Below are 72,089 nucleotides of genomic sequence, written 5' to 3' on the forward strand. Positions count from 1 at the left end.
TCTTGTTCTGTCTGAGTGTTCAAATAAAAATGTCACCGGAAGGTGGGATCAGAGTGGGACTGAACAGTGTCTCTGTCTGAGCCTGTGGGAGTGATGACCATCTGTGTCTCTCTATCTCTGTCAGTGATAATGTGAGTGTGTGTGAGAGGAAACTACCTGCATTGTTACTTGTGTCTCAGCTGGAAGGTGGGAAGAAGAGCAGAAGGGAAAGGCTGTGATGGGCTGGAGGGCAGGAGAGGCTGAAATGACAGAGTAACAATATTGACCAAAATGGTGCAAGGAACCATGGGTGGGGGTGAGGTGGGAGAATGGGAGAAGAGAAGAAACAAAAGATTGGGGTGGAAATGATCCTCACTGACTGTCATCTAAAAACAAACAAAACAAAAGAAAATGGTGACAGAGATAAGAAAGTGAGGTACTCTGTCATGTCCCCCTTCACTTTTTCCAGGATGCACATTTACTCTCCGATTCTGAATGAATCTGTTTTCTCATCATTAACTCTCACATTGCCAGTTACTCTCAGTTTTAAAGGATCCTGTTTCATCGAATGGACCTGGAGTCAAGTGACCAATTCATTGGATTTACAGGAATTCTGTTCCAGCCCAGTTTCAGTGGGAAGACACAGGGAAATGTCCTCTGGCTGTTGGTGTGATGGACCCTTCCTCTCAGATCCTGAGAACTTCGCATGAAACAAAGAGTCTGTCACTGACGAGCAATCTTTGTGCACGTGACGTGTCTCCTACATGTGCACTGGACATGACAGAGATAGTTTGTGGTGAAGGGGCTGGAGGATACAGACAGAGGGAGGGGTGGAGGTGGTGGAGTAGATTACAGAGATAGGGAAGGGGTTGTAGTGTCTGGAAGCGGCTACAATGATAGGGTGGTGTTTTGGGACAGAGTGATGTCACAGAAACCTAGAGAAGTGCAGGTCCTGGAGAAGGTTAGATAGATAGGGAAGCATGTTATTATTCCTGATCACACATCACTCCCTACACTTCCAAGCCTTGCCCTTCATCCAAACAGGAACATACTGTCACTGAAAACTCACTATCTCCATTTTCAAAGGCTTCCCATTTTCCAGCCCTCCTTTTGCCTCCAAACATCTGCCCCAATCAACTTTTGAAAAGTCTTGTCGAATACCATCAAAATTGCCTTACTCCAATTTAGAAAATTAACTTTTAGATCCAATCCATCCTCTCCCCTGGGTCAGTGACAGAGTCAGAGTTGGGTCAGTCTGCTCTCGCTTGGTTCAGTGACAGAGTCAGAGTTGGGTCAGTCTGCTCCCCCCTGGGTCAGTGACAGAGACACAGTAGGGTCAGTCTGCTCCCCCCTGGGTCAGTGACAGAGACACAGTGGTGTCAGTCTGCTCTCCATTGGGACAGTGACACAGACACAGTGGGGTCAGTCTGCTCTCCCCTGGGTCAGTGACAGAGACACAGTGGGGTCAGTCTGCTCCCCCCTGGGTCAGTGACACAGACACAGTGGGGTCAGTCTGCTCCCCCCTGGGTCAGTGACAGAGACACAGTGGGGTCAGTCTGCTCTCCCCTGGGTCAGTGACAGAGACACAGTGGGGTCAGTCTGCTCTCCCCTGGGTCAGTGACACAGACACAGTGGGGTCAGTCTGCTCTCCCCTGGGTCAGTGACAGAGACACAGTAGGGTCAGTCTGCTCCCCCCTGGGTCAGTGACACAGACACAGTGGGGTCAGTCTGCTCTCCCCTGGGTCAGTGACAGAGTCACAGTGGGGTCACTCTGCTCTCCCCTGGGTCAGTGACAGAGACACAGTGGGGTCAGTCTGCTCTCCCCTGGGTCAGTGACACAGACACAGTGGGGTAAGTCTGCTCCCCCCTGGGTCAGTGACAGAGACACAGTGGGGTCAGTCTGCTCCCCCCTGGGTCAGTGACAGAGACACAGTGGTGTCAGTCTGCTCTCCCTTGGGACAGTGACACAGACACAGTGGGGTCAGTCTGCTCTCCCATGGATCAGTGACACAGGTACAGTGGGGTCAGTCTGCTCTCCCCTGGGTCAGTGACAGAGACACAGTTGTGTCAGTCTGCTCTCCCCTGGGTCAGTGACACAGACACAGTGGGGTCAGTCTGCTCCCCTCTGGCTCAGTGACAGAGACACTCTGGGGTCAGTCTGCTCCCCCCTGGGTCAGTGACACAGGTACAGTGGGGTCAGTCTGCTCTCCCCTGGGTCAGTGACAGAGAGACAGTGCTCTCCTTCCCCCTTCCACTTGTCGATGCTGGTGCTGATGTGTACATTTGGACATGGTGCTGGGCAGAGTCATGCTCTTTGAGAAAGTGAGGATTGCAGATGCTGGAGATCAGAGTCGACAATTGTAGTGCTGGAAAAGCACAGCCAGGCAGGCAGCATCCGAGGAGCAGGAGAGTCGATGCTCCAATCACACGCTCTTCATCAGGAATGGAGGTGGGGGGGGGGCAAGGCAGGGGTGTGGGTGGGGGGAAGGTAGCTGGGAACGTAATAGGTAGATGGAGCTGGGGGTGATGATAACTGGTCGGAAAGGAGGGTGAACCAGACAGGTGGGAAGGAAGATGGAAAGGTCGGACAGTTCAAGGGGGCAGTGCTGAGTTGGATGGTTGGATCTGGGATAAGGTAGAGGAAGGTGAAATGAAGAAACTGGTGAAATCTACATTGATCCCGTGTGGTTGGAGAGTACCAAAGTGGAAGATGAGGCATTCTTCCTCCAGTAATCTGGTGGCTAGAGTTTGGCAGTGGAGGAGGACCAGGACTTGAATGTCCTTGGCAGAGTGGGAAAGGGAGTTAAGGTGTTCAGCCACAGAGTGGTGGGGCTGTTTAGTGTGTGCCTCCCAGAGATGTTCTCTGCAATATTCCGTAAGTGGGCGCCCTGTCTCAACAATATAGAGGAGACCACAACGAGAGCAATAGACACAGTGGGTGATGTGTGTGGAAGTACAGGTAAATTTCTGCTGGATTTGGAAGGATTCTTTGGTGCCGAGGATGGAGGTGAGGGGGGAGGTGTGGGCGCAGGTTTTGCACTTCTTGCAGTGGCCAGGGAAGGTGCCGGGAGGGGAGGGTGGGTTGGTGGGTGTGTGTGAACCTAACAAGGGGGTCGTGGAGGGAATGTCTCTGCGGAATGCAGAGAAGGGTGGGGAGGAAAATATATCCCTGATAGTGGGGTCTGTTTGTAGGTGGCAGAAATGGAAGAGAATGGTGCATTGTATCCGGAGATTAGTGGAGTAGAAGGTGAGGACCAGGGGCGTCCTATCTTTGTTGCGATTGGACAGGTGGGGTTCAAGGGCGGGGGTGCAGGAAGTAGATGAGATGCATTGGAGGGTATCATCGACCACCTGGGAGGGGAAAGTGCAATCCTTGAAGAAGGAGGGCATCTGGGATGTTCAATGGTGGAATTGGTCCTCCTGGGAGAGGTTGGGCGGGGCTTTCTAAACAACAATGAAAATAGAAAGAAAGGTGACATTGATTCTGAATCAGAAAACATTAAGTTATTGAGAAAAGACAGACAAGAACAAGTCAGAGAACAAAGGAACACTGAACACTTCAACTGCATTTATTTCAATGCAACAGTTCTCATGGATAAGGCTGATGAACTCAGGGCATGTAAGGGAACATGGGCCTGGGATGTCATCGGTATTACAGCAACTTGGCTGAGGTATGGAAAAGACTGGCAGCTCAGTGTTCTGGGTTTTAGATGGTACAGGAAGGATAGAAAAATGCAAGGTGGGAGAAGGACTGGCATTTTTGATTAAGGAAAATATTACTCCTGTAATTAGAGAAGGTATTTCTGAGGGATCATTTAGTGAAAATATATGAGTTGAAGTTAGTAATAAGAAAGGGATGATCACCTTGCTGGGATTGTACTATCGGCTCCCTAATAGTCAGAGGGCAATTGAGAAGGAAATATGTAGCGATATTAAATATATGTAAGAATAATAAGGTTGCAATAGGAGGGAATTTTAATTTTCCAAGCATTGACTCAGACTGCTGTGGTGTTAAAAGTTTTGATGGTGAAGAATTTGTTCAAATGCAAGAACATTTTCTTTATCAAGATATAAATTTTCCTGTGATAAACAGATCAAAACTTGAACTTCTCTTGAGAAATAAGGCAGGGCAAGTGACAAATGTGTTAGTCAGGGAACACTTTTGGACCAATGATCATAATCCTAGTAATATTGAAATAGTTATGTAAATTGATAGCAATTAAAGTTCTAAATTGGAGTAAGGCAAATGGGTATGAAAGGATATGAAACAAGATCTTTCAAAAGTTGATTGGAGCAAAATGATCACAGGTAAAAGGATGACTGACAAGTGGGAGGCCTTCCAATGTGTGAGAACAAGAGTTCAGAAATATTCTGTTCCTGTTAGAGTGAAAGGCAAGGCTGGTAAGATTAGGGAACAATGGATGAATAAAGATCTTGAAGTTCAAGTCAAGAATCAAAAGCTACTCATCTATTAGAGAGACAATTAGGATCAACTGAATGTCTTGAAGAGTATAAAGACTGTCGGGACATTTTCCAGAAGGAAATGAGGAAGGCAAAGAGAAGATAGGAAATTGCTTTGGCAGATGAGGTAAAGATAATCCAAAGAGATTCTATAAATACACTAAGAGAGAGGGAGCAACTGGAGAGGGAGTCGAACCCCTGAAAGACCAATGAGGTTGTCTTTGTGTCGTACCTCAAGAGATGGGAGAGATCTAAATGAATATTTCGCATCAGTTTTTACTGTTGGGAAAGAAATGGAGGTGAGAGAGATCAGAGAAATAAATATTGATGGTTTGGAAACAGTTCACAGGAATGGAAGAGGAAGTGCTCGAGAACCTAAAAAAACATAAAGATAGATAAGCCTCCAGGACCTGACCAAGTGTGTCCCAGGACGTTGTGGGAAGTAAGGGAAAAATTGCAGTGCCCCTAACAGAAATATTTGTATCATCCATAAACATGGTGAAAAACTGGAGGACTGGGGTGTGGCTAATGTGGTGCCATTGTTTAAGAAGGGATGTGAGGAGAAGCCTGGGAACGATCGACCTGTGAGTCTGACCTTGGTGGTGGGTACGTTTTTAGAGATAGGATTTACAGAAGTTGGAGAGGAAAGAATTGATTAGAGATGCTCAGTCTGGCTTTGTGCGAGGAAAATCATGTCTCACACTTGATTGGGTTTGTTTTTGGAAGTAACCAAAATGATTAATGAAGACAGAGTGTTGCATGTGGTCTGCTTGGCCTTTAGTAAAGTGAGATCAAATAGGATTCAGGGTGGGCTTGCCAATTGGACACAGAATTGGCTTTATGATAGAAGACATTGTTTTTCAGACTGGAGGCCTGTGACCAGCGGTGTTCTACAGGGATCGGTACTGGCTCCATTTCTGTTTGTCATTTTTACAAAGGATTTGGATGAGAATATAGGAGGCATGTTTAGTAAGTTTGTGGATGACACCAAAACGGTAAATTGAACAGTGAAGAATGTGACCCAAGATTACAAAGAGATCTTGATCAATTGGGTCAAAGGACTGAGGAGTGGCAGATGGAGTTTAATTTGGATAAACGTGAGGTATTGCATTGTGGTAATACAAACAAGGAGAAAGTGAGGACTGCAGATGCTGGAGATCAGAGCTGAAAATGTGTTGCTGGAAAAGCGCAGCAGGTCAGGCAGCATCCAAGGAGCAGGAGAATCGACGTTTCGGGCATGACCCTGAAGAAGAAGGGATCATGCCCTTCTTGAAGAAGGGCTCCTGAAGGAGGGCTCATGCCCGAAATGTCGATTCTCCTGCTCCTTGGATGCTGCCAGAACTGCTGCACTTTTTCCGGTAATACAAACAAGGTCAGGAGTTAACAGTAGGGCCCTGGGTAGTATTGTAGAGCAGAGAGACCTCAGGGTTCAGGGACATATTTCTTTGAAATTTGCATCCCAGTTAGACAGGGTAGTTAAGAATGGATTTTGCACACACACTTTCATTTCTCAGTCCTTTGAGTATCGGAGTTCTGACATCATATTGAACTTGTACAGGACAGTGATGAGGCCTCTTCTGGATTAATGTGTGCAATTCTCATCGCCCTGTTATAGGAAGGATATTATTAAACTGGAGAGGGTTCAGTAAGGGCTTACCAAGATGTTGTCAGGAATGGAGGGCTTGAGATATAGTAATGGGCTGCTGCATTGGAGGGTGAGGGGTGACCTTATTGATCTTTGAAAAACTATGAGGGGCATAAATAAGGTGAATGACAGGGGTATTTTCCCTAGGATAGGGGAGTTCAAACCTGCTGGGTATATTTTGAAGGTGAGAGGGCAAAGATTTCAAAAGGGCTTGAGGGGCAAAGTTTTTAGGTGTTTATGTGTGGAATGAACTACCATAGGAAGTGGTGGATACAGGTGCAGTTTCAATGTTGAAAATACCTTTGGATAAGTTCATGAATAGGAAAGGTTTAGAGGGATATGGGCCAAGTGCAGGCAGTTGGGAATAGTTTAGTTTTGGAACATGGTCAGTGTGGCCTGATTGGTCCGAAGGGTCTGTCTCCGTGCTGGATGACTCGATGACTCCATGACATTACGGTACACAGTCAAAAGACAAGATAGTCTCTGCACATGCTCACTTTGTCCTCCAGAGCAGAGGCTGGGACACTGCAAGGGGAAGGGTATTGTTGATGGATGGAGATACTGAGGGGCTTTTATATGCAGTGGGTGTGAAATAGAGAAACTACAGAGGGGCAATTCAGGGGAGATGAAGCAGCACAGGGAAGGGCAAATGGACCAGAGTCATGGAGGGGGACAGGGGCTAAATTTGCGATGGGTGGGAGGGTGTCCAATATTGAAGGGGGTGCAGTTTCAGGACTGAATAACAGAAATAGGGAAGGAAAGAAAGAGAAAGAAGATAGAGAAAATGAGAGAAGAAGAAAGAGCAAGAGAGTGAAAAAGATTATAGATAAAGGTGGGAAGAAGAGGCAGGGGAGAAAAAATACAAAAGAAGAGGCTGTCAGTAACAGAGACAGTGAGAGAGAGAGAGAGAGAGAGAGAGAGGCAGAAAGATAGTGTGATCGAGAAAAGTTGAGAGGAAGAGAGAGATGTAGAGTGTACAGACAGAGAACAAGAGACAGAGGCAAAGAGAGAGACCGAGAGAGAGAAAAGAGGAAAAATCAGACAGATGCAAACAGGTGATAAGGAACGCTATGGTGAGATTAAAGAGGTGATATTCCAAATTCTGATTGGTCTAAGCTCTCTCAATGGTCTCTCACACTCCGTCTTTCCCATTTAGGACAGACTCTGTTCCAGGGGCTTGCTTTTGAGATTCAAACATTCTGTGCACTTTCACACACAGAGACAGACAGAAACACACCGATACTCACCCCCTACTCAGTGCACACGGTGAACGGGAAAATGGCTGCCAGAACCTGTTTGAAATATCAACAAGTCTCTCATTCAAAGTCCCCTCTCTGCCAAAGTCCAGCTCATTCAGTCAGCTCCCAGCTCTCTCTACTCCAGGCATACCTCCCCCAGGGATGGAGCACAGCCAGAGTCATCTCAGTGGGATTACAGGGAGGAGGGAGGGAGGGAGGTGTGAGAAAAGGCAGCAGGGAAATAGTTTCATCCAGTCTGCCTTTGTCTGCTCCTGCTTTGCATCTTATTATCTTGGAATGAAAGCCAAATATATTTTCAAACTGATCAAATTCCTTTGTCTTTATGGTTTCCTATTGATCAATGTTAAAAATCTCAATTTGCGATTGCCAAGAATCTAACCCAGGTCACCTGCTTGGAAGACAGCCACACTAACCACGATAGGACCATCACCGTGCACTTTACCACAACACAGTCCCCAAACATAGTTAAAACGACCTTTATCATGACAAATTAAACAGAGGTAATGTTGATTCACTAAAGGGGATGTTAGGTCAGGTGACAATAACTAATATGAAAAGGTTGATTTGTCGGAGCATCTGAAATCGGGGAGGGAGCTGGCTCATTGGGCAGGTGCAGGGTGGGAGTTCCGAAATCCCTCTGGTTGGGTTTGGATTCCCCCGGCAATGCATCAGCTGGTTCGTAGAAAGGAACAAATAAAGAAACAGAATGATATCAGAGAAATAGTTTAGTCCAGCCTGCCTTTGTCTCCGCCTACTCTGCATTTTACTGTCTTGGAATGAAAGTCACATGTATTCACAAACTGATCAAATTCCTTTTCTCTTTGGGATTTCCTGTTGATCAATGTGAAAATGTCAACGTGTGATTGCCAGGAATCAAAGTGAGGAATTGAATGAAAACAAAGTAAATTACTGTTGAAAATAAATGTGCAATCAGAAGACAAGGAATCCTTACAGTATGTTCTTTCCTCTTTCTGACAGGAAACCCCTGGTGTGTTTTAATTTGTCCAGATGTGTGGCTCAGAGAATTCAGTGAGGAAGAGTGGACAGGAGCCTGTCGTTACATTTCCCTCTCTGGCCTGCAGTGAACGATTACACCTTCCTCCACATCATTTATTTTTCTAACCTCTTCACTCACTGAGAACGGATTATTTGGGATAAATGTAGCTTTTGTGTATATTTAGTTTTGCTTTTGTTGACCCACTTCCTACTAATTGTTGCTGATTACTAACAGCCCTTTACACTGGCTTTACCCCTCCAGTCTCTGTCATTTTGCCCCTCAGATGGAGTCAGTCCTTGCCCATGAGGAAAGGAGTGTTATCATGTTGCTGCTCCTCCTTCTCCTTTCGGTCCATTCCTCACGTGGACTCCTCGTTCCGTTATCTGCTGCACCTAATGTTGGCTCTCAGTTACTTGGATTTATTCACCAATTGAATTATTGTTCTAACTGGATATGTCATGGCATACTTTAACTGGTCTCTGAAATGTTTCTGTGTCACCACATAAATAAGGGCATTTGTGCAGCAATTTAAGTTCCTCAGCATATATCCAATCTGTACAAAGAGACCAAGAGAAGCAAAATCCAAGGAATAACCAGCCTTAAATAAATATAAAATATGCAACAACCAGAGAAGTATGAAGCTGGCAGACATGGCAAAGAGTAAAACCACAGAATTCTTCCTGCTCTCTACCTCTGGATCATTCTCTGTTTTTCTCTGACCTCTCAGTTCCTTCCGCACCTTAATGGCCTCGAAGATATGTCTGACAGTCAGAATGTTGATAAAGAGAATAAAAGTGAATGGGAACAGTGGTGTTAAAAAAGTCTCAAAATATTTAAAACTTGTCCACCGAGGGTCATATTCATAACTGTACGTGATATAACAGAGGAATGGTACATTGTTGATCATTTTTCCAGGTCTATACACAAAGACATTTGGAATGTTCTTTAAAAAAAAGAAGATGCAGATTGTTGCTAGAACCCTGATTGCAGTTTTCCCTGTGCAATACTTAGTTGTCATCTCATGTAAACAAATGGCAACAAATCGATCAAAGGAAAAAGCAATGGTGAACCACGCAGAACAATCAATGCTCCAGCGGCTGAGGGCATAGAGAACACCACAAACAGGAGTGATTTGAAGGAAACACAGTGGATAATAATAACGTCGAAATCGGTGAAGGATGATGTAAAAAACAATGAACAATAGATCTGACATTGTCATGGCCACCAGATAGAGAGTGCTGCACACAGAAAGACCACATTTGCCCCGAACTAAAATTACAATCACCACTAGACTAACTGTAAGAGAAAGGAAAAAAGGACATAAAGTTAATAATCACAGATTCTCTGTGCCTGAGCCCAGACTGTAGATAATGATACAAAGATAATTGTTGATCCATGTCATATGAACCACAGCAACAAACTCTCTCCAAATGAATCATTTTCATTTTTAAAGGACATAGGGAAGAACATGAGCAGCAGATTACTCACAGAAACACAGTCACATCCTCAAGGTGGTTTTGGGTCAGCAGCAGTCGATTTCACCTGCTTTCCAGGTTACTCTAACTGGCTGGCATTTCTCATAAGCCCATAGCATCCACACAAAGACACCTGGGATCAGCAAAACACAGAATAGCAGGCACCTAATGTGGGCATTGATCGCAAAATTACTGGATTGGGTTTTGGAGTCTCCACAGTTTAGTTTTCCTTCAGAATTCGATATCCCCACTGTATGAACTACAGGACAGGGTATTTAATCAGTCCACAGTATCCCAGAATGAATGGCCTCCACAATATGGATGAATAAATGATAGGGCATTGAATCCGTCCCTCGTGAACATCCTGACAATCTGAACCATGAAGATATTCAGTAGTAAATCCAATCACCATGTCCCAGGTTGGATACTCACCGCAATCAGAAAGCCTTCAACATTTGACCCGACCTCCCTCATCTGTACAGGATGGCACAGCACAGTCCTCAGCAAAAAAAATCTGAATCCCCACAACATTGGTCACGGTATCGCTCTGGTTTAGAAAGCAGACGCTTTATCTGGGATGAAGCCAAGCTTCCTGCCTGATGTCCAGGCTAATGCTCCCAAGCTCCTCTCCTCATCCCTCTCCTTGTGAATGGAGATTCCCCCTCCCAGATTGGGAGCACACACTGGGGTGAGAAAACCCCACAGGTTACCCAGCATTCTCCATGGAGATCACTCGAATTGTACCACAGCTTGGCACTGCAGCCTAATAAATATTGATTGAAATTGATAGCCAAAGACAAAATAACAATCCCAAATGAACGCACCTTCATACAGACCATTATTGATGTGGAACATCAAAGGATAACAGCAATGAAGGTCAACGTGGGAAACATCCTGTTGGATGAAGTTGTTTGATCTCTGTGGGAGTGCAGCTGCCTTAATACTCCAGACCTTAGTGTTTGTCCTATTAGACACTGTACCACGGCATTGTGCATCATTTTACAAATTACACACTCACACACCTTTTTGACAATTCAGTAACTCAACAATACACATCATAATTGAAACCCTGTTCTCAACACCCCTACCAGTGATCTGTCCTCATAAATATCACGCCTCCACACATCCACTGACTGATGAAAACACACAAGATGGACAAACTCATCCATGCTCACCATCAGTTATAACTCCGAATAACCTGAGTTAATAGAGTGTGGTGCTAGAAAAAGTACAGCAGGTCAGGCAGCATCCCAGGAGCAAGAGAGTCGATGTTTCGGGCACGACTCTCCCCACCTGCCCACGATGGTATGGCACTGCCCTCACACAAATAAAATCTGAATCTATGCAACATTGGTCATTGCAACTGCTCTGAAGAAGTGTCCTGCCTGAAACCTTGACCCTCTTGGTCCTTGGATGTTGCCTGACCTGCTGTGCCTTTTCCAGCACCACGCTGTATTAGCATGTCCCCATAATCTCCTCATTCCTAATGACCTGCTGGACCCACCCATTGTCCTGTTGTATCTGGGCTCCCATTTGGAGTGAGCTGCCTGAGCAAGATCCACCAACACAATCCCTTTCCATCAAGGAATGGGAAACACCAGGTGTCACTGCAAGGTGGGTTGTTACAAAACCATCTGACTGATAGCAGGCTGTGCACTACCACAGAGAGAGGGTGGTCTTCCGAAACCCTTTCTAGACCAGCCAGAGCTGGTGTTCAGCCAAACCCCATCAATGTGGCATCAGTGTAAACCCATTCTGCACAGTATAGGGAAACACACAATGCTGCACATTACTGAGGAGCCCCCGAACTGACAAACTATTCACTTTAAACTCAGTCAGTGAGGACACTATTGCCTGACAGTGGGATTTGCCTTGCTAAATGGAAATATAATAGTTATCAGTTGTCTATAGAAATGAGGATGATTCAATGCAGAGGTTTATCTAAGTTAAGTTGTTCCAAGACTTACCAGGAACACCAGTGACAGCGATGATGGTCTCGTACACTCTGTCGATCTTTTCCCTGAGAAGAAGCATTTGGTTGTTTGTGACACAACCTGCTGCTGGCTATGTGTCAGATTTGGAGAATTCTCTCGAAGTTGAAGCTGACACAGTTCCAGAGTCTTTATTTTATATTGTGTGGTATCTCCACTGGGAAACTGTGATTACATCTTCAACTGTTTTATTATCATTTTGAACAAACAAGTTACGACAACAGGTTTATTTTAATGATGTGATAGCATTGAGATTTATGTCTCTATTTGAATACCCCAAAGAATTCATTAATCTGATCCTATTAGATCTCAAACGTTAGTTCCAGTTTGTCTTCAAGTAACAATACTTGCAATATTTCACTCACTATCAATCCCATCAATATCTCAATATCTTTTGATATTCTTTTCAGTGATGACCTTCATTCTGCTGAGGTTATTCAGTCATTCAATACCTCATGTTGGAGAGCTCCTTGAGAGCTGTTCTACTGCACACTGTTAGCCCACTGCTTTCCTCGGTCATTCAGTTATGCGACTGAGTTGGGAAATTCTCTCTGTGAGTGAGCATTCTAATACTGAACCTGAAGCTGATACTGAACACACCTACAGCTGGAACTTCCACTAGGTCACATTTTCTCAAAACAAGCACAAAAATAATCAGAACTTTCAATTCAAAATCAGAGAATGATGGCATCATACAGGACAGAGATGGTTCTTCACTCAATCGAGTTGGTATCTCTAAAACCACACTCAAAGCTACACAGGGCTGGAAAATAGAAGCCTTCAACAATGAGATAACGAGAATCCAGAGACAGGATGTTCCTGTTAGGGTGAAAGGCAAGGCTGGGAGGTGTGGGCAAATGCTGGATGACTGTAGAAATTGAGATTTTGGTCAAGAAAAAGAAAGAGGTTGATGTCAGGTTTGGTCAGCAGAGATCAAGTGAATCGTGAGAAGGCATATACTTAAGGCATATACTTAAGAGGGAAATCAGGAGGGCCGAAAGGGGCCATGAGACAGCATTGGCAAATAAGGTTAAGGAGAATCCAAAGGGATTCTATAAATACATGAAGGACAACAGAGTAAATGGGGGAGAATAGGGCCCCTCAAAGATCAGTAAGGCAGCCTATGTGTGCCCACAGGAGATTGGGGAGATACTAAACAAATATTTTGCATCATTGTTTACTGTGGAGAAGGACATGGAAGATAGAGAATGTGGGGAAAGAGATGGTGACATCTTGAAAAATGTTCAGATTACAGAGGAGGAGGTGCTGCACATCTTAAGATGCATAGAGGTGGTTAAATCCCCAGGCTGTGATCAGGTGTCCCCGAGAACTCTGTGGGAAGCTAGTGAAGTGATTTCTGGGCTCCGTGCTGAGATATTTGTATCATCGATAGTCACAGGTGAGTTACCGGAAAACTGAGGCTTGGCTAATGTAGTGGCATTATTTAAGAAAGATGGGAAGGAAAAGCCAGGGAACTATAGACTGGTGAGCCCAATCAGTGGTGGGCAGGTTGTTGGAGGGAATCCTAAGGGACAGGATGTACATGTATTTGGAAAGAAAGGACTCTTTAGGGACAGTTAGCATGGCTTTATGCCTATGAAGAGGATTGATGAGGGCAGAGCAGTGGCTGTGATCTACATGGACTTCAGTAAGGCATTCGACAAGGTTCCTCACGGTGGGCTGGTTAGCAAGGTTAGATCTCATGGAATTCAGGGAACACCAGCCATTTGGATACAGTACTAGCTCAACGATAGAAGACAGAGGGTGGTGGTGGAGGGTTGTTTTTCTGACTGGAAGCTTGTGATCAGTGAAGTGCTGCTGGTGCTGTGTCCTTTGCTTTTCATCATTTATATAAATGATTTAGATGTGAACAAAGGACGTATAGTTTGCAAGTCTGCAGGTGACATCAAAATTGGAGGTTACTTCAGAATACACAGAATCTTGTTCAGACTGGTCAATGGGCCATGGAGTGACAGATGGAGTTTAATTTAGATAAATGTGAGGTGCTACATTTAGGAAAGACAAATCAGAGCATGACTTATGCACTCATGGTAAGGTCTTGGGGAGTATTGCTGAACAAAGAGACCTTAGAGTGCAGTTCCTTGAAAGTGGAGTCGCATGTAGATAGGATAGTGAAGAAGGTGTTTGGTATGCTTTCCTTTATTGGTCAGAGTATTGAGTATCATAGTTGGGAGGTCATGTTACGGCTGTACGTGACATTGGTTAGGCTACTTTTGGAATACTGTGTGCAAATCTGGTCTCCCTCCTATCGGAAGGATGTTGGGAAACTTGAAAGGATTCAGAAAAGATTTACAAGGATGTTGCCAGGGTTGGAGCACTTGAGCTACAGGGAGAGGCTGAATAGGCTGAGGTTGTTTTCCCTGGATCTTGGAGGTTGAGGGGTGACCTTATCGAGGTTTATAAAATTATGAGGGGCATGGATCGGATAAATAGACAAGGAATTCCTGAAGAAGGGCTTATGCCCGAAACGTCAATTCTCCTTCTCCTTTGATGCTGCCTGACCTGCTGCGCTTTTCCAGCAACACATTTTCAAGCTCTGATCCCCAGCATCAGCAGTCCTCACTTTCTCCAACATTTAAAAGGCATCTGGATGGCGATATGAACAGTAAGAGTTTGGAGGGATATGGGCCAAGTGCAGGCAAATGAGACGAGATTATTGAGGCTATCTGGATGAGATGGACCAAAGGGTCTCCTTCTGTGTTGGACATCTTTCTGATTCTCTCTCTCTCACGCGCACACACACACACACACACACACACACACACACACACACATACACACACACACACACACACACACACACAGACACACACACATACACACACACACATACACATACACACACACACACAATATACATGACACACATGTAAATAATGTTTCTGCCTTTCTATGTAATAACTTGCTTTCCATGGGAAAACAACTCACTCTGCTCATCAATAGGTCCTTCAAACTTGGGACTGAGCGAATTCACAAACCGATCTCAAATGGGGTGATGTCACAACAGTTCAGATAAGATTCAAGTTCATGGAGTTGACAGCCCTCACTCAGTCTGTGTGTGTTCCCATTTTCTTGAGACCAAATAGAGACAAAATAATATTACACTCCATGAGAAATAATAAAACTTAAACATTTATTTCATAATTGGGACAAAAATGTCAAGTTGGATTCTGAATCAGCCAGGAGGCCAGCCATTGAACTGGCTCATATTCAGATACTTTCCAACTCTTATTGTGGACCCAGGTCAAATCCTACCAATGACAGATATCAGAAATTCACTTTAATAATCATGTGGAATTACAACGCTAATGTTGAACACAAAACCCTTGTCAATTGTTGTTAACACCCATCTGGTTCGCTAATGCCCTTTAGGGATTAGGACTGTCCTTGTCTTGTTTGGGCTCCATGTGACTCCATACCCACAGCAATTGGTGTGGTGGGTGAAGGTCAGCCATCTAAGCTCCAGGCCCTCACAGCAGGAGGTCCTCAAGATTGTGTCCTAGCCCTAACTATCTTTAGTGACTGTGTAACTGACCTTCCCTCAGGCAGAATGTCATGAGTCCAAGGGTTCGCTAATACTCACACAATGTTCAGCAGCATTCTTCCCTCCTCAGATACTGAAGCACTCCATGTGGCTCTGCAGCAAGATCCTGGCAACTTCAGCTCCTCGGAAACGGTGTTAGGGAAGTGGAGCCAGAGGTGGATGAACTTCGGATCATTCGGGAGGCTGAGAGAGTAATTGAGAGGAGTTACAGGGAAGTAGTCACACCGCAATCAGGTACAGGGGAAAGGTAGATGGATAACAGTCAGGAGACAGAAAGGGAACCGGCAGATAGTGCAGGGACCCCCTGTGGCGTTCCCCTCAATAACAAATATACTGTTATGGATACTGTTGGGGGGGACGATTTACCAGGAGTAAGCCATGGGGTACAGATATCAGGCAGAGAATCTGTCCCTGTTGCTCAGAAGGGAAGGGGAAAGATGAGCAGAGCATGAGTCATTGGGGACTTCATAGTTAGGGGGACAGATAGACCGTTCTATGGGAACAAGAGAGACTCACGATTGATGTTTTGCCTCCCAGGTCCCAGTGTTCATGATATCTCTGATCGTGTTTTCGGGATCCTTAAGGGGGAGGGTGAGCAGCCCCAAGTTGTATTCCACATAGGCACCAACAACATAGGTAGGAAATGGGATGGGGATTTAAGGCAGAAATTCAGGGAGTTAGGGTGGAAGCTAAGTGCTCCAACAAACAGAGATGTTAGGTCAGGTTTGTTACCCATGTCACATGCTCACAAGGCGAGGAATAGGGAGACAGAGCAGTGGCTACAGGGATGTTACAGGACAGAGGTTTCAGATACCTGGATAATTGGGGTAGGTGGGACATCTACAAAACAGCATTGTCTACACCTGAACCAGAGGAGATCCAATATCCTTGGGGTGCAATTTGCTTTTGTGCTTCATGAATGTTTAAGCTAATTCAGCAAGGGATGAGAACCTGAATTGTAGCTCCAGTGTAAAGGAGGTGGAGAGTAGTGAGGTCAGAAATAAGGTTTCAAGGTTGTAGGAGTGTCTTGGCAGGAAGGAAGGTGGTGTGAAGTGTGTCTACTTCAACACCAGGAGCATCCAGAATAAGGTGGGTGAAGTTGCAGCATGGGTTGGTACCTGGGACTTCAATGTTGTGGCCATTTCAGAGACATGGATCGAGCAGGGACAGAAATGGTTGTTTCAGGTTCTGGGGTTTAGGTGTTTCAGTAGGAACAGAGAAGATGATAAAAGAGGGGGAAGTGGGACATTGTTAGACAAGGACAGTATTATGGTGACAGAAAGGACGTTTGATAAGGACTCGTCTACTGGAGGGAGAATGGGCTGAGGTTAGAAACAGGAAAGGAGAGATCATCCTGTCGGGGGTTTTGTATGGGCTTCCGAAAAGTTCCAGAGATGTCGAGGAAAGGATTGCAAAGATGATTCTGGATAGGAGAGAAAGTAACAGGGTAGTGGCGATGGGGGTTGAAAATGTGTTGCTGGAAAAGCACAGCAGGTCAGGCAGCATCCACGGAACAGGAGAATTGACGTTTCGGGCATAGGCCCTTCCTAAAGAATGGCTTATGCCCGAAACGTCGATTCTCCTGTTCCTTGGATGCTGCCTGACCTGTTGTGCTTTTCCAGCAACACATTTTCAGCTTTGATCTCCAGCATCTGCAGTCCACACTTTCTCCTCGTGGCTATGGGGGCCTTTAACTTTCCAAATATTGACTGGAAATGCATACTTTAGATTTGTCAGTTTTTGTCCAATGTGTACAGGAGCGTTTGCTGACACAGTATGCAGACAGGCTGACAAAGTGCAAGGCCACATTGGATTTGGTACTGGGTAATGAACCAGGCTTGATGTTAGATTTAGAGGTAGGTGAGCACTTTGGTGATAGTGACCACAATTCAGTTACATTCACTTCAGTGATGGAAATGGAAAAGTATATCCTGCCGGGCAAGAGATGTAGTTGGGGGAAAGGCAATTATGATGTGATTAGGCAAGAGTTAAGATGCATAGGATGACAATAGACAATAGATGCAGGAGTAGGCCATTCTGCCCTTCGAGCCTGCACCGCCATTCAATATGATCATGGCTGATCATTCCTAATCAGTATCCTGTTCCAGCCTTATCTCCATACCCCTTGACTCCACTATCTTTAAGAGCTCTATCCAATTCTTTCTTAAATGAATCCAGAGACTGGGCCTCCACTGCCCTCTGGGGCAGAGCATTCCACACAGCAACCACTCTCTGGGTGAAGTAGTTTCTCCTCATCTCTGTCCTAAATGGTCTACCCCGTATTTTTAAGTTGTGTCCTCTGGTTCGGCACTCCCCCATCAACGGAAATATGTTCCCTCCTGCCAGAGTGTCCAGTCCTTTCATAAGCCTATACGTTTCAATCAGATCCCCTCTCAGTCTTCTAAACTCAAGGGTATACAAGCCCAGTCGCTTCAGTCTTTCCGTGTAAGGCAATCCTGCCAATGGGAAGGATGGGAAGGAAACTGCAGGGAATGGGCACAATTGAAATGTGGAGCTTGTTCAAGGAACAGCAACTGTATGTCCTTGATCAGTATTGTACCTGTCAGGCTGGGAGGGAGTGGTTGAGCGAGGGAACCGTGGTTTACTAAAGAAGTTGAATCTCTTGTCAAAGGGAAGAGGAAGGCGAATGATGAGACGTGAAGGCTCAATTAGGGTCCTTGAGATTTACAAGTCAACCAGTAAGGAGCTAAAGACAGAGCTAAGAAGAGCCAGGAGGGAACATGAGAAGTCTTTGGCAGGTAGGATCAATGAAACCATAAAGCTTTTGAGAGTTATGTCAGGAATCAAAGAATGACTCGAGAAAGATTAGAACCAGTCAAGGACAGTAATGGGAATTTGTGCATGGAGTCCGAGGAGATAGGAGAGGTAAAAATGAATATTTTTCATCAGTATTCAGACAGGAAAAAGGCAATGTTGTTGAGGAGAATACTGAGATACAGACTATAAGACAAGACAGGATTGAAGATCATAAGGAGGAAGTGTTCCCAATTCTGGAAAGTGCAAAAATAGATACGTCCGCTGGGCCACATGGGATATATCCGAGGACTCTCTGGGAAACCAGGGATGAGATTGCAGTGCCTTTGGTTTTGACCTTTATGTCATCATTTTCTTCAGGAATAGTGCCAGAAGACTGGATGGGAGTAAATGTTGTCCCCTTGTTCAAGAAGGGGAGTAGAGACAACCCTGGTAATTATAGGCCAGTGAGACTGACTTCAATTGTGGGAAAAGTGTTGGCAAAGATTATAAGAGTTAGGATTTATAATCATCCAGAAAGGACAAAGTTGATGAGGGATAGACAACATGGTTTTGTGAAGGGTAGGTTGTGCCTCACTAACCTACTTGAGTTCTTTGAGAAGGTGACCAAACAGGTGGATGAGGGTAAGGTGGTCGATGCGGTATATATGGATTTCAGTCAGGCGTTTGATAAGGATCTTCATGGTAGGCTATTGCACTAAATACAGAGGCATGGGTTTGAGGGTGATTTAGCGGTTTGGATCAGAAATTCACTAGCTGTAAGAAGACAGAGGGTGGTGGTTGATGGGAAATATTTATCCTGGAGTTCAGTGACTAGTGGTGGACCGCAAGGATCTGTTTTGGGGCTACTGCTATTTGTCATTTAAATAAATGTCATGGATGAGTGTGTAGTATGATGGGTTCATTAAATTTGTGGATAACATTAAAGTTGATGGAGTTTTGGACAGTGTTGAAGGACGCTGCAGGTTACAAATGGACATAGATAAGCTGCAGAGCTGGGCGAAGTGGTGGCAAATGGAGTTTAATGCAGAAAAGTGTGAGGTGATTGACTTTGGAAGGTGCAACAGGAATAGAGAGTACTGGATTAATGGGAAGATTCATTGAACAGATTCTAGATGAGCAGAGAGATCACGGTGTCCATGTACATAGATCCCTGAAAGTTGCCACCCAGGCTGATGAGTTGTTAAGAAGATATACAGTGCATTAGCTTTTATTGGGAGAGGGATTGAGTTTTGGAGCCATGTTGCAGCTGTAGAAAACTCTGGTGCGGCCGCACTTGGAGTATTGCGTACAGTTCTGGTCACCGCATTGCAGGAAGGGTGTGGAAGCATTGGAAAGGATGCAGCGGAGATTTCCCAGGATGTTGCCTGGTATGGAGAGAAGGTCTTATGATGAAAGGCTGAGGGACTTGAGGCTGTTTTTGTTACAGAGAAGAAGGTTGAGAGATGACTTCATCGAGACATACAAGGTGATCAGTGGATTAGATAAAAGAAGTTACTGCAGATGCTGGAATCTGAAACCAAAAGAGAAAATGCTGGAAAATCTCAGCAGGTCTGGCAGCATCTGTAAGGAGAGAAAAGAGCTGACGTTTCGAGTCTATCTGAGTCAGGCCTGCTGAGTTTCTCCAACATTTTCTCTTTTATGATGAAGTAACCAGTTTGATTGGCACCACATCTACAAACATTCAGTCTATCCAACACGTCAACAGCACCTTCAACATCCATGACCATTACCTTCCTAAAGACAAAGGTAGGAGATGCATGAGAACACCATGACCTGCATGTTCCCTTCCAAGCCACTCACCATCCTGTCTTGGATCTATATTCCTTTAGTAAAGTCCCATCCGACCATAGGGCTGATCTCTCTGAGACATGACGGGTCGTGTGTTTAACCTGGATCACCATGCCTCAGGGAAGCGGGGGGTTGAGAAGTGGGACTTTTATTGTGATCCCAACCAGCATGGTTTGGAGGAGCTGGTATTGGTCTGGGGGGGGGGGGGGGGGGCAAGGTTAAAAATCACACAACACCAGGTTGTAGTCCAACAGGTTTATTTGGAAGCACTAGCTTTTGAAGCACTGATGAAGAAGCAGTACTTCAAAAGCTCGTGCTTCCAAATAAACTGTTGGACTATAACCTGGTGTTGTGTGATTTTTAACTTCAACCAGTGTGGGAATTGAACCTGTGCTATTAATGTAGAACATTGAACAGGAAAGCACAGGACAGGCCCTTCAGCCCTCAATGTTGTGCTGATCTTTTATGCTCCTCAAAGATCAAAGGAACCTCCATACCCGTCATTGTTCCACCTTCCAAGTGCTTATCCAATAGTCGTTTAAATGTCCCTCATGATTCTCACTTTACTCCCCCTGCTGGTAGTGCATTCCACACACCCACCACTCTCTGTGTGAAGAACCTACCTCTGACATCCCCCAAACCTTCCTCCAATCACCTTAAAACTTGTGTCCCCTTGTGATAGCCATTTCCAGCCTGGGAAAATGTCTCTGACTATTCACTCTATCTATGCCTCTGATCATCTTGGACACCTCTATCAAGTCACCTCACATCTGTCTTCACTCCAATGAGAAAAGTCTGAGTTTTCTCAAATTATCTTCATAAGACATGCCCTCCATTCCAGACAGCATCCTAGTAAATCTCCTCTGCACCCTCTCTAAAGCTTCCACATCCTTCCTATAATGAGGTGACCAGAACTGAATACAATATTCCAAGTGTTGTCGAACCAGGGCTCTATAGAGCTGCAGTATAACCTCACAGCTCTTAAACTCAATCCACCTGCTAATGAAAGCAAACACGCCATACACCTTCTGAACAACCAAATCAAATTTGGTGGCAACCTTGAGGGATCGATGGACATGGGCCCCAAATCCTTCTGTTCCTCCACACTGCCAAGAATCCTGCCTTTTATCCTGTATTAACCCAATTAAATGCAACCTTCCAAAATTAATCATTTCACACTTCTCCAGGTTGAACTCCATCTGACACCTCTGTATCCTGTCAATGTCCCGTTGTAACCAGTCCTCCACACAATTTACCACTCCACCAACTTTCATGTCATCGACAAACCTATTAACCCCTCCCTTCCACTTCCTCCTCCAGGTCAGTAATAAAAATCACAAAGAGCAGAGGTCCCAGATCCTTGCAGAACATCACTGGTCACCAAGCTCCAGGCTTTACTTCCAATATTTCCTGATGAAGGGATTTTGCCTGAAACGTCAATTTTCCTGCTTCTCAGATGATGCCTGACCTGCTGTGCTTTTCCAGCACAACTCTAATCTAGACTCAGATCTCCAGCATCGGCAGTTCTCACTTTCACCTCTCCAATACTTTCCATCTACCACCACACTCTGCCTTCTATGGGCCAGCCAATTTTGTATCCAGACAGCCAAGATTCCCTCTATCCCATGCCTCCTTAATTTCTGATTGAGCTTAGCACAGGGAACCTTCTCAAACACCTTGCTAAAATTCATGTACACAACACCCATTGCTCTGTCTTCATCAATGTATTTTGTCACATCCTCAAAGAATTCATAAGGTTTGTGAGGCATGACCTGCCCTTCACAAAGCCATGTGACTATCTCTAATCAAGCTATGGTTTTCCAAGCAATCAGAAATCCTGTCTCTCAGAATCCTCTCCAATAATTGCTGACCACAGACTGGTTTATAGTTCTCAGGGTTATCCCTATTGCCTTTCTTGAACAAGGGAATAACATTTGCCAACCTTCAATCATTTGGCACGACTCCAGTGGACAGTGAGGATGCAATTGTCATTGTCAAAGGCGCAGCAATCTCTTCCCTCACTTCCTGTAGTATCCCAGGCTATATCCCGTCTGGCACAGAGGACTTATGTATCCTTACATTTTTTCAAACTTTTCAGCACATCCTCCGAATAAACATTTCGAGCATAAACTGTTTGAGCAGACCAGCCTGTTTCACGCTGTCCTCACAAATGTCAAGGTCCCTCTCCATAGTGAATAATGAAGCAAAGTATTCATTATGGACCCCCCCTACCTCCTCCTCCAGCTCCAGGCACAAGTTCCCTCCACTGTCCCTGATCGGCCCTACCCTCACTCTGGCCATCCTGTTGTTCCTCACTTCAGTGTAGAATGCCTTCGGGTTTTCCCTAATCCCACCCACTAAAGCCTTTTTAAAGCCCCATCCTAGCTCTCCTAAGTCCATTCTTCAGTCCATCCTTGCCTCCTCAACCTTAAGTATGATTCCTTCTTCATCTTGACTAGATGTTCCACATCCCTTGTCACCCAAGGTTCTTTCACCCTCCCATCCTTTCCTTACCTCAGTGGGACAGACCTGTCCACCACTATCAGCAAGTGCTCCCGAAACAACCTCCACATTTCTGTTGTGCATTTCCCTGAGAACATCTGTTTCCAGTTTAGATGCTTCAAACAAGATTATGGCTGCTAGAAAATTCAGACAGGAAGAGGCATAACCATTAGAATTCAAATCAGAATCCCTACAGGGTGGAAACAGGCCCTTCATCCCTTCATCCCAAACAAGTCCCCATTGACCTTCCAAACAGGAACCCACCAAGACCCATTCCGCTACCCTATATTTACCCCTGACGAATGGACCTAACCGACATGTCCCTGAACACTCTGGGCAATTTAGCATGGCCAATTGACCTAACCTGCACATCTTTAGATTGTGGAAGGAAACACACACAGGCCCAGGGGGAGTGTGCAAACTCCACACAGGCAGGTGGCTGAGGCTGTGATCGAGCCCAGCTCTCTGGTGCTGTGAGGCAACTGTGCTACCCCATTGCTATAAGGGAACGCAGCAAATTGCCGAACGCTCAGTTCAATCACATTGTAACCATGATGACATATATTGAGCAGAGTGCAGTCAGGCTGAATTTATTTTGAAATGTTTCTGACCTGTGTAACATTTTCAGACAGCACTGTCAGGCAGTGGTTAGTCCTTGGGGCAGGTCATAAAATCTCTGCTGCTAAAAGCAGGAATAACTTCTTATAATCCAGAATAATTGTCTGATATTTGGTCTGTTCCTGTGTCTCAGATGTTCTTGTACCCCTCGTGATCCCAGGGTGGTCAGTGTTTGTGTTTGTGGAACAAAACATACTGCCCGTGCCAGCAGCGCAGCAAATCAGTGACTGTCATTGTAACGGGAGGGTGTTCTGTAACCAGGGCTCTATAGAGCTGCAGCATAACCTCACAGCTCTTAAACTCAGCTGGAATTGTATTTGAAGAGTATCTTTATCTCTGGTGTAATTGTGGGTTAACACATTTATCGGGACAGCACAGTAACATCTACAGTGAGCAGTTTCCCATTCAAACTGACAATGATTGATGCTTGTTAGTGTAAGGGTATAATTTCAAAAGAACTAATCTGAAGGAGATGGGGAACAAGACCTGGGTCAAGAGCAGGCTCAGGGTGATCTGTCTGAGAAGAGTTCCCATCACCTGTCCTGTGGGGATCGGATCACTGCCATCAATTCAACCCCTCACTTTCCAGGTTTAAACATTGTCTTAATGAATTATCTGATGTCATTACCCACCATTATTCTCAATCTGAATGTACACAATACAAATCATACCTGAGTATATTTGGTAAATAACTGTAAGTATTGTAACCAAATTGATTCCCTGGGGTTTGAGATTAGAATGAGAATTAGATTTTATTGTCACGTGTACAGGAATACATGAGGACAGTAAAAAGTGCACACAGACACCATTCTCCACCACCATCTGCAACAAGATAGATTCCCTTCCATTACCTTGGGCATACACCAGTCAGAATCTGTCAGCTCCTAAAGAAATCATCCACTCTGATGGAGAATGGGGAAACTGCTATCCAGCCAGTGAATGACCTTTACTGTCTGAATCCTGAACCTGTTGCTGTTCCTGGTGATTCATGGTTCAGCCCCAGTGTATTGGAAGGTAGCGGGTGGAAGCCCTACATTAAAAAAGGGAGACAGAAAGCAGGAAGCACAGGCTGGTTAGCTTAACATGTCACAGGGAAACTGCTGGAAGGTATTATTCAACCAGATACAGCAGGTCACATTGATCAGTTAAAGATAATCTGGCAGAGTCGACATTGTTGTGTGTGTCCATTGAGTTTCTTTGAGGATGTAACATGTGTCATTGAGAAAGGGGACTGCCCTGAGCTTAGCTTTTGTCCCATAAAATGACCCAGCAAATGTCATGGCAGGAGGTAAAGGCTCACAGTGTGTGTGTGGGGGGGAGGAGGGGAGGTGGGTGAGGGCCGGAATGATTACACGGGAGCATGGGAGCACTGTGGTTTATTGAAACGGAAAGCAATGGGGAGCAGCACTTACATATCCGATAGTGTTGGGGCTTGAAGCAGCACTTCCATATCCGATAGTGTTGGGGTTCGAAGCAGCACTTCCATATCCAATCGTGTTGGGGCTCGAAGCAGCACTTACATATCCGATAGTGCTGGGGCTTGAAGTGAGTTTGCCAATTGCTGGGTTTGTTTCCCTTTGGCCCGAGCTGCCTCCTGTTCACCATGGGGCGGGGAGGCGGGGCGCGGGGGTGCGGAAGAAGTGTATAATCCCTCTGTCCATCCATCTCCCATCAGGATGGCCTGAAGGTTCTCTGCTTCTGCCTCAGAAAGTGACCTGAACAGTCCCCATCCCCATCCACCAGACTCAGCTCATTTGGAACCGTTTCCCTTTCACTGACCTCACTTTCTCCAAATCAAAGGGCTGCTTCTGGCTCCCTGCACGGATCGCAGTATATCTGTGTCTTTGTGAGGAAGGTGGAATAGTTCTTGACGCAGTCCTATTTAGCTCTTTCTCCAACCTGTTGGTGATGCAATTAATGCTGTTGCTGCTCTCACCAGAATTAGAGGAAAATATATTAATTTGTTTCCAATTTCTGTCTTTCCCTCAATACCTGTTTGCTACCCTGTTATTGCAGCCTTTGGTGTTCCCGGTGAGGCAATGTTTTTTTCTTCATGGACAGTGAATACCATGGTATTCATGGAACAGATTTCAGGAATAGTCCTCATTGCAGAGTACCTTATCCACCCGAAGGAATTGGGGAATATGGACTCGGTGCTGCATATTTACTGAGCAGCACCCCCAGGATAGGGATCAGCAAAGAAAATCAAGTCTAAAGACTTTAATGTAATGTTTGTGATGAAACTGAACATTTTACTGGAATCAACACATATTCAGCAATTATTGAGAAGTTATATCTAATATATGGGAAGTAAAGTTTGTTAAAAGGACACAAAGATGTCGTCTTCAAAGATTTCTTTTCTTCAGACAAATTGTCAGGATCATTGATCTGTGGCATGGAAGCAAATCTGTGGCGAGCTCTGTGGAATATCACATCCCAATATAACCCAACCATTTGGTGTGATTTATTATATGAAGGTCCCCCTTGCTGTCTCTTCTCTCTCCCTCTTACAGCAAACCTACTGACCATCATCATTCTCTCCAATGGGAAGTGTGGACTTTCCAAATGTATCTCCGTGTACATGACCACCATGGCAACAGCAGATTTCCTGGTCCTGTTTTTTGGTGTTGTATCACGTTTTGAAATATCACATTCCAGATTCATTTCTGTCCTACGCTGCAGTTTGTAAAGTCATCCTGTGTTTTATTCCTGCCACATTGGATATGTCAGTCTTGTTGACTGTCTTCTTTACAATGGACTGTTTTGTAACTATCTGTTGTCAGATATTTAAAGCAGACTATTGCACAGTGCGAACTGCTGCTCTGATGATGACAGCGTTCCCTGCCCTGATTGCTTTACAGAACACATCCTGCTGGTTTCCATATGAATAATTACCAACGTTCCCTGGGGCTGTCACTCCAATGTGACCTTTTACACATCAACTGCAGGTGAGGCATCCTCCTGGGTGAAAAGGATTTCAGTTGCATGGCTGTCTTTTTGTTTGAGATTACTGTTTAACTCTTTAACAATCCGGTGTATTTTAGTGGACAGCAGAGTCTGCAGGGGATTGTGGGATCTCAGCAATGAGAACAGCACCAACACAGAGATGAAACTCAGAAGGAAATCCATAGTTTTCCTGTTCAGTCTATCAGGCAGTTTTGTGGCTTACAGCCATCATTAACTTTTTAACCAGTAAAAAGACAGCGCCAGTACATTACTGAGGTGTTTATACAGCTCCAACATACACCCCAGTTGATACTGGGGACATTCTAATGGATTTGAGTTTCTGCACAATCACGTGTAATTATGCAGCTACCCAAAACCAAATTCAGGGAAGAGATGAAGAAGGTGATGAATTCTCCCTTCGTTTTGATATTGACTTTGGTTAAAAAACATTAAACTGAAACTTTCTTCCCAGACTGAGTAAATGCCAATCTGTGGTCTCACTCAGAACGGAGTATTCTATTATGGCTAAGAAGGATTCCACTTGTGAAAATGAAACGTTCTTGGAATACATTTTTCAAACTGTCGACTGTGTTTGAGACCTGCTCATTTCTCAGGGGGTAACAGTCCTGATGGTGGTTACCCTCCATCCAATCAAATTGTTCTCACGGTTTTACCTGCCAGGGGCTAACATTACAACAGCCTCTTCTTGTTCACCAGCATCTCCACTTTAATCTTTGAGCAGTAGTCCAGCCTCACCTCCATTTCCCAGATGGATGGGAATGCCAACTTCTGATACCATTCTCACCGTGACCTTCTGAGAGTGTTTGTTGTGGTTCAGCAGGAACACAATAACTTCTGATCGTTTCGCTCAGAAAAAGGTGAACTGAAGTTACCCAGATACAGATCAAATGCTCAGTCTGTCTAGGAAGGACAAAGTTAAAAATCACACAATACCAAGTTGTAGTCCAACAGGTTTATTTGGAAACACGAGTTTTCGGAGCGCTGTTCCTTCATCAGGTGATTGTGGAGGAAAAGATCATGATCGCAGAATTTATAGCTGAAGGAGGCCAGTGTCATGGCGATGTGATACATTAAACAATTTTAGATTAAATCTTTCAGCTTTTCGAATGGGATTTGCTGGCTTCTGTTCTTTGATACGTAAACCCCAAAACTTCTTTTAAATTACATTCTCAAGATAGCTCACCTTTTCTAACAATAGGTGTGAAGTCTGTCTGTGTCCCAGTGCTATGTCAGACTGAGGAGCCATCCACACACACAGGATCTGCTCAGATGAGGAGGAATGTGACGGGCACTTGAAAGTGTTCAAGGATGTCGTCATGAGAACAGGGTACGATGCTCAACTCATCGACTGCCAGTTCTGACATGCCACAGCGAGTAACCCCAGTGACCTCCTCAAGAGACAGACATGATGCTATGACAATGAATGATTTACAGCACAGAACAATCACCAGACAGGGGTGTTCCCTCCCAGTCAGGGAACACTTCAGCAGGCAGGGACGTGTGGTCTCGGATCTTCAGATGACCATCCTCCAAGGCAGACTTCAGGACAAGCAACAACACAAAGTGGCCGAGCAGAGGCTGATTGCCAAGTTCGGTCCCCATGGGGTTGGCCTCAACTGGGACCTTAGGTTCATCTCTCACTACAGGAGACCCCACTGCACTACACAGACACACAGACACACACACAGACACACATACACTCACACAGACACAGATACACACACAGATACACACACACAGACACACACGCACAAACACACCCTCCCTCTCATCTCAAATGCACACGCAAAGCCCCCGCCCTCATACCCACATACACCATCTCACAGACGGATACTCCATCACACTCACACAGACACTTAACCAAGTCTACACGCACACTCTTCCACGTGCACTCACATCCACATGCACACACTCACATGCACACTCACTCTGTTGCTCCGACACGCACACACTTAGAAGTTTATGGGGTGAGTATGTTTTTGCAGAATTACATTGTATTTTGCTCAAAACCTGCATGAATCCATGTAAATCTATGCAGAGGGTTTGTCAGTCTAACATGGCACTGGGACACAGACAGACTTCACACCGATTGTTAGAAATGCTGAGCTATCCGGAGAATGTAATTTAAAAGATGTTCTGGGGTTTACTTATCAAAGAATCGGCAAATCCTGTTCTAAAAGTTGAAAGCTTTAATGTAAAATTGTTTCGTGTATCACATCTCCATGACACTGGACTCCTTTGGCTATAAATTCTGTGACCATGATCTTATTCTCCACAACCACCTGATGAAGGAGCAGCGCTCTGAAAACTAGTGCTTCCAAATAAACCTGTTGGACTCTAACCTGGTGTTGTGTGATTTTGAACTTTGTCCACCCCAGTCCAACACCGGTAACTCCAAGGCATGTCTCGAAAGGAGAAGAGCACACACCTGCTCAAAGGAACATGGAGACAAATTCCAACAGAGGAAGAAGTCAATCAGCTCAGTGTGTTTGTACTGATGCACGAAAGGTCTGCAGCTCCATTCACACTTTACACAGCTCCTCTATTCTATTCCATTTGTGTCTCATTCCCAACGAAAGCCAACACAGTTTCTCTGATCAGTAGAATAGGTCAGTCTCAGGTTCGGACAGTGGAGTTCTCTTTGTTGGGCAGAGCAGTGGCATGATCACCATCTGCTACATCGGACACTGTTACCTCTGTAAAGGTTTTCCAGATTGACTGGGACCATGTGACAGTCGAAGGGAGGGTCCGGACCAGTATAACTGGTGACATGGCAGCAGTTTGACCCCACAAAACATTGTGAGTCATCTTCATCCCACTTCATGTTCCCCACCTCTCTATTTCCCTCTCCCCGTATTGGTCGATAAATGGATGGTACAGTCTGTGGAGAGATCATCAGCTTTACTGGGATTCGGAATGTGAAGGCAATGGCCCTGAGAGATATTCCTGTCTATTCCAGAGGATCCTCAGGCTTCATTGTTCCCACCGAAATAAAGTTAATTTAAGTTACATTTTTCAGCACTCGACAATCCTCACTAATTCTTCTATTGCTGCTTCTGAAACCTCCCGGATTCACAAGGACATGCACATTTACAAAGTGGATCAATATCCAGAGTTTGATGTTGTCACTTACCTTGCGAAATACAAGAGATTGTTTGGACGTTTCAGGACTGGAGGGACATTGGTCAATTTTACTCCAAACAGACAATGGGTTTGAAGTTGAGCAGAGATTGATGGATGTGATTGAGAAGATGCTGAATGATCTATTACACTGACAGAGACGTTCTCTTTGATTTGAGTCTGCAGACTGTCCAGATTTTGATCAAAGATCTTGCTTGGGATTGATGGAGATGATTGGGAGATGGGTAGATTGGGACTGACTTCCAGAGTTGTCCTCCCCCTGGTCAGGACGGGCTCAGTCTAGCTGTTCCTCATGGGGACAGTCTCACTGGTCACTCTATGTGCAGTGTGACTGTCCCCTGCCCCTTCACCCAGCTCTGGGACCCTGTCTCTCTCGCACCCCTGTTGCTATTGTTAGAAACAAAATCAATAAAATTTAGACGAGACCACCAACACTGGAAACAAGACAATTTATTCTACAATCTTATAAGATAGGGCATCAATTGCAGAATCAAATGAGCAATGAACATTCAAACTAGTACACAGTTATACTTTTGAGCTGCGTGAGGTCACCTCTCCCGACTCTTACATTACCCAATCTTTCATTTTGTATTCTACCACTACCCAGCTGCGCTCTGCCCTTACCGCCCCCTTTTCTCCAAGTTGGCAACCTTTCCCTCTGTAAGTGCTGATATGAGGCTAAACTTGTATCTTGATGTTCTTTTACTTTGCTTGTATCATCTTCCATTGTTCATAGGTACATTCCATTCTTGAACATACGTTTTAACAATGTATCTTTTCATGCTTGGTTTATGTGTTTCAGCTGTCTCACCTATTTTGCTGAGACTCTTACTTAAAAAAATAATTTGCTTTAATATTTCTGCACTAGTATTTAATTATCCACAATTATTCATTAAAGATACATTTCCCTAATGCTTGCCTTTTCTATACCTGCAAAAACAACACACTTCCCCATTTCTTACACTATGGTGACCATCTCTTTAGCTGTCGCCTTGCTGCTCACGTTGAGGGACAGATTGTCGCTGGTAATGAGGCTGGATATCCCTCACTCCCCTCCCTGCGGTGGCTGTGGTTTCCTCAGTCCCAGGGGAGCCAGACTCTCTGCTCTCCAACCACAGTCTCCCCTCCCCCCATTGGCCACACCCTCTGATGGAGTGGTCAGGATAGGGACAGTCTCACCCTCGTCACACTCCCAGTCATAATGGTTACCATGGACACGCTTCACTGTCCGTGTTCCGGAACGTTTGATTGGTCAATTTGCACTAAGCCTCCTCACCCACCATTGGTGCCAGTTTACTACCCCATCTCCACGATGGGCACATCCTCACTGCCCCCAGTACACACTGACGTATCGGGCACATTGATGGTGGGTGTTGGGCCCAGTCTCACTGGCCCTGAATTCTCCAGTCTCACTGTTCACTGTCTCTGCTCTGACCCCGGGAACAGTGGGCAGTGCCTCACCAATGGGAATATGGCATTGCCCACAAAGGGCTCTCTCCCCCACTCTTGGTGACTGATGGAAGAAGCTGTTCCTGTGGATGGAGCTGAAGGTTCGGTGTGTGGGGGTGGGTCCATTGGGGCTGAGATGAGTCGTACTGGAGCAAGGGAAGGTAAGGGGTCTATTGGTGCAGAGGGAAAGGTCGGCTGGGGTACCCCCTGACTGAGCGTGGACATGGGAACTGCCTGCATATGTCAGTTCTGAACTGGGTGCTCCAGTGGCTGTGGGGAAGCTGCTGCTGGTCACATTCGCTGTAGACAGAGGGAACACTGATCAATTCAAGCGAAAGAAAATGAAGTTAAATCAAAGATTGCAGACAGTGAGAGCAGACAGCATCCCAATTCATGCCTGATCCCCAACAAAACTTATTAAAATAATCCCTTTCTCGGATTTAAACTGAACAACTGATCCAACACTCACTGTGGTTTGTGGAAGAGAATTCCAAACCTCTCCCACGCTTTGTGTGTCAAAGTGCTTCCTAACATCTCTCCTGAACGCTCTGACCCTAATTTTTAGACTCTGCTCCCTCGTTCTCAAACCCCCAACCAGTGGAAATAGCTTCTCTTCATCTGCTCTGATGAACATCCTGTTAATATCTCAAAGACTTTGATCAGGTGGGGACCCTTCCCTCTTCAGACAATCCCCTCATTCCAGGGATTAGTCCAGTAAAACTTCTCAGAACTGTTTCCATTACATTCACATCCCTCTGTCACGTAAAACTTCTGTAATTCCAGCGCTGGGATCTTGCTGTGCATTAAAACAGTCAGCCACAGGCCAGTCAGGCCACCCAGGCTCATTTACCTCTGTCCCAGGGAGGGGGGTTCAGCACAATATTGGGGGCAGCAAAACATTTGCAGGGGCTCATATGGTGTAAAGTGAATAATTGGGGTAGGACATACATTGGGAGGGGAATGAAAATGGGGGCAAAATGTTTCTGGGAAATGCAAAGTGGTTTGGACATTTTCAGGTCTGAAAGAGAGAAAAAGAGGGAGAAAGGGAGGGTGAGAGAAAAAGAGAGAGAGATAGAGAGAGTGGGGATGGGGTAAAAGGGACAGAGAGAGAGAGAAGGACAGAGAGACAGAGGGAGGACAAAGGCAGGACAGAGAGAAAGAGGGACAGAGAGAAAGACAGACAGAGAGACAGAAAACTTTCTCCTAATTACCACTTGCCTTCTTGCTCCCCCCTCTTGAATGGCATGATGTATCACTATGCCGTGGTCAGCTGGCTTATCCTCTCTGCAGCTCTGTTCCTCATCCACACAGGAAGCAAGTACCTTGTACCTGTTGGACAAGGACAAAAGCTGAGGCTCCTCTACCTGGATCCCTCTACCAGCCTCACTTTCAAACACACTATGCTGTCCCTGGTCTCTGACAGAATTTATACTCCTTAATCTACCAGGTGTGACTGCCTGGTGAAACACAGCATCCAGGGACTTCTTTTTTTTATTAAAAAATATACTTTATTCATGAAATTATTTGGATCTCTATACAATTGGTCATGCCATTCTTATGCACACATTACATTGCTTTACATACAGACATCGAAATTTATTTTTCAAAGATACAAGTCTGTACATTTACTATCCAGCTCTTCTGCTGAGGCGTCAGAGGAGCCCAAATGACTGGGTGGGCCCCCTGTTCTTTTAATAAGGCAGGCAGATGTTACACGGTGGTCTTTCCCCACCACGTCTTGGCGGGCAGCTGCCCCATGCTTCAGTGTGTCCGTCAACACGTGGTCCTGGACCTTGGAATGTGCCAGTCTGCAACACTGAGGGTCAACTCCTTCAGTTGGAAGATCAAGAGGTTTCAGACAGACCAAAGAGTTGATGATCCTCCAGGCACAGTTGATGTTCATCTTGGTGCATCCCAGGGAACAAACCGTAGAGCATCGAGTCCCACGTCACGGCACTGCTTGGGACGAACCTCGACAAACACCACTGCATTCCTCTCCAGACTTCTTCTGCATAGACACATTCCAGGAGGAGGTGTGTGACAGTCTTGTTCCCCCCCCTGCAGCCACTTCGAGGGCAGCGTGCGGTGCGGCTGAGAGTCTGGGCGTGCATAAAGGATCTCACAGGCAGAGCCCTTCTCACCACCAGCCAAGCCATGTCTTGGTGCTTGTTGGAAAGTTCTGGCAATGAGGCATTCTGCCAAATGACTTTGACAGTCTGCTCAGGGAACTGTTCAATAGGATCCTCCCTCTTCTTTTCCCAAAGTGTCTCAAGGAGACTACATGCTGACCACTTCCTGATGGACTTGTGGTCAAAGGTGTTTTTCTTCATAAACTTCACCAGGCCCATCCTTCACAAGACTGGAGACAAGTAGAACCTCAGTACATAGTGACACTTGGTGTTTGCATACCAGGGATCCACGTACAGCTTGATGCAGCCATGCACGAAGGTGGCCATCAGGGTGAGGGTGGCATTGGGTGTGTTTTTTCCCCCATGGCCCAGATCTTTATACATCGAGTCGCTTCGGACCCGGTCCATCTTTGATCTCCATATAAATTGGAAGATTGGGTGACTGCAGTGGCACAAGTTCTTGGAATAGACCAGACCTGTGCCACATATAACAGCAATGACAGTGCCTCACGCCTGATGACCAGGTTTCACTGACAGCCACAACACAGATGGATGCCAGGCCACGCTCCCCGGCCAGGGAATGGCATCGAGCCTGACGAACAGAATGTGCAGGGTGCGGGGAAGGCCAAGCACTCCGACGCCAGAGGGCTCATCCATGGACCTCTCCTCCCACTGGATAGGCCACAGTGTTTGAAGCTCAGATTCCAGCTCATCAACGGTGGCACAGTGGTTAGCACTGCTGCCTCACAGCGCCAGAGACCCGGGTTCAATTCCCGCCTCAGTCGACTAACTGTGTGGAGTTTGCACGTCCTCCCCGTGTCTGCATGGGTTTCCTCCAGGTGCTGCAGTTTCCTCCCACAGTCCAAAGATGTGCAGGTCAGGTGAATTGGCCATGCTAAAATGCCCGTAGTGTTTGGTTAGGGGTATGGGTGGGTTGTGCTTCGGCGGGGCGGTGTGGACCTGTTGGGCCGAAGGGCCTGTTTCCACACTGTAAGTAATCTAATCTAATCTAATCTAACTCTGAGCCGGAGTACTTCCAGCAAACAACACTTGCTGCAAATGTGGTGACTGCAGCTCGCATTGGGATCAGCCAGCTCCCGCAGCACACAGCTACAGTACATCACCTGCCCTGCCATCGCTACTGAGTTAATTAACTTATTAGTTAGTTTAACCCTGGTTAGTTAATCTAGTTCATTTTGGAGAGTCTTTTATTTCTTATTTCAGACGGATTTTCTATCAGCCAATCAGATCACAGTTATCCTGTGACGCTACCTTTTCAGTTTGCTTTCAGTTACTCGCTGTGATCCCCGCAGTTAGTTAGTTATTTACTTTTAGCTGGACGTTACCCTCCACCCCTGAAAACAAGACCGTGAATCCCCATGGTCAGTTAGTTATATAATTACAGCCCTGCTCCATCCTCTGACCCTGAAAACAAGGCCGTGAATCCCCACGGTCAGTTAGTTATATACTTACAGCTCTGCTCCACCCTCCACCCCTGAAAACAAGGCCGTGAATCCCCACTGTCAGTTAGTTATATACTTACAGCTCTGCTCCACCCTCCTTCCCTGAAAACAAGGCCGTGAATCCCCACGGTCAGTTAGTTATATACTTACAGCTCTGCTCCACCCTCTGACCCTGAAAACAAGGCCATGAATCCCCACGGTCAGTTAGTTATATACTTACAGCTCTGCTCCACCCTCCACCCCTGAAAACAAGGCTGTGAATCCCCACGGTCAGTTAGTTATATACTTACAGCTCTGCTCCACCCTCCACCCCTGAAAACAAGGCCGTGAATCCCCGCGGTCAGTTAGTTATATACTTACAGCTCTGCTCCACCCTCTGACCCTGAAAACAAGGCCGTGAATCCCCACGGTCAGTTAGTTATATACTTACAGCTCTGCTCCACCCTCCACCCCTGAAAACAAGGCCGTGAATCCCCACGGTCAGTTAGTTATATACTTACAGCTCTGCTTCACCTTCTGCTCCTGAAAACAAGGCCGTGAATCCCCACGGTCAGTTAGTTATATACTTACAGCTCTGCTCCACCCTCTGACCCTGAAAACAAGGCCGTGAATCCCCGCGGTCAGTTAGTTATATACTTACAGCTCTGCTCCACCCTCTGACCCTGAAAACAAGGCCGTGAATCCCCACGGTCAGTTAGTTATATACTTACAGCTCTGCTCCACCCTCTGACCCTGAAAACAAGGCCGTGAATCCCCGCGGTCAGTTAGTTATATACTTACAGCTCTGCTCCACCCTCTGCCCCTGCAAACAAGGCCATGAATCCCCACGGTCAGTTAGTTATATACTTACAGCTCTGCTCCACCCTCTGACACTGAAAACAAGGCCGTGAATCCCCGCAGTCAGTTCGTTATATACTTACAGCTCTGCTCCACCCTCCTTCCCTGAAAACAAGGCCATGAATCCCCACGGTCAGTTAGTTATATATTTACAGCTCTGCACCACCTACTGCCCCTGAAAACAAGGCCGTGAATCCCCACGGTCAGTTACTTATATACTTACAACTCTGCTCCACCCTTTGACCCTGAAAACAAGGCCGTGAATCCCCGCGGTCAGTTACTTATATACTTACAGCTCTGCTCCACCATCCACCCCTGAAAACAAGTAATAATAACACACTTCCCAATCCATATCATCTTCACCGGGACCTGTGCACTTGCATGTATCTGTATAACCCCAAAACACCACCTTATCAATGCAACCATTCCAGATCACTCGTTTCTTTTATTGTTTCTTTTTCAATCGTCTCTCTGGGAATTCAGAATAGTGAGAATGGAGGTTCAGGCAGTTGAATGTACCTCCTGCAGAATGTGGGAGGTAAGTGTCACCACGAGTGTCCCTGCTGACTACATCTGCGGGAAGTGCACCCAACTCCAGCATCTCGGAAACCACGTCAGGGAACTGAGGCTGGAACTAGATGAATTTCGGATCATTCAGGAGGCAGTGGGACTTATTGAGAGGAGTTACAGGGAGGTAGCTGCACCTCAGGTACAAGAAGGAAGCAGATGGATTACTCTCAGGGGATGAAAAGGGACCAGGCAGACAGTGCAGGGAACTCCTGTGGCCATTCCCCTCAATAACAAGGATAAAACTTTGGATACTGTTGGGGGGGGGGGGAACGACTTACCAAGGGTAAGCCATGGGGTACTGATCCCTGGCACAGAGTCTGTTCCTGTTGCTCACAAGGGAAGCGGGGAGATGAGCAGAGCATTAGTCACTGGGGACTCCATAGCTAGGAGGACAGATTGGAGGTTCCAATGGAGAGACACTCACAGTTGGTGTGATGCCTAGCAGGTGCCAAGGTTTGGGATGTCTCGGATCATGTTTTTGGGATCCTTGAGGGGGAGGGGTAGCAGCCCCCAAGGTGGTCCACATAAGCACTAACAACATCATTTGGAGAAAACAGGATGGTCTCCACCTGAACCAGAGGGGTACCAATATCCTGGGCGGGGGAGGAGGGCGGTGTGTGGAAATTTGCTAATGCTCGTGGGGAGGGTTTAAACTAATTCAGCAGGGGGATGGGAACCTGAACTGTAGTTCCACTGTCCAAGAGGTTGAGAGTGGAGAGGTCAGAAATATGGTTTTAAGGTTGCAAGATTGCATCGGAATGCAAGAAGTGGTTTGAAGTGTGTCTACTTCAGTGCCAGGAGCATCCTGAATAAGGTGGGTGAACGTGCAGCATGGGTTGGTACCTGGGACTTCAATGTTATGACCATTTCGGAGACATGGATAGAGCAGGGACAGGAATGGTTTGTGCATGTTCCGGGATTTAGATGGTTCAGTAAGAACAAAGAAGATGGGAAAAGAGTGGGAGATGTGGCATTGTTAGTCAAGGACAGTACTACAGTGGCAGAAGGTACATTTGAGGACTCGTCTACTAAGGTAGTATGGGCTGAGGTTAGAAACAGGAAAGGAGATGTCACCTTTTTGGGACTTTTCTACTGGCCTCCAAATAGTTCCAGAGATATAGAGGAAAGAACACCAGATTCTGGATAGGAGAGAGAGTAACAGGGTAGTTGTTATGGGAGCTTTAACTTTCCAAATATTGACTGGAAATACTATAGTTTGAGTACCTTAGATGGGTCAGTTTTTGTCCAATATGTGCAGAAGGTTTTCTTGACACAGTATGTAGACAGGCCAACAAGGGACTAGACCATATTGGATTTGGTACTGGGTAAGCAACCTAGGCATGTATTAGATTCAGAGGTTAGTGAGCATTTGGTGATAGTGCCCACATTTGGTTGTGTTTACTTTAGCAATGGAAAGGGTTAGGTATATACCATGGGGCAAGAGTTATAGCAGTGGTATAACTGTTGCAATTAGGAAAGATTTAGGATGCATAGGATGGGAAAGGAAACTTAGGGGATAGGGCACAATTGAAATGTGGAACAGCTACTGCGTGGTCCTTGATAAGTATAGACCTGTCAGGCAGGGAGGAAGTGGTTGAGTAAGGGAGTCGCGGTCTACAAAAGAAGTTGTATCTCTTGTCAAGAGGAAGAAGAAGGTTCATGTTAGGATGAGATGTGAAGGCTCAGTTAGGGTGTTTGAGAGTTATAGGTTAGCCAGGAAAGACCTAAAGAAAGAGCTAAGAAGATCCAGGAGGGGATGTGAAAAGTCATTGGCAGGTAGGATCAAGGAAAAACCTAAAGGTTTCTACAGGTATATCAAGAATAAAAGAATGACTAGAGTGAGTGTGGGGCCAAACAAGGACAGTAGTGGGAGGTTGTGCGTGGAGTCCGAGGAGATAGGAGAAGTGCTAACTGAATTCTTTTCAATGTACTCGCATAGGAAAATGACTACGTTGTCTTGGAGAATACTGAGATGCAGGTGACTAGACTAGACAGGATTGAGGTTCACAAGGAGGTGTTGTTAGCAATTCTGGAAAGTGGGAAAATAAATAAGTCCCTTAGGGCAGATGGTATTTATCCTCGGGTTCTCTGGGAAGCCAGGGAGGAGATTGCAGAGCCATTGGTTTTGAACTTTATGTCGTCATTGTCGATAGGGATAGCGCCAGAAAACTGGAGGATAGCAAGTATTGTCCCCTTGTACAAGAAGGGGAGTAGAGACAACCCTGATAATTATCTCCCAGTGAGCCTTACTTCGGTTGTGGGTAAAGTGCTGGAAACGATTAGAAGAGATAGGATTTATAATTATCTCGAAAGGGATAGGTTGATTACGGATAGTCAACATGGTTTTGTGAAGGGTACGTCATGCCACACAAACCTTATAGAGTTCTTTGAGAAAGTGACCAAACAGCTGGATGAGGGTAAAGTGGTTGATCTGGTGCATATGGATTTCAGTTCGATAAGGTTCCCCACGTTAGGCTATTGCATAAAATACGGAGGTGTGGGATTGTCAGTGATTTAGCAGTTTGGATCAGACATTGGCCAGCTGAAAGAAGACAGAGGGTGGTGGTTGATGGGAAATGTTCACCCTAGAGTTCAGTTACTAGTGGGGTACTGCAAGGCCTGTTTTGGGGCCATTTCTGTTTGTCTTTTCTATAAATGAACTGGATGAGGGCATAGAAGGATGGGTTAGTAAATTTGCGGATGACACAAAGGTAGGTGGAGTTGTTGTGGTTCTGTTCATTGAGCTGGGAATATCTGGTGCAGACGTTTTGTCCCCTGTCTCGGTGACATCCTCAGTGCTTGGGAGCCTCCTGTGAAGCTCTTCTGTGATCTTTCCTCCGGCATTTGTCGTTGTTTGAATCTGCCTCTTCCGGTTTTCAGTTCCAGCTGTCCGCTGCAGTGGTCGGTATATAGTGTCCAGGTCAATGTGCTTATTGATTGAATCTGTGGATGAGTGCCAAGCCTCTAGGAATTCCCTGGCTGTTCTCTGTTTGGCTTGTCCTATAATAGTAGTGTTGTTCCAGTTGAATTCATGTTGCTTGTCCTCTGCTTGTGTGGATACTAAGGATAGCTGGTCGTGTCGTTTCGTAGCTAGTGGTGTTTATGGATGCGGATCGTTAGCTGTCTTCCTGTTTGTCCTATGTAGTGTTTTGTGCAGTCCTTGCATGGGATTTTATACACTACATTGGTTTTTCTCATGCTGGGTATCAGGTCCTTTGTCCTGGTGAGTTGTTGTCTGAGTGTGGCTGTTGATTTGTGTGCTGTTATGAGTCCTAGTGGTCGCAGTCATCTGGCTGTCAGTTCAGAAATGCTCTTGATGTATGGTAGTGTGGCTAGTCCTTTGGGTTGTGGCATGTCCTCTTTCCATTGTCTTTCCCTTAGGCATCTGTTGATGAAATTGCGGGGGAATCGGTTTTTGGTGAATACACTGTATTGGTGTTCTTCTTCCTCTTTTTGCAGTTCTGATGTACTGCAGTGTGTTGTGGCCCTTTTGGACAGTGTCTTGATGCAACTTCTTTTGTATGTGTTGGGGTGGTTGCTTTCGTAGTTCAGGAGTTAGTCTGTGTGTGTGTCTTTCCTGTATACCTTTGTGGTGAATTCTCCGTTAGGTGTTCTCTGTACCATCACGTCTAGGAATGGGAGTTGGTTGTCCTTTTCTTCCTCTCTAGTGAATCGGATTCCTGTGAGTGTGGCGTTGATGATCCGGTGTGTGTTCTCTATTTCTGTGTTTTTAATGATTACAAAGGTGTCATCCACATATCTGACCCAGAGTTTGGGTTGAATTTGCGGTACGACTGTTTGTTCTAACCCTTGCATTACCACTTCTGCTTTGAGTCCAGAGATGGGTGAGCCCATGGGTGTGCCGTTGATTTGTTCATATATTTGGTTGTTGAATGTGAAGTTTGTTGTGAGGCACAGATCCAGTAGTTTGTTGGTAGGTTCAACGTCCTGTTGTCTGTTCTGTGTGTCCAGCAGGTTGGCTATTGTTTCTCTGGCTCGGGTTTTGTCGATAGAGGTGAACAGTGCCATTACATCGAATGAGACCATGGTTTCTTTCTTGTTTATGTGTATATGTGTATATTTCTGGGACAACTGGGACAACACTACTATTTTAGGACAAGCCAAACAGAGAACAGCCAAGGAATTCCGAGAGGAATGGCACTCATCCGCAGATTCAATCAATCAGCACATCGACCTGGACCCAGTATACTGACCACTGCAATGGACAGCTGGAACTGACAACCAGAAGCGGCAGATTCAAACCACTACAAATGCCGGAGGAAAGATCACAGAAGCGCTTCACAGGAGGCTCCCAAGCACTGAGGATGTCACCTAGACAGGGGACGAAACGTCTGCAACACAAATTCCCACTTCGGCGAACAGAACCACAACAACGAGCACCCGAGCTATAAATCTTCTCACAAACTTTGAGATGTGTAAGATAATCAGAGGGTTAGATACAGTGGGCATTATTTTTTCCTTGAATGGTGATGGTTAACATAAGGGGACATAGCTTTAAATTGAGGGATGATAGATATAGGACAGATGTTAGGGGTAGTTTATTTACTCAGAATGTAGGGGGCATGGAACACACTGCCTGCAACAGTAGTAGACTTGCCAACTTTAAGGGCATTTAAATGTTCATTGGATAAACATGGATGAAAATGGAATTGTGAAGGTGAGATGAGTTTCAGATTGATTTTACACTTCGGCACATCAAGGGCCAAAGGGCCTGTACTGCGCTGTAACATTCCATGTTCTATGTTCTATCCTATCCCCATTCCCTATCCCTGTATCCTCCTCCAGCCCCTTCACTGCAAACTGTGTCTGTAATATTCAGTTCACAAATAGGAGACTCATCACATGCACAAAGTTTGCTCATCAACAGACACAGTGTGCCTTTGTTTAATGCAGATGTCCCACGATAGTCCACTCCGCCATTCAATCATAACTGATGGGCATTTCTACTCCACTTACCCGCATTCTCCCCGTAGCCCTTAATTCCTTTGTGACATCAAGAATTTATCAATCTCTGCCTTGAAGACATTTAGCGTCCCGGCCCCCACTGCACTCTGGCAATGAATTCCACAGGCCCACCACTCTCTGGCTGAAGAAATGTCTCCGCATTTGTGTTCTGAATTTACCCCCCTCTAATTCTAAGGCTGTGTCCATGGGTCCTAGTTTCCTCACCTAACGAAAACAATTTTCTAGCGTGCACCCTCTCCAAGCCATGTGTTATCTTGTAAGTTTCTATTAGATCTCCCCTTAATCGTCTAAACTCCAATGAATACAATCCTAGGATCCTCAGCCGTTCCTCGTATGTTAGACCTACCATTCCAGGAATCATCCGTGTGAATCTCCGCTGGACACACTCCAGTGCCAGTATGTCCTTCCTGAGGTGTGGGGACCAAAACTGGACACAGTACTCCAAATGGGGCCGAACCAGAGCTTTATAAAGTCTCAGTAGTACAATGGTGCTTTTATATTCCAAACCTCTTGAGATAAATGACAACATTGCATTCGCTTTCTTAATCACGGACTCAACCTGCATGTTTACCTTTAGAGAATCCTCGACCAGCACTCCCAGATCCCTTTGTACTTTGGCTTTACGAATTTTCTCATCGTTTAGAAAGTAGTCCATGCTTGTATTCTTTTTTCCAAAGTGCAAGACCTCGCATTTGCCCACATTGAATTCCATCAGCCATTTCCTGGACCACTCTCCCAAACTGTCTAGATCCTTCTGCAGCCTCCCCACTTCCTCAGTACTACCTGCCTGTCCACCTAACTTTGTATCATCGGCAAACTTCGCTAGAATGCCCCCAGTCCCTTCATCCAGATCATTAATATATAACGTGAACAGCTGCGGCCCCAACACTGAACCCTGCGGGACACCGCTCGTCACCGGCTGCCATTCCGAAAAAGAACGTTTTATCCCAACTCCCTGCCTTCTGTCAGACAGTCAATCCTCAATCCATCCCAGTAGCTCACCTCAAGCACCATGGGCCCTCAACTTGCTCAGCAGCCTCCCGTGTGGCACCATATCAAAGGCCTTTTGGAAGTCTAGATAGACCACATCCACTGGGTTTCCCTGGTCCAACCTACTTGTCACCTTTTCAAATAATTCCAACAGGTTTGTCAGGCACGACCTCCCCTTACTAAATCCATGTTGACTTGTTCTAATCCGACTCTGCTCATCGAAGAATTTAGAAACATCATCCTTAATCCTTAATGATGGATTCGAGAGAAACCTCATCCTTAATGATGGATTTTTCAACAGAGAGAGGACATTTCCCTGTGTCTTCCCACTGAAGCTGGGCTGGAATGGAATTTCTATCCAACAATGAATTGGCTGCTTGACTCCAGCTCCCTTTGCTGAAACAAGATACTTTAATATTGACAGTAACTGGCCATACACGAGTTGGTGATGAGAAACCAGGCAGACGTCATTCAGAATCTGACGGTAACTGTGTACCCTGTAAACTATAACAAAGTCATGACAGAGTATCTCAAATTGTTATTTCTGTCACCATTTTCTTTCATTTTGATTGCTTTTGGACAACAGCTTTTGAAGATCCTGTCATTTACACCCTCAGCTTTTGTTTCTTCATTTATTGATTTCCCCTGCCCACCCTAGTCCTTTTACCGTGTTGATCATTCCGTCATTGAAGTCTCTCCTGCCCTCCACCCATCACCGACATTCCCTTCTGCTTTCCATCCCACCTTTCTCCTGAGATCCAAGGAATAATGCAGGTGGTTCCTTCTCTCCCACAGTCAGTACATTATCACTCACAGGGATACACAGAGATCATCAAACCACAGGCTCAAATAGAGACTGTGTCCAGTCCCACTCCGATCTCACAGTCCAGTGACATATTTATATTCTAACATTCAAACAGATCAACAGAGAAATAAGTCATTTCCAATTCCCTGCACGCCAGTCTGTAGACAAATCCTAGGAGAAAGTGAGGACTGCAGATGCTGGAGATCAGAGCTTAAAAATGTGTTGCTAGAAAAGCGCAGCAGATCAGGCAGCATCAAAGTAGCAGGAGAATCAACTTTTCGGGCATAAGCCCTTCTTCAGGAAACATTCCTGAAGAAGGGCTTATGCCCGAAACATCGATTCTCCTGCTCCTTTGATGCTGCCTGACCTGCTGCGCTTTTCCAGCAACATATTTTTAAGCTCTAGACAAATCCTAGCCTCCAAATCACAGCGACTATAAGATCAAAAAGGACTGCTTTAATCTCTCAATAGTTACCCACATCAACCAACTGAATAGTATTTTGTGAAGGTTTATAATTGGAAAAGCTGTATTGTCCAGATGCTGTGAACATTAAATAAAAACAGAGACTGCTAGAAATACTCAGTCATTTTCTCTGATGAAAGGTCATTGACCAGAAACATTCATTGTGTTTCTCTCTCCACAGATGCTGTTTGATCTGCTGAGTATTTGCAGCACTTTCTGTTTTACATCATGTAGGTTCGCTCCATGTTCAGAATGCACACAAGTTATTTAATTAAAACAGATATTCCCATAGAGTTCAGGTTATTTATGATTGATATACGACAGAAATCTATTTGTACTTTACAATATTAAAGATACAATTACAAACACAAATGTGGAGATAAACATTAAATATATGAACAGAATCCATCAGACATACAAAGAATAACAGAGATCTGAGTGCTGAGTGGTCTCACTTCATGTACAATATCAAAGACTGGGAAACCAACTCGACACATCACATTTACAGGCTGGAATGTCCAGAGATTGAATTATTCCCACTGTCAATTCGAAAATCTCTAACTTTTGGATCAGGCTTATCCTTTTCCATAGCTATTTTAAAACTGATAGAATTGTGGTAAGTGTTTCCCCACTAATATCTCAGTGAATTGCCCTGCCTTATTCCCCAAGAGGACATTAAATTTTGCCCCTTCTCTCAGAGGGCCATCTACATATCGATTGAGAAGGTTTTCTTGAATAAATTTAACAGTCCTCCCATCCATTACCAGTCTATGTTTGGAAAGTTAAGATCTCTTTCTCTTATAACTTTATTATTCTTACAGCTATCAGCGACCTCCCTGCATATTTAGAACATAGACACGTGGTGGGTGGCACGGTATCTCAGTGTTTAGCACTGCTCCCTCACAGCGCCAGAGACTCGGGTTCAATTCCCGCCTCAGGCGACTGTCTCTGTGGAGTTTGCACATTCTTCCCATGTCTGTGTGTGTTTTCTCCGGGAGCTCCAGTTTCCTCCCACAGTCCAAAAATGTGCAGGGTAGGTGAATTGTCCATGCTAAATTGCCAGTAGTGTTAGGTGAAGGGGTAAAGGTAGGGGAATGGGTCTGAGTAGGTTGTGCTCATGCCGGTCGGTGTGGACTTGTTGGGCTGAAGGGCCTGTTTCCACGCTGTAAGTAATCTCACCTCATCTAAAAAAAAGTGCATCACAGAACAGGCCTTTAGACCACGATGTTGTGCCCAGATTTAATCCTAGTGTAAAATATAGTAACTTAACCTACGCACCCCTCAACCCACTGCTATCCATGAGCAAGTCCAGCAGTCATTTAAATGTCCCCAATGCCTTCACCTCCACCACCTCAAATGGCAATGCATTCCATGCATTCACAACTCTCTGCGTAAAGAACCAACCTCTGATGTCTCCTTTATACTTTCCTCCTAATATCTTCAAACTATGACTTCCCGTACCAGTCAATCATCAATTTGCTCCTCAATTTCCTGTTGACTACTGGGGAATCTATGTTACGATCCCATCAAAGTGATCAAACCTTTCTTTTTTCTCAGATCCACACACGTTGCTTCATTGGGCGATCCTTCAGGAACATCCTCTCCAAGTCCTGTCATGATGTTTTCCCTAATCAAAATAGCCACTCCCCCTCTTCTCTTGCCTCCCCTTCCATCTTTCTAATGAATACATCATTGAACTCGATTTTGGAGTATCTGATCTTACTACTTCTGATGAAGAGTCACTGGACTTGAAATATTCACTCTGTTTTCTCTCCATAGATGTTGCCAGACCTGCTAAGTTTCTCTCGCAATTGTGCCTGCGGTTTACCCAGCTTCAGCAGCAAGTCATAGAACATAGAACATTGCAGGGCAGTACAGGCCCTTCGGCCCTTGATGTTGCGCCGACCTGTGAAACTAATCTGAAGCCTATTTATCCTATGCTATTCCATTTTCATCCATATGTTTATCCAATGACCATATAAATGCCCTTAAAGTTGGCGAGTCTACTACTGTTGCAGGCAGTGCATTCCAGGTCCCTCCTATTCTCTGAGTAAAGGAACTATCTCTGACATCTGTCCTATATATATATATATATATATATATATATATATATATAATATATATATATATATATATATATATATATATATATATATATCACCCCTCAGTTTAAAGCTATGTCCCCTCATGCTGGCCATCACCATCCAAGTAAAAAAAATCTTTCGCTGTCCACCCTATCTAATCCTCCGATTATGTTATATAGCTCAATTAAGTCACCTCTCAACCTTCTCTCTAATGAAAACAGCCTCTCCTCATAAGACCTTCCCTCCATACCAGCCAACATCCTAGTAAATCTGCTGAACCCTTTCCAAAGCTTCCACATCCTGCTTGTAATACGGTAACCAGAACTGTATGCAATACCCCAATGCAGCCGCACCAGAGTTTTGTACAGCTGCAGCATTACCTCATGGCTCCGAAACTCAATCCCTCTACCAATAAAAGCTCACACACCATATGCCTTCATAACAACCCCATCAACCTGGGTGGCAACTTTCAGGGATTATATTCCAAGTTAGATCTTCATGCTCTTTCTTCTACTATGACTGTCATGTTAGGAAATTCCTAGTATGAGCCTTTTTTTGGTTTTAATGACATCACTGTCCTGTTTGACGCCATCCCCAGATGCTATCTCCCTCGTCCTCTCTTCCAGGTTGTGATTGAAGAAATATTTGCAGCTGTCTGGGCTGTTATTTCCAAATGCCTTATCTTAATGGTGATAGTAACAATGGGACACAGTTCTCCAACACAGTGTTTAAGTTCTGATCTATCTTCTCTCAATGCAGTTCTTTGATCTAAGGAAAATTTGTACTTCAATACCACGGAGGGTGGTGTGTGTATGGAATGAGCTGCCAAAGGAAGTGGTGGAGGCTGGTACAATTACAGCATTTAAAAGGTATCTGGATGATGCCTGAGACAAATCTTTCACATTGGTCTTCACCACATCAGATTTATATTCATGAGTATGGAATAAATCACAAACACAGTGACATGATTCACTGTGATTAAAGTAATAATACAAGAAGCAATACATTGGATTATCATGGTTTGTGTATGTGTATTGGTGTGCGAATGTGCATAGGCAACATTAATCATCTTGCACTTCTTTGACACCCCTATCATTTTCATAGTTATCTTTTTGGTCTTAATCAACTGATAAACCATTTCTTTTCCTGTCGATTTTACCCATGAACAATTTCCCTGTGCTTCCTTGGCCTTTCTAAGTTTTTTTTAGTTTTCAGTTCACCCATTTAGGTTCTAGGCTGAGCTTCCACTGTTTTTTAATTGTTTTGTCAGGATCAGTATCTTTCTTTTACTGTTTCATGTCACCCTGTATGCTTGGGGACACCTATGGAGCACGAGATGTGGAAATATAATGATATCTGTTGTTGGATCATGTTTACTTTGTTTCTTTAGAATCTCACTTTTGAGATCCTCCCACTGATTTGTCATTATTTTATCTTCAAATACCTGCATCCAGTCCAACTTCGTCAGATTATCTCTCAGATTAAGAACATTGAACATAGAAACGTACAGCACAGAACAGGCCCTTTGGCCCAAGATGTTGTACAGAGGATTAATCCTAATTTCAAATAAAAAAACTAATCTACACACCCCTCAATTCACTGTTGTCCATGTACAAGTCCAGCAGTCACTTCAATGTCCGTAATGAATCTGCTTCCACTACCACCGCTGGCAATGCATTCCATGTGCTCACAACTCTCTGCGTAAAGAACCTAATTCTGATATCTCCTCTATACCTTCCTCCTAACACCTTAAAACTATGACCCCTCGTGGCAGACTCATGAGATTTGTTCCCCCTGACGTCATCGTTTTAATCTTGTTGTCTTTGTCTTGTTCCATATTTATGATCAATGTAAATGTATTAATGTCAGCAGCTCAAAAATAGTCCCTCTCTCTTAGTTTATCCAGAAGACCAGCTTCATTTCAGAATTGCTTTTCCTCTCACTGAGCTCTTATGTGCTAAAGGGGTCAGTTAAATATGATACAATAATCTTTTTTGCTCTCAGTGTCTTTCACACTGTTCATATTGAGAGATATTTGAGAGATGAAATCCCCAAATACTCTAACACTTCAAAATATTCAAAAATGTCTGACATACTACTCTTCTGTTTTCCTCAGAGGATTTGGTCATCACCTGTAAATTATTAGCAGTGTGGCTTCCACCTTTTTAAAACGATCTCAGCTGAATCCTTATCGTGTCTTTTGTAAATTCATTGAGTATATCAATGAAGGCCCTGTTAACCAGAGTGGAGGAGGAGAGTTGAGGATAAAGGGATGTATATTTATAGAGATGTCCAGTATGGAAACAGACCCTTAATTCCAATTGTCCATGTTGACCAGATATCCTGAAGACATCTAGTCCCATTTGCTAGCATTTGTCTCATATCCCTCTAAACTCTTCCTGTTCATGGACCCATCCAGATACCTTTCACGTGTATTTACACGAGCACCGCTCCACCCCCCACCCGACTTTCTCTGGCAACTCATTCCATACACGCAACAACCTGTGCAAAAAAGTTGCTCTTTAAGTCCCTTTTAAAACTTTTCCCTCTCGACTATGCCTTCCAGTTTTCGTTTCCCCTACCCTGGGGAAAGGATTTTGGCTATTCACCATATCCACACCTCTCATGATTTTATAAACCTCGATAAGGTCACCGCCCCCCCCCCCCCCCCCCACCCCAGTCTCCAAGCTCCAGGCCAAATAGCCCTATTTGCAAGGAACTATGAATCATTCTTTTGCTAATTATCTTAGCTGTGTTCTCTATTAATGATCTCCCTGTCAGTCTAAAGAGAGACAGTAATTGCTTCCAGCACGAGGGAGGGAGAAGCTCATATTAGATACACGCTGGTGGAAGGTGACATTGAGTCAGAGGGTGGTACAACATGGTACAACTTGTCCATGCTGACCAGATGTCATAAATTAATCTAGTCCTTTTGCCAGCATTAGCACCAAATCCCTCTCAACCCTTCCTAATCATATACACATTCAGATGGCATTTAAATGTCGTAATTGTACCAGCCTCCACCACCTCCTCTGGCAGCTCATTCCATACACACATCAACCTCTGCATGAAAATGTTGCCCCTTAGATCCCTTTTAAATATTTCCCCTCAAACCATAAATCTATACACTCCAGTTCTGGACTCCCCCACTCCAGGGGAAATACCTTGTCTATTTACCTTATCCATGCCCCTCAGGATTTTATAAACCTCGATAAGGTCACTCCTCAGCGTCTGATGGTCCTTCTAAATCTTTTCTGAACCCTTTCAAGTTTCACAACATTCTTCCTATAGCAGAGAGACCAGAATTGAATGTGGTATCCAAAAATGGTCTAACCAATGTCCTGTACAGCCACACCATGACCTCCCAACTCCGACTCATTGCACTGACCAATAAAGGAAAACATACCAAATGTTTTCTTTACTATCCTGTCAACCTGCAACTCCACTTTCAAGGAACTATGAACCTGCACTCCAAGGTCTATTTGTTCAGGGACACACTCCAGCACTTTACCATTAAGTGTATAATTCCTGCTCTGATTTGCCTTTCCAAAACGCAGCACCTCACATTTATCTCAACTCCATCTGCCACCCCTCAGCCTATTGGCCCATCTGATCAATGTCCCACTTTACTCTGAGGTGACCTTGTTCACTATCCACTGCACCTACAAATTTGTTGTTCTTGTAAACTGTCTAATCACACCTCCTATATTCACATCCAAATCATTTATATAAATGACAAAAGGTAGTGGACCCAACACCAATCCCTGAGGCACACTGCTCATCACAGGCCTCCAGTCTGAAAAACAACCCTCCACCACTACCTCTGTCTTCCACCTTCAAGACAGTTCTGTATCCAAATGGCTTCTTCCTGTATTCCATGTGAACTAACTGTGCTAACCAGGCTACTATGAGGAACCTTGTCAAACACCTTACTGAAGTTCACATAGAACATGTCCACTGCTCTGTACTGATCAATCCTCTTCATTACTTCTTAAATAACTCAATCAAGTAGATGAGACATGATTTTCCACACACAAAGCCATATTGACTATCCCTAATCAGTCCTTGCCTTTCCAAACACATGTAAATCCTGTCCTTCAGGATTCTCTCCAGCAACTCGCTCACCTCCAACGTCAGGCTTATTGGTCTATAGTTTCCCAGCTTTTCCTGACCACCTTTCTGAAATACTGACACCACATTAGTCAGTCTCCCAGCACCTCACCTGTAGCTATTGATGATACATTTATCTCAGCAAGGGGCCCAGCAATCACTTTGCTAGATTCTCACAGACGTCTAGGGTACACTTGACCAGGTCTTGGAGAGTTGTCCACTTTCAGGATTTTAAGCCATTCAGCACCTCCTCCTCGATAATATGGACATGTTTCAAGATATCACTAGTTATTTTCCCATGTTCTATATCTTCCATGTTCCTTTCCACAGTAAACACTGATGCTAAACACTAATTTATTATCTCCCCCATTCTCTTGTGTTTCCACACATTGGCTGTCTTGTTGATCTTTGAGGAGCCCTATTGTCTCCCTGGTTACCCTCTTGTCCTTAATGTATTTGTAAAGCCCCTTTGAATTTTCCTTAATCCTATTTGCCAAAGCTATCTCATGTTCCCTTTTTGTCCTCCTGATTTTCCTCTTAAATATAATTCTATAGCCTTTATGCTCTTCGAAGGACTCACCCAATTTCTGCTGTCTATGTCTGACATCTGCTTCCTTCTTTTTCCTGACTAAATAAAACCTCCATTTCTCGAGTCATCCAGCATTTCCTTCACCTACCACCTTGCCCTACACCCTCACAGGAACATACCTTCGCTGGAGTTCCATTATTTCATTTTTGAAGGGATCCTATTTTCCAGCCATCCCTTTACCTGCAAACATCTGCCCGACCCCAAACAACTTTTGAAAGTTCTTGCCTAATACCATCAATATTGGCCTTCCTCCAATTTAGAACTTTAATCTTTAAATTTCGGTCAGTGCTTTTCCACGACTGTTTTAAAACTAATACAATTATGCTCATTTGCCCCAAAGTGCTCCCCCACTGACACCACAGTCATCGCAGACTGCCTTATTTCCCAAAAAGACATCAGGTTTTACACCTTCTCTAGTCGGTATATCCACACACTGAATCAGAAGATTTTCTTGTACACACTTAAGAACTTCCTTTCCATCCAAGCCCATACTGTTCAATTTATCAAATGTATATTATTCTAAGACATTAGTTTTCACATTCAACACCCAGCTGCAATTTTCCACTTATGAAAGAACCCATTTGATTTGAATTCCATTGAATTCAGAGAACACGTAGACATCTACTCTTCCATATAGACAATGAAACTTGTTCTGATCCCCAACTGATGGTAATACTGGACCAGAATCAAACCTGGTTTGATGGATCATAGGTTTAATTTTCTGTTGCTAAGTTAGTTAACGTGGTGGTTAGTCACTGAGGCAGATTTGGTCCAACTGGGAAGGACATGCTATATGGTCACTGTTAGTGTCAGGGTCAATATTGTAGATGAATTGGAACAGCTTCACTTCAATACCTTAGGGCAGACTTGATAACGTATGAAGATTATGCCGTGATCTTGAGAACTGCTAACATTTTTAGAGGTGCAAGTGTCTTAAGTGAAATTTAATGGTAGTGAAGATTGTATAGATGGTTATAATCCTGTGATCAAACAGTTTTGATCAGGTGTGAGTTGGTGACAGCCTGTTTGAGTGTTCATACTGTCCCTTGGTTGGTTGTTGGTTCAGAGTCATCATCAGCTGATGATCACGAGGTGATAGTTAGAACACCCATGTGCAGCCCAATGCACCGAATGGCCTCCTGCTGCATTATGCCAATTCTGTGATTCTGTTTTCCTCATTGTTTGGATGTGAACATTGATCACGTGTTTCAACACAATAACAAAACTGAGATTGGGAATTTAGTAACAATCAATCACAATATCTGAACATGTTCCATTGTTTTAACTCACTGTGTTCTGTTGTACCGTGTAGTTTCTCCCCTATACCCTCTCCAGCTCACTTTACTCTCATTCACAAGACCCATCCTGGCTATTTAACTTGAAAAAGAATGATTTGCATTGATAGAATGATAGGTGTCACAATGATAGGTCGTTTCAAACTGCTTTACGGTCAATGAATCCTCCAAAGTATAGTTTCAGTAGGAAATGTGACATTGAGTGTTCACAAACACAATGTGGTAATGACCAAATCACTGGTTTCTGCATTAATACCTGGGTGTAAATATTGAACAGAACTCTGGGCATAACATCCCCACTCTTCATCCCAGGCTGCAAAAGGATCAGGATGTGAACATAGGAGATGGCTCATTGTGAATTTCCAGTCTTTACTTGATTCAGGGAGGATGCTACAGAATCAGACATTTCCAATCCTTGCTCAAAAAGATGTGAGCTCAGTCCTAGTAATGGTAGGCCAGTCAGTTTAATTTCAGTGATGAGGCAGGTTTTATAAGTAATAATCTGGGCAAAAATTGATAAACACTGGGATATTTCTAGTTAATCACAGAGCCAAGACACATTGTAAAAGGTGGATTTTGCTTCACTAATTTAATGGAATTTCTTGATGAAGTAACAGTGAAGGTTGATGAAGGGAATATGTTGGATGCTGTTTTGGAAAACATTTGACAAAAATGCCACATAAAAGGCTCCTGACAATGTTGAAGTTCACAAAGTAGGACAGTCGGTATTAGTTTGGATGAAATCATTGGCTACAGGACTGAACAGCAATATTACATCTTTCCTGTTGTACATTGACCATAACTATGTTCTGTACTCCAGCTGTAGCCTAACCTATCAATAAAACCTCCAATGCTTCAGCTAATAAGAAAATGTATGATTTTGTGACCACTGTATAATCCTCCCACTCACCTTCAAGGACTTGTGGACATTCACTCCAAGGTCTTGTCTCTCATTATGTCACTCTCTGTTCCCAGTTCAGTGTATTGTCACACGCTCTGTCTCCCTGTGTTCACCGGTCAGTGTGTTATCTCTCCACCTTTCTTTCTTCCCAATTGTGTGTTCTCCGCTTGTCTCTCACTTTTTCCAGTTGTGTGGTCTCTGTTTTTCTCTCTCTCTGTTCCCAATTCAGTGCGTTGTCTCTCTGTCTTTCTCTATTGCCAGTTCAGTGTATTATCACATTTTTGTCCTCTCTATTCTCAGTTCAGTGTTTTATCTTTCTGTTTCTCTCTATTTTTAGCTGTATACTCTCTGTTTCTCTCTTTCTCCATTTCCAGTTCAGTGTTTTGTCAGTTTATCTTACTCTATTCTCAGTTCAATGTGTTGTCTCTTTGTCTCTCTCCATTTCCAGTTCACTGTGGGTGTCTCTCAATCTCTATTCCCAGTTCAGGGTGTTCTCTATCTCTCTCTATTGCCAGTTCTGTCACTCTCTGTTCCAGTTCAGTGTGTTGTCTCCCTCGATTCCAAGTTGTGTGTTCTCAGTTTGTCTCTCACCTCTCCCAGTTCAATGCATTCTCTGTTTCTCTCTCTCCGTTCCCAGTTCATTGTGATGTTAGTTTATCTCCTTCTATTCCCAGTTCAGTGTGTTATCATCTTTTGTCTATGTTGTCTGTCTATCTCTCACTATTCCCACTTCAGTGTCTTGTACCCTGTTTCCCTCTTTTCCCAGTTCAGAGTGTTGTATCTCTGTTGCTATTGCCAGTTCTGTGTTGTCACTCCATCTCTCTCTGCATTCCCAATTCAGTGAGTTGTCTCTCTGTCTCTCATTTTCAAGTTCATTGTGTTGCCACTCTGTCTCTCTCGAATCCCAAATCACTGTCTCTCATTACCTGGTGGTCTAGTGCTTTGGATTCGGTGCTTTCACCATCTTGGCCTAGGTTCGATTCCCAGCCAGGGAATGGGTGCGTTTAATTTTTTTTTTTGGGTGGCACGGTAGCTCAGTGCTTAGCACTGCTGCCTCATAGTGCCAAAGATCCGGGTTCAATTCCCGCCTCAGGCAACTGTCCCCGTGTCTACGTGGGTTTCCTCTGGGTGCTCCGGTTTCCTCCTACAATAGGTGAACTGGCCATGCTAAATTGCCCGTAGTGTTAGGTGAAAGGGTAAATGTAGGGGAATCCGTTTGGGTGGATTGTTCTTCAGAGGGTCGGTGTGGATTTGTTATACGGAAGGGCCTGTTTTCACACTATTAGTACTGTAATCTAATCATTAAGTCTCTATATTACCAATTCAGTGTGATGTCTCTCTCTGTCTCTAATCCAAGTTCATTGCCTTGTCACTGTCTCTTCCCATTCCCGGGGCAATCTCTTGTCACTGTCTCTCCCCATTCCCAGGTCAATGTCTTGTCACTGTCTCTCTCCATTCCCAGGTCAATGTCTTGTCACTGTCTCTCTCCATTCCCAGGTCAATGTCTTGTCACTGTCTCTCTCCATTCCCAGTTTAGTATGCTCCCTAACGATCTATCTCTATTGCCAGATCATTCTGATGTCCATCATTGTCCATCCTTAATTGTGCAGAGGGCAGTTAAGAGTCAATTTGCTGATGACATAAAGGTGGGTAGGAAAATGAGTTGTAAAGACAAACCATCTGGCAAATGGAGTACAATGTGGCAAAGTGTGAAATGGTGCATTTTGGCAGAAAGAATAATAAGGCAACATATTACTGCAATACTATGGCTGAAGAGCTCAGGGATGGAGAGGAATCTGGGTGTCTTCGTACACAAATCACAGAAAGGTAATCTATAGGTATAGCAAGTAATCAGGAAGGCTAATCGTGTCACATTTTATTGTGAGAGGAATTGAAAGCAAGAGTGTGAAGGCTTTGCTTCACTTACCCAGGATGTGGGTCAGGCCTCATGTGGAATGCTGTGTACAGTACCAGTCACCGTACTTACGTTAATGTGTTGGAAGAAGAACAGGTTTACTAGGCTAATACTCGGAAGGAGCGGATTGTTCCTTATATTTTTCTCGGGATTTACTCAATCCCTGCTGTTAATACCTGACATCTGCTTCCTTCTTTTTCTTGACCAGAAACACAATTACTCTAGTTATCAGCATTCCCTACCCCTACCAGCCTTGCCCTTCAACCGAGTAGGAACATACAGTATATTAGACCCCATTATCTCATTTTGAAAGTTTGACATTGCCCAGCCGTGCCTTTACCTGTGAGTATCCACCCACAATCAACTTTCAAAAGTTCTTGACTAATACCATCAAAATATGCTTTCCTTCAATTTTGAATGTTAACTTTTAGATCTGGTCTATCCTTTTACATCAGTATTTTACAACTAACAGAATGATGTTCGCTCCCCCATTGATACCGAATTCACTTGCCCTGCCTTATCCCGAAAAGATCAAGTTTTGCACCTTCTCTAGTCGGTATATCTATATACTGAATCAGAAACATTTCTTGCACACACTTAACAAATTCCTCTCCATCCAAGCCCTTAGCAGTATGGTAGTCCCAGTCAATGCTTGGAAAGTTAAAATCCCCTCCCATAACCACCCTATTATTCTTACAGATAACAGATATCTCCTTACAAATTTGTTTCTCAATTTCCTGCTGACTATTGGGGTTTAAGGTCTCTATTGTACATTTCCCAATAAGGTGATCATCCTTTTCTTATTTCTCAGTTCTGCCTAAATAACTTTCCTGTGTGCATTCCTAGGAATATCCTCCTGAAGTACAGCAGTACTGTTATTCCTAATCAAAAACGCCACTCCCCCACTTCTCTTGCCCCTTTCTATCCTTCCTATAGTATCTATAAACTGGAATATGAAGCTGCCAGTCGTGTCCATCCCTGAGCCCCATCTCTGTAATTGCTGTGATATCCCAATCCCTTTTTCCTCACCATACCGAGTTCATCCGCCTTCCCTGTTACGCCTCTTGCATTGAAACAAATGCAGCTTAATTTATCAGTCCTACCTCATTCTCTGCTTTGTTCCTGCCTACCCTATTTGACTTGCTCCTTTCCCCAACTGTACTAGTCTCAGACTGATCTCTTTTCTCACTATCTCCCAAGGTCTTCCCCCTACACCCCCCTCACACCCCACCTCTGCACCCTTTCCCACCCTGCACTAGTTTAACTCCTCCTGAGCAGCTCGAAGAAATCTTCCTGCCAGTATATTAGGAGAGGTTGGAAATCTTACAACCTTTAAAAATATTTGAATGAGCACATGAAATAACATAACATTCAAGACTATGTGACGAGTACAGGGATTTGGGATGACCATGCCTTTGGTGATAGTTAATGTCAGTGAGGACTCAATAGGACAAAGGGCCTTTTCTGAACTGTCTAACTATGACTTTATGAAAGGGCCTACATAACATTTAAAGCAAAGCATTCCAAATTTGCCAGAACATTTTTGATTTCAATAATGTATTGGTGGTAGAAACTTCAAATCTTTAAAGAATCTTTCGAAAATCAAATCTATAAAGCCCCACAAAACATGTCATTTATCTAAAATATGCCATTTATTTTAGAAATCTGATGGAGTACTTGGGTCATTTGGGCTCAGCGCTAACCTGGAGCATAACAGCCTTTACAAAAGAACACACAAACTTTGATCTGAGGAGTAAAAGTAAATCGGAACACAAAAGGATATGATGTCATTTCATGTGGCACCATCCCATTACTTCAGGTTATCCCCAAGAGGCTTCACCATGAACTCATTCCTTTTGAACTGCAGTCATTACTATTATCTTTGCAAAACATACCCATCAATTTGCACATAGCAAATCCCATAAAATGTAAAAGGGAATCGGTTTTGCTGATATTGATTAAAGGATGAATGCAACCTTGGTCCCTCAGGACTCCCAGCTCCTATTTAATGAATGACTCAAGTCTCTGTTGTGCTCTCATTTGATTGTTCTTTGATCACAGGTTAAATTACAGCCTCAACTTCATTTTAGGACTTAACACACAAACTTTCCTTTAGAGGAAATATGATGATTAAGAATGTAGTTTAATTCACTGTTTCCTTTTATTTTGTTCAGAAGCTGAAGTTCCTGACTCATGGTCCACGGACCACAGTTGCCTTCCGGTACCTCACTGTTATTGAGCAGTATTAAATAATGGAAGGAAATAAAGCAAAATCCTTTCTTCACTGAAATTCATAAACCCCAAGGCCACAGGGAGGTCATTGCCTTGTGATTGGAAGAGGGAAGCCCAACGGATTTCCAATAGTCACTCATTAAACATCACTGAAGTTGATCATTGTCGATAATCCGATTTCTCAGCATCAATCAAGGATGAAACCATCGATCTTCCTGCTCTGTAAGACTGAAAGAATGGACTGAAAGAAGTGAGCATGAAGGTTATTAATAACTCCAGTGATATGAGGTAGAAGCGTACACTCACAGATGATCCAATAGAAACTAGGAACAAATACCCTGGGATGTCACTGCATCCTCTGTACTGACTTCACAGGGAAATATCTTCAATGGTAGAAGTGTGGACCTCTCCCAAAGCCATGCCATAATAGATGGTGTCACCAATCACTGCAACCCATGGCATTGTATTAGTGGTGAACCTGGCTGCCCGCTTCCCTGTGTTGTTGGTGACTATGACTCCATCATTACTCCATCATCCGGTCCTCAGGTACTGAAGCCCAGCATCAGCTGTCTCTTCTGTAGATATGCCTGATGTTCGGGGTGGGGTGGGGTTGAAACAGATAATAATACAAATTACACAAACTTTCTTTTTTTATTGAAAAGAATATATGAATAATTGACTTTGAAGTTTATTCGGCTCAGCTGCTCTGTTCAGTCTTCAAGCTTCAGAAGCGGCTCATTCACTCCGGTCCATCTAACCCTCTGTACATCCTTCAGGTTTTCATTATCTTCTCATGGACTTGATGAACACCCCCTTAAACGGCACTTACAATATTCCTCTCAACTATATGTCACATTGAACACCACAATCTGAAAGCTCTTTGGAGAAGACATTTCTCCCAAATTCTTTATTGGTCTTAATTGTGACCATCTTATATTGATGTCATCTGATTTTTATTCATCATGTGCAGACACCACGTTTTTACACCCACATCATCAAAGCCCCTCAATTTTAAACATACATCGAAGTAGCTTCCTCTTTCTCCTTCCTATGTGAATACACCACCTCTTAAAATTATTTTCCACTGTCTTGCCCATTCTGCTCACCTTTGTGGACTCTGCTATTTTACCACAACCTTCCTCAGTATTAGCCATAATCGCCAATTTCCTGTCATCCACATAATTGTTATACCCCTGATCTCCAGGCACAATTACTTTCAGGACTAGTACCCTGTGGAATAATACATTCTGTCAGTCTGAACAACTGACTTTTAGCTTTAGTTTCTGTTTCTAACCCTATTGTTATCCATTCTGCTACTTCTTCCCTGCATCCATGTTGTAACTCTCGTTTACTATTAACATATCTTTTAAAAATCCAGACATAAACACACCCTCCCGAATACCTTTACATATACTGTTATGTCATCAAACAATTCAATAAGGTTAGACACCAATGCTGACTGTTCTTTATTATATCCTCACTTCTGGATATTTTACCATTATCGCTTTCAGTAAAAATTGCAATATTTTTCCTACAACCAACTTTAAACTAGCTGGTCTGCAGACCCATGTTGCATTATTACTATGATTGTGATCCGGGAGCTGAAGATGAAGCAATAAAGCCAAATACTTTCATCAAATTAATTAATTATCAAATTTATACGAAATCAGTTAGCTCAATGAGCTCCCCTTGAACTTAAGGTGTCCAAAAGTTTAAAAACAAATTTTAAATATCTGCCAAAATACTCACTGTTTTGTCTTTCATTTAGGGGGAGGCAATGGCCTAGTGGTATTATCACCAGACCGTTTACCCAAAGACTTTAATAAGCACACAACTCTTATTTCACAAAGCAATATATCCTTTTAAACTAGGCATTTTTCAATGATCTTTGTCTTCTCAATGCTGTCATTCCTACCCGAATGACTGTTTTTATGGGGTCGAGGTATAGAAATATATATATTTTATATATACACACACACACAAACGTGATCTGGAACACTGTACCCAATTCGGCACTGCAGCATGGGGGAGGTGCAATACAGAATCAGCAGAATGATTCTGAGATTAAAAAACGAGGCCAGGTTATATGATGTACATTTGTATCAGCTTGATCAATATTTAAGGTAAAGATAGGTAAAGAGAGATTATTTCCCTGGGAAAAGGTCAGGGGAGAACAGCCCAGAAATAAGAGAGAAGCGTGAAAATTCAAGGAATACCTTTCAGGGTGATAAACGGATGTGCTTTCTATACAACACCACAGAGGGCTTTAAGAAAATTCAATGCCGAGACAGATCGACTTTAATCAATAAGGGAATCAGGCATTATGGGAAAAGGCAGGCAAGTAGAGTTGAGGGTTATCAGATCAGCCATGATTTCATTAACTGGCAGCTTTTATCAGAATCAATGCAAGGTTACAATCTGAAATGTGAACTCTGTTTCTCTATCCACTGATGCCTCCTGATGTGCTAAATGTTTCCAGAATTTTCTGTTTTGATTCCTGGCATCCTAAGGCCATGTTAAACAATCCATTGGTTTGTTTTGTTCGGTTCCTTTGACACTATACTTGACTCAATAGTCTTGGTGTTGAGAACAATTATTCTCACATTTCCTCTAGCGTTAGTTTCTCAATTTTCCCTCAGCCCAATGAGGTTATGATGAAACTGGGAGTTCAATAATTCCAACAGAAGGTAAACAAAGATTTACTGACCTAGTCATTGGAGAGTAGAAGCTGCCAGATGGTACTTGAGACAGAGACATAGAACGTACAGCATGACAACAAACTCTTCAGTCCAACCTGTCCATGCCAACCAAATATCCTAAATTCATTTAGTCCCACTTGCCAGCACTTGGACCACATCCCTCTAAACCCTTCTTATTCATATACTCATCCAGATGCCTTTTAAATATTGTCATTGTACCAACCTCCACCACTTCATCTGGCAACTCATTCCATTCACACACCACCCTCAGCATGAAAAGCTTGCCCCTTAGGTCCCTTTTAATATCGAAATGTCACCTCCAATAAACCACCTCATCTATAAACCACAATTACTGTTTGGTCAGACATCCCATGGGATAATCAGTGCAATTATGTCCTATGCTAAGGGGCAAAGAACTGAAAATGTGTTGCTGGAAAAGCGCAGCAGGTCAGGCAGCATCCAAGGAGCAGGAGAATCGACGTTTCGGGCATAAGCCTGAAGAAGGGCTTATGCCTGAAACGTCGATTCTCGATTTTGTCGATGACGTTTGTTTTGCATGCTGTCTGGTTCATTAGCTACTGTTTAAGTGTGTTGTTGGGTTTGTGGGCTATCATGCTGCCAACAGGTCTGAGTAGGCTGGCAGTCATTTCAGAGATGTCTTTGATGCAGGGTAAAGTGCCTAAGGCTTCTGGGCCTGTTTTGTCTGTTTGTTTGGATTTGTTGCTGAGAAATCGGCGGAATGTGTTTATTGGGTTCCTGTTCTTCTTGAATACACTGTATGGGTGGTTTTCTTCTGCTCTTTGAAGTTCTACAGTGCTGCAGTGTAGGGTGGCTCATTGAAATACTGTCCTAATGCAGCTTTGTTTGTGGGTGTTGGGATGATTGCTTCTGTAGTTCAGTATTTGGTCCGTATGTGTTGTTTTCCTGTGGATGCTCATTTGAAGGTCTCCATTGGCTGTCTGCTCTACTGTGACATCTAGAAATGGCAGGTTATTGTTGTTTTCCTCATCCTTTATGAATTTTATGCCAGTAAGGATACTATTGATGATCTTGAGGGTTTCCTCTAAAATGTTTTGTTTAGTGATTACAAAAGTGCCATCCACGCAGCGGACTCAAAGTGTGGCTTGGATGGTTGGGAGAGTTGTTTGTTTGAGTCTCTGCATGACTGTTTCTGCGAGGAACCCTGATATCGGTGATCCCATGGGTATTCCATTGATTTGCTTAAGGGTCCTGCTATTGAAAGTGAAGTGGGTGGTGAGGCATAGTTCCACCAGCTTAATGATGTTGTCCTTGCTGATGAAGTTGGTGGTGTTTGGTGTATGTGTCTTTGGTTTTTCTAATAGCGTAGTCAGTGTTTCTTTGGCCAGGTTGATGTTGATGGATGGGAACAGGGCTGTTACGTCAAAGGAGACCATTATTTCATCACTTCTTTCTTGGTGTCTTTCATGAGGTTCAGGAGTTCTTGGGTGCAGTGGTAGGAGTACTCTACTAAGTGCTTTAGACTTTTGTGGAGTTCCTTGGCTAGTCTGTATGTTGGTGTTCCTGGTCGTGAGACTGTGGGTCTGAGGGGGAGTCCTGGTTTGTGAACTTTGGGTAGTCCATAGAAGCATGCTGTGTTGGATCTGTCTGGTTTCATTTCTTGGAAGCCTGTTTTGTTTAATTCTCCTGATTTCTTAAGTTTTCTGAGTAAGGCTATGATTCAGTTCTCCAGTTGAAACCCTCCAACCCTGGTAAACATCCTTGTAAATCTTTCCTGAACCCTTTCTGCACTCCAAGCAACACTCATCAGGACGTTACCATTAAGTGTATAAGTCCTGCCCAGATTTACTTTTCCAAAATGCAGCACCTCACATTTATCTAAATTACATCAGATGGCCTATTGTTCTATCTGATCAGGATCCCATTGTAGGTGCAGTGTACAGTAAAGAAGTTTACCTCAAATTTGGATGTCATCTGCAAACGTACTAGTTATACCTCCTGTGGTCACATCCAAATCAATTATTTAAATGATGAAAAGCAGTGGACTCAGCTCCGATATTTGTGGCACACCACTGGTCCAGGCCTCCAGTCTGCAAAAGCAACCCTCCATCACCACCCTGTGTCTTCTGCCTTCGCGCCAGTTCTGTATCCAAATGGCTGGTTGATATGTACTACTTGACGACTACTGCCGTGTTATGAAGTTTTGCAGGAGAATAAAAGGATTAGGTTAAAGATAATCTTTTTTATCTAGGTAGAACTTAACTTGCTTAGTCTCTACATTGCTGGGTGGATGCCAGGGGTATAAAAACACTAGAATACATTGAATAAGAAGGAGGCAATGCAATGGATCGGTCTTGAACATTGCAGCCAAGATATTATCAGAACCTGTAGTCTTCAATTTATCAATGCTCCCAGCCACAACTTGCTATCAGTTGGTGTGAACTGAACTGATTATCACAGCAGGTTCATGTTTTGTAGCTCTGTATACCCTTGAACATGAACTGTTCACTCAGAATCTTAGAATCCCTACAGTGTGGGAAAAGGTCCTTCGGCCCAACAAGTCTACACTGATCCTCCAAACCCATATCCCATTACTCTACATTTACCATTGACTAATACACTTAAGCTACACATCCCTGAACACTATGGGCAATTTAACATGGCCAATTCACCTAACCTGCACATCTTTGGATTGTGGACAAAACCCAAAGCACCCAGAGGGAACCCACGCAGACACAGGGAAGATGTGCAAACTCCACACAGACAGTCACCTGAGGCTGGAATCAAACCCAGGTCCCTGGCACTGTGAGGCTGCAGCGCTAACCAGTTGTTGCTTTGGGCTATGTAAACATCTTTAAAGGTACAGCAGCATACAGTTACAACTGGCAGAGAATCATGTGAAAGCAATGCGCTAACCAACTCTTATCCATGCTGTGCCTGATAGTTCACATTCTAATTCACCACATTTAATATCTTTGGCCCAAAAGCACACTCTTCTCTGCTGCAGCTTCTTGCTGAGTTTCTCCACTGACTGTAACCCTGTTACCATTTGACTGACAGTTCCACAAACTTTCACATTATCTGGCCACACTTCTTAAAGTCTTCATTCTTGCAGCAGTGCATGGACTGATCCCCTAAATTTCACTGAACCCATGCTTTTCTTTGACAACCATATTCTGCTTCTTGGATTCTTCCAGGAGAATTTCTTAGCATCGTGTTCAAGTCTAATTAGCTTTTTATCCTTGGTTCCATTCTTGTTCCTAAACAGGTTGTTTCTCAAATTAATTGGTTTTGTACATGTTGATACTAATTGGCTTTGACTATTAGGGTCTTTTATTCATTTAATCCTTGGTCAGTTTCCATTCACAGATTAGAAACCCTTGTCTCTGATCCCTGCCTTTTTGAAATTGGTATAGTTTTCGCAGTGAACCCTGATTAATATCAATTGGTTTTACAGTTTGACCATTACATCTGTTAATCCTTGCAGTAAGACACAGCAGAAGGTGGTCATGCCGTCCCTGAAGTCCGCTTTGCCATTCAATGAAATCATGATCGATTTGATATAATGCTTACTGATTCCCTTAAAAATCGCTCAGTATTGAATGTCCTTAAACAGCCTATACAGTCCTCTGTGATAAATAGTTCCATAGATTCATTACACTCAGAGAAGAAATTCTACCTCATCTGTCTTAGATAGCTGAGAGATTATTCAGAGATTATGCCCTCTGCTCCTGCAAGAGGAACCAATCTTTCTGCATCGACCCTGACAAGTCCTCTGGGAATCTCAGATGTCTCAAGAAGGTTGTATCTCATGTGGAAAGGTCCTGACCTGTACCAAACTGTTTCTCTCCACAAATACTCTCTGATCACATGTGCTTTCCTGGCATTTTGTGTTTTTAATTTCAGATTTCCAGCATTGGCAACATTTTGCCTTTCTCTCAGGACATCAGGCTCAGCGGTTTGCACTGCTGCCTCACAGTGCCAGGGATCCAGCTTCAATTCCAGCCTTGGGTGACAGTCTGTGTGGTGTTTGTACTGTCTCCCAATGTTCAGCATGGGTTTCCGTCGTGTGTTCCAGTGTCCTCCCACAGTCCAAAAATGTCACATCGGTGGATTAAACATCGCAAATGTGTGATTACAGTGTAGGGTAGGGAGCAAGGTCTGAGGAGAAAGCTCTTGGGAGGGTCAGCACATACTCAATGGGCCAAATGGTCTTTCTTCACATTGTAGGGATTCTATGATCAGGAGTTTTTCCAGGTGGCATCCCCATCTTGCCCATTTTCAGCTGTTCTTTCAACAATCTTCCATTTATCATATAAAGTCACAGCGATGTTCATGAGCAATTTTACATCATTCAGCTCCATTCCCAATTCCTTCGAGAATAAGGCAGCTCACAAGGCTCCTACAGCACGACCTGTACAACATCGTGTGGCAGGTAGAACTTACTAATGAAGAAATCACCATTTCCAACAAGAAAATATTCAACCACCTGATTATTACAAATGTGGATTTGAGAATGTGGCAGAGACTAGATACTGAGTGACTGTCAAATTCTATCCACCATTTATAAATTAGAAGGTAGATGCAGGTGATGGAAGTTTCCTTCCACAAACAGACATCGATATCTGATCAATTGTTTACTCTTAAGCGAAAACTAAGATTTCTGTTAAGCAGAAGTACTGGGAGTTAGAGTTCTTCTGTCTCTCAGTACTCCAGACACAGGAAGATCCGAAGACAAGAACCTACAGCTGCCTGGTTCTGAGATAAGAAGTGTTGTTTAGTAAATCTTAACTGGGAGTTTTATTGGACTAGTATTATAGAAGGGAAGGTAGAATGTAGGTTAGAGAAAGAAATTATAAATAGTAGTTAATTATTCTGTTATACTTTAAGTAATAAAGTCATTAATTTTATTTTAAATATTCCTTGGCCATTCGAATTTTTCCAGATTACTGCACAGGATCAATCTTTTCTGTGTTGCTGGTTTTAAATTAAGCAGGAGGGTTTACCTCGTGTCGTAACAAGGGTTACCGTAGAAATCGCCCTAGTTCTAGTTCCATATGGCTGCTCTCTCATAGAGAGAGAGAGAGAGAGTCAACTGGTGGTGAGCTTAACCTAAGGATCACTTCTCCTCTTTACATCTCACACCAGCCGTCCAGCCAACTGTGCTAACTGACTCCCTGTGGCAATGGTGGCTGGACAACTGGTTCATGATGTAGAGTGACACCGACAGCACAGGTTCAATCCCCACACACCAGCTGAGATCATCATGAAGGTCCCACCTTCTCAACCTCACCCCTCCCCTGGGACATGGTGACACTCAGGTTAAACTCACGATCAGTCATGTCTCACTAATGGGAGAACAGCCTGTGGTTCACTATGACTATGGGGACATGGAAGGAATATATATCCAAGGCATGATACTGACTGGCTTGGAAGGGAACATGTAGGTAGTGGTGTTCTCATGCATCTCCTGCCTTTGTCTTTTGGAAGGTATGATTGTACATTTGGAAGATGCTGTCAAAGGAGCATTGGTGAATTTCTGGAGCACATCTAGTTGATGATACATAAGGCTGCTACAGAAGATTGGTGTTGGATTCACTGCATGTTTGTAGATATGGTGCCAATCAAACTGGCTACTTTTTCCTAAAAAAGCAAGAGCTGGAGAAATCCAGCAGGTCTGGTAGTATATGTTAAGAGAGAAAGAGAATTAATGTTTCTAGTCCTACATGACTCCTCCTCAGTCCTGTTCTGAAGAGGAGTTATATTGGAATCAAAAGGTTAATTCTGTATTTCTCTCCAACAATGCTGCCAGGCTTGTTGACTTTCTCCAGCACTTTCCGGTTTCATTTCAGGCTTCAAGTGTCAACAGCATTGTGTGTTTATCATGATGGTGTCCAATTTCTTGACTGTTGTTGGAGATACATTTCATCCAGTCAAATAGGGTGTATTCCATCATATCCCTGATGTGTGCCTTGTAGATAGCAGAGAGGCATTTGGTGTCATGAACTGCATCACTCACGGCAGTATTTTTGATCTCTGACCTGCCCTTCTATCCACGTGAGCAGGACTTATCTCATGAGTCCAGTTCATTTTCAGCTCAATGGTAACTCCGATACTGTTGATTGTAGGGGATTCAGCAACAGCAAAGACTTAAGTGTTCAGAAGCATTATTTAGGTGATCTCTTATTGAAGGTGGTAATTGCTTCCCATTTGTCACGAGTGAATGTTAATTGCCAATTGTCAGCCCAGGCTGGAATTTTCAGGGGTCTTGTGACAGAGTGACATGGAGTGCTTCAGAAAATGAGGATGTATGAATGATTTTAACATTGTGCAAGTATTAGCGAACCCTCTGATTTATGGCATTCTGATTGAGAGAAGGTCAGTTATACAGTCACTAAAGATAGTTAGGGCTAGGACACAATCTTGAGGACCTCCTGCTGTGAGGTCTTGGAGCTTAGATGGCTGACCTCCATAAACCACACCAATTTCTGTGCGTCTGGAGTCACATATAGTCCAGACCAGGTAAAGACAGTAGTTATCTTTCCTTAAAGGATATTAATGAACCAGGTGCATTTTCTTTGACAACTGACATTAGTTTCATGGTTGACATTAGAGTTATAATCCACATACTTATGAAATTGAAGTTTTGTCATGCTGGGATTTGACCTAATTCCATGATCGTAGCTCTGAAGTATCTGAATTTGAGCTAATTCAATGGCTGGCTTCCTGGCTGAGTTGGAACCCAACTTGATTTTTTTTAGATTGGATTACTTACAGTGTGGAAACAGGCTCTTCGGCCCAACAAGTCCACACCGACCCGCTGAAGCGCAACCCACCCAGACCCATTCCCCGACACTTACCCCTTCACCTAACACTATGGGCAATTTAGCACGGCCAATTCACCTAACCTGCACAGTTTTGGACTGTGGGAGGAAACCGGAGCACCCAGAGGAAACCCACGCAGACACAGGGAGAATGTGCAAACTCCACAGAGACAGTCGCCTGAGGCGGGAATTGAACCCGTGTCTCTGGCACTGTGAGGTAACAGTGCTAACCACTGTTCCAATTACCCAATAAAGTTTTAAGACCTTTTTTACCATTTAGTGATAAATTAATTTGTTTCTATTTGATCCCGAAAAGTGGAAATACGACAGACTAAGTGATAGTGGTCAACTACATGAATTTGTCTTGACTATGACCAATTGTGAGAATATACAGTTTGTATTAGGGCAAGATAGGTTTGTGTATTTGCTCAGTGGGAGTTATAATGGAACGATGGATGATTAGAGGGAATTATTTTACCATACAGAGGGAGGTATTGAGTAGAAAGGTAAAAGAATAAAAATAGCTGTGTGTGAGGTAAATGTGGTGTGTGTGTGTGTGTGTGTGTGTGTGTGTGTGTGTGTGTGTGTGTGTGTGTGTGTGTATGTGCACATATGTGTACGTGTCTTTCTGTGTCTCTGTGTGAAATACCTAAGAAATTCTTCTACATGAATAAGAACTCTTTCTTCCCCTTAGTCTTAAAGGACTTTGGAATGTGCTTATCTGAAAAATTGGAATTTGAAACCCAGGGTCCTAAGAACACATGTTGCCCTCACCTCAGTAAGGAAGGAAACAGCATTGGGAAGGAAACATGCAAAATGCAAAACAACAATCTCACTCTCAGTCTCTCTTCAGCAGATTTATATATGATGAGAACAGTTATTGAAGACTGGGGAGCTTCAAAGTACACAAATCCTGAGGTCTGGAAGAATTGTAACCAAGGAGACAAGGGAAGAAATTACAGGGACTCTGACCCAAATGTTTTATTCCTCTCCGGCCACAGGGGAAGTGTCACAGAACTGGAGGACAGCTGATGTGTTTTCACTTTTTGAGAAATGTGGTAGACGTAGACCAGGAATAACAGACTAGTGAGTGTCCATCAATGTTAGAGAAATTATTGGAGAAAACTCCAAAAGAAAGGATTATTCTCCAATTGAAGAAACAAGGTTTGATCATGGACAGTCAACACAGCTTTGTCAGATGGAGGTCATGCCTAACAAATCTGGTGGAGTTTTTGAGGAGGTGACCATGTCCATGTCTGTGGATGTGGCTAGGACAATTGAAGTAGTTTACATGGGTTTTGGCAAAGTCTTTGACAAGGTCCAACATGGGGGATTGAGAATGAAGGTAAAAGCATATGGCAGCTGGAGTAACTTGGCAAGTTGGCTGGGAAATTGGCTCAGTCAGAGGAAGCAGCGAATATTGTCAGAAGGCTGTTTGTGTAATTAGAGGCTTATGTACAGTGTATATCACAGAGATCAGTGCTGAAACCCTTATTGTTTGTCATATTCATAAATAATATAGACCAGTCAGATGGGCAGATCAGTGGCAGATGCAATTTAACTCTGACAAATGTGAGATGATGCACTTTAGTAGAAGTCACAACATAAGGCAATGAGTGGTGGGACACCAGGAAGCTCAGAGAAACAGAAGGACCTTGAGGTGCTTGTTAACAGATCCCTAAAGGCAACAACACAGGGTAAAAGGATAGTTTAGGCATACAAGATATGTGTCTTTACCAGTCCAGGCATAGATAAAGTCATAGAGATTCTCAGCATGGCCCAAATTGCTCTGCCATCCAGTTTTCACAATTAAACTAGTCCCATTTGCCTGGGTTTGGTCCATATCCCTCCATACCTATCCCATTCATGTACCTATTTAAATGTTTCTTCGGACGGCACGGTGGCTTGGTGGTTAGCACTGCTGCCTCAGAGCGCCAGGGACCCGGTTTCAATTCCCGTCTCGGGCAACTGTCTGTGTGGAGTTTGCACATTCTCCCTGTGTCTGTGTGGGTTTCCTCTGGGTGCTCTGGTTTCCTCCCACAGTCCAAAGATGTGCAGGTTAGGTGAATTGGCCATGCTAAATTGTCCATAGGGTGCAGGGGAATGGGTCTGGGTGGGCAACAAGTGTGGACTTGTTGGGCTGAAGGGCCTGTTTCCACACTGTAGGGAACCTCATCTAATCAAATCACAAAATTGTACTTGTGTCTGTCAATACCTCTAGCAGCCTGTTACAAGCCCTCACCACCGTCTGTCTGAACAAAGTGTCCCTCTGAATCCTTTTGTGTCTCTCCACTCTTACATTAACCTATGTCCTCTAATTTTTGACTCTCCTATACTGGTGAAAATCTGTTAGCTATCTCTCTTATATGTATCTCACAAGATTTAATAGACCCCAATAAGGTTGCCTCTCAGTCTCCTACGTTCCCGGGGGAAAAAAGTCCCAATCTATTCAACCCCGTCTTATAGCTCAAAACTTCCAGTCCAGGTAGCATCCTATTAAGCAGAGGGCCAGTACTGAGGTGTAGCTGAAAGGCAGGAGGTTTAGAGGGAACATGACATCCGGAGTATGGCAGGGGCCTACAGTGCATTGCCCAGGAGGGTAACTGAGGAGGCAATCCTCAAAACCTTTAAAAAGTACTTGAATGAGCACTTGAAATGTCATAACATTCAAGACTGTGGACTAAGTGCTGGGGAGTGGGACTTGTGCAGCTTTTCATGTAATCTTTGGAGGGATAATCTTTGTGGATCGATCGGTCACCTCTGTCCTATATGGTGCTCTCATTGTATAATTTTGAAGTTATGGTTCTGATTTATTTTTGTCTTTGTTTTGAGAAATTATTACCAAGTGTAAGTTCCAGTTATTGTTGTGGTCAGTATTAGTTACAGCTTCGGTATTCAAGTGCTGAATCAGACAGACTTTCCCAAACGAGTTGTGGAACTGAATTAACAAGGAAAATAGTGGTATAACAGTGTGCAGTAGAACAGCTGTCAAGGTACAACATGAGGTATTGAATGATTGAATATCCTCAGTAAAATAAAAGTCATCACAGAAAAGAATATCAAAAGATATTCAGATGTTGATGGGACTATTAGTGTGTGAAACACTGCAAGCATTCTTGTTTGATGACAAGTTGCAAGGAGCGGTTGTGACCAAATAAGATTAGATTCATCCAGTCTTTGGAGTATTCAAATGTAGACTTAAATTTCAATGACATTACATCATCAAAATAAACCTGTTGTCGTAATCTCTTTGTTCAAAATGATATTAAAAAGGTGAATGTGTAATCATATTTTCCCAGGAGGGACACAACAAAATATAAAATGAATCACAAAATATAAAACCATGTCTCTGGATATGTCTCATCTCTAATTTTGAGACAATTCGGACAGATGCCAGCAGCAGGAAGGGAGAGGTTGTTTCACAAACAACAAAATGTATTTTCCAAACATAATGATCTCAAAAATATACAACACCATCCTTGTCATTGTTGGTGTACCCGATAAGTCTTGGAACAACTTAAGTTACATAAGTCTATATTTCCGATCTGCATTTCCTGATGATGTAATTTCCATTGAGCAAGGCAAATCCCAATGCCAGATGAAAGTGCTCTCACTTACAGAGTTTAAAGTGAATTGTTTGTCGATTCGGAAGTTTCTCAGTAACGTGTAGCAGTGTCTGTTTCTCTGTCCTGTGCAGAATGGGCTTACACTGAGGCTTCAGTGATGAAGTTTGGCTGAGCACCGGCCCCAGCTTGTCTAGAAAGCGTTTAGCAAGACCATTCTCTCTCCTTGGTCACTTAAAGCCTGCTCTCAGTCCGCTGGATTAGATTAGGTTCCCTGTGACATGGTGGCTCAGTGGTTAGCATTGCTGCCTCACAGCACCAGTGACCTGGGTTCAATTCCTGCCTCTGGTGATTATCTGCATGGAGTTTGCATGTTCTCCCTGTGTCTGTGTAGGTTTCCTCCCACAATCTAAACATGTGTAGGTCAAGTGAATTGATCATGTTAAATAGCGTACATTGTTAGGTCCATTCATTAGTGTCAGTGTGGACCTTTTGGGCCAAATGTTTCCACCCTGGAGAAAATCTAATCATGATAAGGGTGGATCAGCCTAGATGGCTTTGACCACCTTGAGTTTAGGTCAGTCAGTGGATGCCTGGAGTTATGATATTTGTGAGGACAGATCACTGGGAGGGTTATTGAACACAAGGTTCCAACTACAATGTATATTGTTGAAATTATGTGAATGCCATGTGAGGTGTGCCATTTGTAAAATGATACACAGTGCTGTGGTGCAGAGTCCAATGGGATAAGCGCTGAGGTCTGGAGTTTTAGGTGCCTCAGAGAATCAAATTGTCCAACAGGATGTTTTCTATCTTGCCTTGTTTTTGCTTTATCCTTTGATGTTCCCCAAATGATAATGTGAAGGTCCTCCAATTTGCGTTCATTTGGGATTATTATTTAGACTTTAGCTGTCGGTTTAAACATGTAATTGCTATCATTATTATTCACATTATTGTTATAACATTATTATTATGACTATTTTGTCAGGACTGATGTTTTAGAGACTAAAACCCCTGGATATATTTTGAGACGGATTCACCTTGAGGCTAGAGTGTTACACCATGTACTGCAGTACTCCATCAACTTTGTGAAACCTCTGTCATTGTACCGGGCTCAGAACGGTGGAGATTGGGTGGTACAACATAATTTTTTGTAGATGAAAGACATTTTGGTTTGGAGTGACTGATGTGCAATTTCGGATATTTGATATAGTTGTGCTGCTCCGAGGCTCCAATCAGGATCAAGAACATCCGGCCATATGGAGTGAAAGTCAGCCCTGCTACTGTGACACCCAACTGACCTGATGTTCAGTATTGAGGGACTTGCTGCGTTAGATACTGTATCAGGATCACCAATTGAATCATAGTCCATCAACAGCACACTGCTGAACAGATATGAAAATAAACTATTGGAGATGATTCTTAGGGATAGGGTTTACATGCATTTGGAAATGCAGGGCCTAATTAGGGACAGTCCGCATGGCATTATGCAAGGCAGGTCATGTCTTACGAACTTGATTGAATCTTTTGAGGAAGTGATAAAGGTAATCGATGAGGGTAGAGCAGTGGATGTTGTCTGCATGAATTTCAGTAAAGGTGCCCGATATGGTCCCTCATGGTGGGCTCATCCTGAAGATTACACTACCTGGGATCCATGGTGAAGTGGCAGCTTCGATTCCCATAGAAAGCAGAGGACAGTGAGGAAAGGTGTTTTTCTGGCTGGAGGTTCGTGACTCGTGGTGTTCCTCAAGGTTCCAGAATGGGACCTCTGCCCTTTGTTTATTTGCAGATGATAGAACGATCAATGAAGTTGTGGATAAGGTTGTCAAAGATACAGTGGAGATCAATTGCCAAGAGGGGTGGAAAGGTGGCAGATGGAGTTTAATCTGGGTAAGTATGAGGCGCTGCACTTTAGGAGATTGAAAGTTCGGGAAAAGATATATAGTTAATGGCAGAACCCTGAACAGCATTGATATACAGTGATCTTGGTGTTCAAGTCCATAGCTCCCTGCAAGTGACCATGCAAATAAATAGGGTAGCAAAGAAGATGTATAGTCAGCTTGCCTTTATTGGCTGATAAATTGAGTACAAGAGTCAAGATGTCATGTTTCAGATTTATAAAGACTGTTCCTGTGCTGTACAGTTCGATGTTCTGTGTTCTCATGTGAATCATCTGTCGACCCTGATTTACATGATGCTCTTCATCTCATGGTGTGGGACATCATTGCACCGATTGTCACATAGGATGTCTGTCCAAACAGTAATTGTGGTTTACACCATCGAGACAGATTTGCATAGACATATCAGTTCCTACAGTTATAAGGTGAGATGTTACATCAATGTTATTCAAGATCTTGCTGATCAATTTGAGCCAATCTGCTCTTAGAAAAGTTGTCATATTTTCTTCCCATTCTGAATGGTTGGAAAGCTGAGGTGAGTGGGAATGACTGCTCACCTGTATTCACTTTGTGGGAAGTCACTCATGTCTTGACCCTGGCCATTCAGGGAACTGACCTTACACAGGGCAGTTCAGTGCATTCAGACCCTTCTGGTTGGATAAAAGTTTCCATGTTGATTGAAACTCTATATCAATATGAGGTGATTTATTGGAGATCACACGGAGATGCTGAGTAATCTCAGACTGTTTTGTGGCTATCGAGGAATCGAATTTAAATTGGGAGTGGATGAGAGATAGTACAGAAGGGTCCTGCTGATGCCAGCTAGCACTTGGAAGTTTATAACTGTTTGCAGTAACAGTAACACCGAGCTGAATGTTCCCACAGTACAATGTAAATGTCAAGGCTGCTTCATCAACACTGCTGTCTGGGGCATGTCTGGAACAGTGTGTTTTACATCAGGGGAGTAATACAGTGGTCAAACTCTCTCATGCAATAATGACATCGTTCTTCAATTCCATAATGATTCACTTGAAGGAAAATAGAGTGTTCGATATATTGTGTCACCATAGTCAGACCAGACCACAGGGCTCTCATTAGAGAGAAGAGGCTGCTGGTGGTTTAACTTGAGGGCCACCAGACCC

Source organism: Chiloscyllium punctatum, chromosome 29, assembly GCF_047496795.1.
Source record: "Chiloscyllium punctatum isolate Juve2018m chromosome 29, sChiPun1.3, whole genome shotgun sequence".
Lineage (NCBI taxonomy): Eukaryota > Metazoa > Chordata > Chondrichthyes > Orectolobiformes > Hemiscylliidae > Chiloscyllium > Chiloscyllium punctatum.